This window comes from Euprymna scolopes, chromosome 19 (assembly GCF_053919585.1).
Source record: "Euprymna scolopes isolate OS-2025 chromosome 19, ASM5391958v1, whole genome shotgun sequence".
Classification (NCBI taxonomy): Eukaryota; Metazoa; Mollusca; class Cephalopoda; order Sepiida; family Sepiolidae; genus Euprymna; species Euprymna scolopes.
The window spans coordinates 117,675,307-117,747,395 of NC_136500.1; the positions used below are offsets into that span (position 1 = coordinate 117,675,307).

General features: G+C 32.6%; 1 protein-coding gene and 1 pseudogene across 1 annotated transcript; both read left to right on the top strand.

Annotated features, from left to right (window-relative positions):
* Positions 1-8,837: 8,837 nt before the first annotated feature.
* LOC145240560 (U2 spliceosomal RNA) lies at positions 8,838-8,974 on the top strand (annotated as a pseudogene).
* A 16,314-nt stretch (positions 8,975-25,288) lies between these two features.
* Positions 25,289-56,438, top strand: LOC145239901 (proteasome subunit beta type-7-like). The gene is made up of 8 exons (XM_080103525.1): positions 25,289-25,440; positions 41,618-41,699; positions 45,018-45,115; positions 46,101-46,241; positions 50,192-50,307; positions 51,980-52,038; positions 52,654-52,805; positions 56,200-56,438. The coding sequence occupies exons 1-8, from the start codon at positions 25,379-25,381 to the stop codon at positions 56,315-56,317; spliced, it is 828 nt and encodes a 275-aa protein (XP_079959651.1). The 5' UTR covers positions 25,289-25,378; the 3' UTR covers positions 56,318-56,438.
* The last annotated feature ends 15,651 nt before the right edge of the window (positions 56,439-72,089 follow it).

The window sequence follows — 72,089 nt, forward strand, 5'->3', positions numbered from 1 at the left end:
ACAATGGACGGCTTCCCGTTGTCTCTTCCTCCTCACGGGGGGGGGGGACGAACGCTGACGTGTGTAGAAGAAGAACCCACACAGGCCGATTTCACTTCCACCTTCTGCAAGACATCTGGGAAAAGTGAAATAAACTATAGAACTAATTCCTTGTCTTGGAGTGATTGAATCTTCATCCAAAAACAGGTATCAAGTCTCCCTCCAGGGCGAGAAATTTCCAGATGGTCCAACATCGAAGAAGCAGAGGTAGGTTCTGAAAATACATGTCACTCACACACGATTCCCTTTATGATACAACATAAATATATAAGATAATCAAACACTCAACCCTTTATTATCGAGCAACAACGTAACAAAATCACATAAATTGATCAAGTAGTTTCTTTTTAGATAAGAAAATCAAATTTTATTAGTATTCAGGGAGTTGCTGTCCCACTTGCCATTTTGAAAAAAATGTCCAGAAACAAAGGGGGATAACTGCATTTTACTTATGTTGTAATGTATGGCAGGTCCTCAATTAAGAAGTCACCAGTTTGGAGAGTGACGTTTCAGGGTTTTGCTTTGGGCAAAGTATTTCTGGGATGAGTCAGTTTAAAGAAATATGCTCATTGAAAAAAAGTTCACAGGGTTTATAATCAAATGTGAGAAAGATGAGACATGTTACACGATAAAAGAAAACAAAATAAAGAGTTCACAAGTATACATTCACAAGAGACATTTTATTTAAGAATCAAGGATTACAGCAATAGAAGGAATAGAATGTCTGTGAATGTTTTACAGTCCTTGGGAGAATTCTTTAGCTGAGATATCAAAGCGATCAAACTTCGATAATTATGGGTTATGCGTTACATGCGCCTAAAATCATAATCCAAACTTCTCTGCTCAATTATACAATTTATGTTTCCTTAAAAGTTGTTGACAATCAGTATTCATTGGGTTTTTTTTTTTGGTTTTTTTTATATTAGAAAGTTGAAAAAGGGTTAAAGGTTATGTGTCTTTGCTCGTTAATCTTGCAATAGATTCTTTGTCTCTTTGTTAACTGGGAGATGTCCTTTTCTCTTCCTTGCAACCTCTATCTCACAGAAGAGATGTTGCGAGTCTGTCTCTGATGAATCGTTATTTTCATGGAAAGTGTTCGACTGAGTTTCAATCTATGGTCCCCCCTCGCAAAACTTTCACAAGAAACACTCGTCTAGCTGTAAACACTATCAATAATTTTCCCCCACTCTTTATCTGTGCCTAAACGTAAACGTATATTCCATGAACAAAGCTTCTTTCTTAGAACTGCACGCCTGTGGAATTGTCTTCCGCTTTACTGCTTTCCGGCTGACTGCAATATGGTTGTGTTCAAGTCTAACGTGAATAAGTTCTTGATGAGCCGTTCCATATAAGTTATCAAATTTACCAAATTTTCATTACTAATGATTACTATATTGTCCAATTTCTACTGTACACTCTTTAACCCTTATCCTTGAGTGGCCTCTTGGCCTTGATAATGTGGTGATGCCTATGTAAAAAAAAAAAAAAAAAAACTGGGACTAACAGGCCCGTTGGGCTCTGCTACATCTGAAGAGAGAGAGAGATGTATGTTGTCAGTCTGGGGTCTGGAAAGAAAGAGATCAAGATGTCTCGGTTTAACTTTTTGATCTACGCAGTCGCATGCTCAGCTCACTGTAGAGATGGCGTCTGATTAATTTAAGTTTCATGCCTGTGCCAATCACGCTTGAGCTTCTAAACAAAAGGCATTTAAACAAAAGTCAGCCATGAAGTGTCGCCGCCGCTGCTGCTGTTAGAAATTTTTACAAATTTCATTAATCGCTCAGAAATGATTTTCTTTTTAAAAATAAAACTACTCAACCAATTTACGTAATTTTTGGAATTGTGATGTGACTGTCTCTGGCTGCAGTAGGGCTCCCCATTGGGGGGAGGGGCTCCCGAAACACTGGAGAATGCCGGGCAGATATGCTTGTTTTATTTGTTAAGTATCATTGTATGCCCAGGCATCGGCATCCAACCCTGCTGAGGATTATGAATTTTATTATTTTTATGAAACCGACATATAAATTTTATTGTTCCTATTTACACTGCCTCCCCACGGGACAGAGTTAGACATCAGGGTCGTTTTTTAACGTAGAGAAAAGGAACAAAAATAAAAATTGTCTCAGTCATGAAGGATTTCTCCTCCACTAACAGAGAACAAGAAATTGAAGTGTAGCATCTGAAGAACAGATACTACACTTTGATCTTGTCCATAAGGCCAAGTTTGGTAACATATGTGACCTTGAGAATAGGTAACGGAAAGTGAGGTTATGAGCTTAACCTTTTGGGGGCCTGGGAAATTGGCAGACCGCAGGCATACACACAGGGAATCGGTGATTCCCTTGAGATAACGTACTTACTGGTGATTGGTCTAGGCAGTAGCCAGACCTAACCCTGACCTGATTACATAAGCAAGTCCCCGCACTAAAATTTTGAAATGTTTAAAATTGTCAGTTGGAGCTAATGTTTGAGTGAATTTAATACTAATTGAAGAGTCGTCACCACCCCTCTCTTCCCGACCATCACGACCACAAAACTGAGAGTAATTAAATCTAATTGGGACTCAGTAATGTTTTGTCAAAATCAACATCTGAACAAGTGTATGTAAGTTATATTTTGTATATCTAACTTGAATTAACCAGTAGAATAGAGATATCTGAGTCTTTCTTTTGCATGCATAAAAATTGATTCATTTCCAGTGTGACAGACCAATGAAGCAGCGACCTACCAACCTGAAGGTGAAGTGATTCCGACCAGATCGAATGAGTCCCCTGCAAAGAGCGAGCACATGTCACAGGTTGGGGTCCGTGACTGAGGTTTGACTCGTATGTAATAAAGGTGATCCCTATTAGGGGATCGCTGTGGGTTCACAGAATATATTTTTGTTTCATCACAGATACATACATCACACAGATTTAAAAAATTTTTGTTTTGAAGAATTTTGAACAAGAACTAAATTTACTCCTAAATCAAATTCCTTAATTATTATTTAGATTCTTTTGTTTGTTTTATATTTATATTTGAGTTTTTTTTTCAGTTCACTTTCCAATCAACTTCCATTTCGTTTTCACCGTTGTCCTCGCATCCCTTTACGAAGCCACCACAGACCAAATTAACAATCTTGTTTTACCTTGCTTTATTTTCCCATTCCTTAATCTCTTGTAAATTCCCTTCATCTTATTCTAAACCAAAGAAATCGACACATGTCCACTGCCTTATTCTCCTTAAAGGTCAGATTTTCAAAATTACGATAATTCACACAGGATTAATTATTTTATTTTTTTTCATTTAAATTCTATGCATCTGATTCAGTTCATGAAAAATTGCAAATAATCATGACTCCTTACAATTTCTTTTCCATATTCCTTTCTAATAAATATAATTAACCTTTTTGATCGGCTGTAACTCTTGAGATGCTGAACCAATGTCAAAACCATTTTTTTTTTATGCTTTATGTCTTATATTATTAAAAAAATTTTTATTCCAAAATATTTTCTGTCTTGGTATGTCCTTAAAAGACATGCAGTGGTGAGGCTCCATTTGGGTTCTGTAGGGAATGTAGAGTTGCCCTTTAGTTATCATTGCTCCCAGGCCCACTTTGCCCAGAGTGGTTATACTTGTTAGGGCATCTGGTGCAACCAGGTAAGCTGTTGAAGATATTGGCTTCCTGACCAAAAATTAAACAAATATTAATATTGTTTTTTCCTTTCCTCTTGCAAAAATCAATCATGTTCTGCAAGACAAAAAAAAAATTTCTTTTACAAATCAAACCAAACACCCTGAATAAATATTTGAAGATATAAAGAACTTGAAGCATAACTTTTTCCAAAATTACTGGATTCGACATTAAATAACCCAAAAAGGGTTGATATGCCGTTAAACAAAAACAAACAATAAACCAAATGTTTTCATTCTTATAAAGTTTATAAATATCACTTTTCAATCTTCACTTTTTCATGACTCAGCATTAGTCCATTTATAGTTCATCTTACTTATAGGTTATTATCACATCCTACTTGCTAATGTTAAATAATTCCCTCTTCCTGTATTTGATTCCATAACGATTATGAACCTTCTCACAATGGAGAGCCAGGTTTTCACCAGAAAACAAATGAGGCAGGACCAATGCTGACTTCCGTTCACAGTGTGTTTTTTGGTCTAAATATTCTAGTTTAGGAATTTTAGTAGAACACAAACACTTGTATGAATGAATTTTAGATATAGTAGGTAAGTGTAAACTGAATGGTTGATCCCAAAAATGTATAAATATTTTGACCCCTCTCCTCACCTAAAAAATTCACCAAAATTCAGCAAATCAACCAGTTTTAATGAAATTTCCAGTAATTATTGATTAATGATCACAGAATATAATGAACCCCATATTTGTTTTTAATCTTAGTGAAAATGTATTATTTTGTGTAAGCAAAATACACTTTTGCTAAAGTTATAGTTTTAAGTTCTAAAAAAGAACCACACAATTTTTTTAAAGAATAAAACAGCACAGATGTTAACAATTAAAATAATATTTTGCTAACGTTATGAAAAATCCTTTAAAGTCCGTGTTCATTAAATCAATATAACTTGGAGAAAAATGAATTTCCCAAACTAACGATATTATTCCCTCCAAAAATAATATAATTGAAAAAAGTATTTCATGTGGTTTTAATGATAACAATTCTTGCAAAAATTTCAAATACAATATTTTACTTGTATGTATGAACGTGTAAACATCAGTGTAAGAATTTTTTTTTTTAATCTTTAAAATAAATATAAAATTGAAAAGATTGAGACCGAAGATCACTAAGAAAAACATAATTAAAAAATGGGGATATTTCTACAAACAGTAAATTTGGAGAAATACAGATGGGCAACATTGTAAAAAACAAAAAAATTAAAATAAAAAAAAAAACAATAAAAACAGACAGGATATTCTATTTAATTATTAATAAATAATTGTTTTACCTTATTTTTTCAATAAATAAATTATCAGTGATTTTAATTTACTTTTTCACACTTAAAAATAATTTTTACTTTTATTTAAAAAGAACTTAATTTATCATTACAACCCATTTAAGAATAAATCCAGTCATGTAAAAAAAATAAATATTATAATTAAATAAGTGCTTCCTTTTTATTACAATAAAATAGAATTAGCTAAATCAATGAATATTTTTTATAATTTTCAAAAATACAGAAATTAAGGTATAATAATGTTTTCAATTTTATTATAAATTAAAAAATGAAATTGAATTTTTGACATTTTGGACTCTCATAAAAAATCTGTGCATCATTTTTTGTTTTCATTTAGCAATCGCCAATTCTTGTTACAAAACTTGCTTTTTGGGGATAATTAAGCGATTTCTTTTTTTGTAAAAACAAGGTGATATTTTTTTTATTTATTTATTTTTTCAAGCAGTATCTCCAAATCTTACTAATTATTTTTTAAGTAGTTTCAGAAAACTAATATCAACTAATTTCAAGGGATTTTTACTATGAATTTATTTAGCTTCCAAATTTAACTGAATTCCTGAGGCGCCGTGAAAATATTTTTATATTTTTTGTTAAAACTTTTTCTGTTTTTTTTTCTCTCTCTTTTTCTTTTTTCTTAGCGATTAACTTTATGGTTTAATCTTTAATCGTTCAAAGACAATCCAAAAGTAATCGGAAATTTGCAAAAATTATAAGCCAGTTTTCAAAACCCGACGGTCAGTTTCCACTATTAAATTGCGCATACTTAATGTATACAATTTTCACATAAAAACTTATATATATATTATTTAATTTGAATTTATTTATTGAGATGAGTGTTATTTATTGATTTTATTTATTGTGGACTATCATCCTCATCTTTTTTTAGTTGTTTCATGATGTTTCGGCCAACTATTCCTCTGGCCTTTGTCAGGTGGAAACCGTGACGGAATAGGAACTCCGAATCTCCAAAAACGTGGTGAGAGACAACAACTACGGAAGGCAGTGATTGCTGAGGATGCAGTTAGGAGATTCAGTATTCCTATCCTGTCGCAGTTACCACCTGACGAAGGCCAGAGGAATAGTTGGCCGAAACGTTGTGAAACAACAAAGAAAAAGATGAGGATAATAGTCCGCAATAAATAAAAATTAATAAATAATACTCATCTCAATGAATTAAATAATATATAAGTTTTTTTTGTAATTTGACATTAATTCCTACATTTCAATTATAAAACAAAAAACTTCATCACACTATTTCATGAATCTCTGATGAAAGATGATTTCAAAGATAACAAATGTATACATAATGTTTAATTGATTGGAATTCATTATTGAGATGAGTAATTGGTATTATTTTTCATTTATTACAGATTATTATCTTCATCTTTAAGTTCTTTCACAACGGTAACCACCTGACGAAGGCCAGAGGAATAGTTGGCCGAAACGTCATGAAACAACAACTAAAAGCTGAGGATAATTGTCTGCAATAAATAAATAAGATTAAAAATTTATTAGATTAAAAAAACATATAATGATTGAACTTTGGTTATGAAAATGAGAAGTTGAATATATACAAGCTGGCTTCTGTATTTTGGTAGGCTGAAAAATTATACAAACTAGCGTGTTATATCTTCTGTTTTTCTGTTTTTCACGAATCCTAAATTACATTTTTATCTATTGAAATGCAAATTTGTGATGCTGAAAATTTATACAAGCCAAGTTTATTAGTGGCAATTATTCATTAATAAACTTGACATGTTTATGTTTTCCGAGTACCAATTTCTCTTTTTAGCTTTTTGAAATAGAATTTGGCACACTAAAAACATACATAATATGTCAAGGGTGTGAGTTCCATATAGAAAGGTTGATCTAATTTGAATAAAATAAAATACACATTAAGTGCACTTGAAAGCCAAATCACAACGTAATATTAGGAAAATAAACAAATATTTTACTTTTTTGAAATTTATAACATAAATATATTTCAGAGCCAAACTCCATCCTCAGTATGTTGTTTTCTTTCTTTTATTTGTTTTTTTTTTCTTTTCTTTCTTGCCATATTGTAAAGTTGAACAAAGAAAAGTCTGTCTGTAAAGAGCTACGTGTTGTATCTCTGGTTGTATTTTGAAATGGTGGAAGAGTGCGTAGGCAACGCGAGGACTTAGGATGGAGTATATCTCCAAAATATATTTATGTCATAAATTTCAAAAAAGTAAAATATTTGTTTATTTTCCTAATATTACGTTGTGATTTGGCTTTCAAGCACACTTGATGTGTATTTTATTTTATACACTAGTGGGGGTACCCGGCGTTGCCCGAGTGTTTGGTTCCGGGACGGGGGGAGGGGGTTAAAAAATGTTATGGTAGGTAAGTAGGAAGGATCAAACCTGGAGTCATGAGTAAAAGTAGGAAAATAAAGTGTGAAAAAAAAAAAAAAAAACATCTGCAACGTTAACAGTTCGGCCACCAAGAAAAGGCCATTCCAGTTGTTTAGGAAAAAAAACAAAAAAAAAACGACTACGGTAGGTCGGCGCGAACGTGAAAATATAATGTGAATTGTCCAGCACGCTAATCAATACGCCACAGAGCACTGCAGATTAGTTTAGTGATTTTAAATAACTTCACATGAAAGAACTACGAAGCCAAACCTGTGTTCTCTTCTCAACTGTTCCTTGTGAACGATCCCCAAATGGTGTTAAGTGGTGGCAGGGGGAGGAGGAATTTATTAGAGAGAAAATATTTTACCACTTCCATTGATCTTAACCGATTTTGGCCGTGACTTCTCAGCAGAAAAAGTATAGAAATCTAAGATTATCGAGGAATTTGAGAAATAATAAGCCTATAACACACCTCAGATATTGTTCTGCCGTTTGTGCATATTATATTTGCATGAAATATCTTGATTTTTAATCCTATTAATGTCAAAATCAGACGGGAAAAAATGAGTTCATTTTATTTATATAGAGATAATATGGTTATTTGATTTTAATTTATTTTCCGAATTAAAATGTTTTTTTTTTGTTTGTTTATTGGAGCTTTTCCAGTTATGATGTGGATCTGAATTGGCACTAGATATCCATAAAAAAAAACAGAAAAACATTTCGCTTGCTTTTATGCATAACTTGAAAATCTCTAAGTATGGAAAGTAAAATACATGAATGGAAATAGTTCAAGGATAAGAGCAGGAGTTTTTTGGGTTGCTAGTATTTAAAATGTATACTTGTGTTTGTGTGTGAAAGTTTCAATTAAATCACCTTTCTTTAATTTGAATTTTTAAGTCAGGCTGATTACCTCAGACGAAAATTAAATATGGGCAGTATAGAGAAATGTGTGTAAAACAGGAGACTTTGATGGTATGACCACATTGAAAGAATAGATGAGAGTTCTTGGGTTAGTAAATGTAGAACAATTGAGGTAGTTTAGTTCACAGGGAACGGCCAATTAATATGTGAGGTGACTGTCATTTTAAAGTCCAATAACTCTTGTTAAGCCATCTTAAATAATGTAATTTTTGGCCAGTTTCAACCAACATTATCAGTCTTTACAAATATCATTTCAATGTCCTCCTGACAAACTCAATAACCCTTATCCTTGTGTGGACTTTGGAATAGACTTCCAAGAGAGCTAATAAATGTGCCAACAACACAGCAATTAAAAAAATGAATTTGGACAAGTGTTGGACTACTATATCTTTTTAGTCACATGCAAGCGACTCTATAAGTCACTCCGTCGGTCGGTCGGTCTGTCGGTCTGTAACACTTTTGTGTTTGGCCTTTTTGGTTAAGATCAAAGGTCTGTTGTTAATAGATGCTGTTTTTAGCTTTTTAAGCTTTTCTTGGTCTTTTGGCTAAGATCAAAGTGTAATATCTGTTCTTACTACATGCTGTACTTATGTTTGTAACTTTGTGATATAAAGTAGGGGATCACTTTTCTATATTAATTTAATGTAAAATGATCACCCACTTTACAACCAGTCAATCTAAAAGCCATTCAAGTCATTCTCCAGATCATTCAAGTTGTTTTTGAAGGATTCCAGTTATTTTTTAAGCATTCTAATTATTCTTAAGGTCATTCAATTCATCCTTAAGTTCATTAAAGTCATTCTAAGTCATTTACTTTTTATTTATTTAAGTCATTTCAGCCCGTTTTTCGGTCATTTTAGTTTATCTTTAAGAATTTCATGTCAATCCTACATTTATGCATTCATTCATTAAACGAGAGCACGCGACTAATGGCTATCGGCCTTGTTCTGTGTAAATTTCTATCACCATTTCCTTATATGGCAATTAAAGCATGGTTGTTTTATTTTTTGCCAAATGAATTAAATTGAAGTAGATTAAAAAAACAACAAAAAAAAACACAAAAACAAAACTAGTTTCAAACGGCTATTGTACAACAATCCAAAGAAATTTGAATTGCTCCCTTAACAAAAGAGCCAAATGAATTCAGGAAACTTTAATCCATACAATTGTTGCAATATGCAGTATCCATCCACTTACATTTTAATTTTGACCCTGTATCACATTTCACTATCATGAGGAAGCAAATATTGATTCCTCTATAAATAAATACTACCTAGATAAATCATATTTACTTATCTTGGCATAACGATTAGTATTCACTAAAGAATGGCTTTTTGCAAAAAACTTGGCATAATAATCAAAGGGAAGTGAAGTAATCCAGGGAAAAGAGTGATATCCTCCCATATATCTCGGTGTGGTAGTACATAAAACAGAATGGGTCAAGTTGCCTTCAAATACAGGTGATACATGTATTTTTTATATCTTCGTATGTAAGTCAGCAAAAAATTGTAATGTTCTTTAGCAAAAGTAGCAGCAGCAGTCACATGCTCACTAATAGAAGGCAAAAATGGGGGGTGGGGTAACAAGCTGCAAAAGAGACAAAGTCAAGAGGGAAGAGAGAGTAAGTCACATACATTGATGTATGCAAGAGTGGCAATGAGTGTTATATTTGATTAAAAGGTATGAAAAGATAATGAAATTCAAATCTATTTTCAATAATTAACCATGGAATTTCCACAGGTCCTGCTAATTGGAAATTGATTAAATCTTATTACAAAAAAATTTCAAAATGAAAGCATTGTTGAACTTTAAATCAATTTTATTTATTGAAAAAAATATTCCATGACAAAATTAATAAAATTTTAATGTGCCTTTAAAAATTGACTGAATGTTTATATTTTTAATACTATTTGAAATCAGTATGATTTTTTTTTTATATTATAAGGAATATGTTTAATGTTATTTGTTTTCCATTGCAATTATAATTATTATTGGTTAAATATAATTTTTTTTCTGTGGATTTTCTTGACAAAAAAAGAAAATAATCTAAACTTTTCTCAATATATGGTAAAAATTTAAACACTGACCTTCTAATCTGAGTTATTATTTTTGTCAGACATATATGACCCTCTCTCCCCCGTTTTATTTATTTTTTAATCTTAATTATCAATTAAGCACTAAATTTTTAAATTATAATTTTTTATATATATCATTTCCTTTAATGTTCTCAACATTTCTCACATTTTTGGGCTAAGATCAAAGTGTAGTACCATTTCTGATATTACATTTGTTCTGTTTGGTTCTCAGTCAGAAAAGAGATCCTTCTAGACTGAGACAATTTTTATTTTTGTTCCAATCCAGAGTGCCCCCTTTTTTAGGAGAGCTGGATTTTCCCCCACATTAAAAACCGGCATCATCTTTAACCCCTTAGTGGGGAGGAAGTAAATAGGGACCCATTAAATCTTTAAGTTCAGTTCACACAAACCAAATTTCTTTATAATCTTTCAATTATTATCAATTTTCCTTCAAATTACTAAGCACCAAAACGTTGGATGGTATTTTTTTTTTGTACAGACTCATTAAATCTTGAAAGTGGCTTTTTAGTTTATATATATATATATATATATATATATATATATATATATATATATACGTTTAAAATAAAATTATCCTTCTCTCAAGTTAATACTCTTTTACTATCTCCTAAAATTAGTTGTTTTTGCTTTATTTTGTTTTTAATCTTAAGATTACCATGTCAGTTGAAAACAGGTATTCACATTAGAAAAATAAACATATTTTAAACATATATTATTTTTAATTGGAATTCATTATTAAGATGAGTATTATTTATTTATTGTGGACTATTATCCCCGTCTTTCTTAATTATTATTATTTATTTATTAATTATTATTGTTTATTATTATTTATTAATTATTAATTTATTTATTAATTATTATTATTTATTTATTAATTATTATTATTTATTTATTAATTATTATTGTTTATTATTATTTATTAATTATTAATTTATTTATTAATTATTATTATTTATTTATTAATTAATATTATTTATTATTATTTATTAATTATTCATTTATTTATTAATTATTATTATTTATTTATTAATTATTTATTTATTTATTAATTATTATTGTTTATTATTATTTATTAATTATTAATTTATTTATTAATTATTAATTTATTTATTAATTATTAATTTATTTATTAATTATTATTATTTATTATTATTTATTAATTATTCATTTATTTATTAATTATTATTATTTATTTATTAATTATTTATTTATTTATTAATTATTATTGTTTATTATTATTTATTAATTAATTATTTATTTATTAATTATTAAGTTATTTATTAATTATTAATTTATTTATTAATTATTATTATTTATTAATTATTAATTTATTTATTCCAGACTAATATTCTCATCTTTCTTTCTGACGAAGGCCAGAGGAATAGTTGGCCGAAACATCATGAAACAACAACTGAGAAAGATGAGGTAAATAGTCCGTGATAAATAAATTAATATTTTAAACACTTACTGTTTAATTTTTAGAATGGCATTCAGTGAACTAATCAATTTAAAATGATCCCTTGCTGGAAATTTTGATTATTTTCGACTGAAGACGAGTTAAAAAATCAAGCCGGTAGAAAATTTACATCAAACATGTGTAAAAATATGTCCCTTCTTGCTAAAAACTAAAACAAATCATTTTTTATAATAATAATAATAATATTAATCTAATTAGATGCTTAATTGATAATAATCTACAAAAATAAATTGAATAACAAAAATGTTTTTGACTTGGCCTTCGGGACAAGATCAAAGTGTAGTATCTGTTCCGGCAGATGCTGCACTTAAGATAATTTGTACCAGTCAATGGAGGGGAAACTCTCTATACTGGGACAATTATTATTTTTGGTAACCAGAGTGCCCCCTTTTTGCCTACTTTTAGGGGAGCTGGTTTTTACCTCACATTAAAAACGGCCTTGTGCCTAATTTGCTCAGTGGGGGAGCAAATAAATACCATCTGTTCTTCAGATGCTGCACTTCAATTTCTTGTTCTCTGTCAGTGGAGGAGAAATCCTTCACGACTGAGACAATTTTTATTTTTGTTCCTTTTCTCCACGTTAAAAAACGACCCTGGTGTCTAACTCTGTCCCGTGGGGAGGCATTGTAAATAGGAACAAAAATGTTAGAAGTGAAGAATGTGTTATCTATGTCTGCAGTGAACCATAATTCTCAGGAAATTTGTATTTTTGTATATTTCTAAGACAGTTATTGTTTATGAATCCAAATTTATTGTTTTATAAAAAAGAAAATCTTTACAAAAAAAAAAACGTCTTCTACATTCCTACTGTAAAATTTTGTTGCAATAAAATGAAAGAACACATTTACATTTTTGTTATTTAGTTTTTTTTCAATCAGAATTGTTGGCAGCTATTTGTTTTAGGGCAAAAGTTTAAAATTAAGTGCAGGGTTTTCCAAAAGTCTTGGGAACATTTTGACATTGAGTATCTCGAAAACTATTAAGGTTATAAAAACACATCTGGTATATTCAGAAAACGTGTAATCTCAAGATTTTCATGAAATGTTCAAAGATGTTCAATATGAGTACCATTGGTCACATGACACACGTCAAGCCGATAGTCCAATTCTTGCTAAACACGTCCCAGCATTGCATTTTCAATGGTTGCAGCAGCTTCTATTATTCGGGCCTTCAGCTAATCAACGTCTCTTGGATTAGGAAGCACATAGACCAATCCTTTCATAAATCCCCACAAAAAAAAATTGCAGGGTGTGAGATGCATGTTGCAAAATGCATGTTAACCAAATTTCCATGATTCAGATTTTGCAAATTCAAGTACACATAACATCTTTTCTGGTTCATTACTGGATCTGAAATGAAATGAAAAAATCAATAGTTTTACAAAAAAAACTTAATGCATTTAGCTTTAAAATGGCACCACATTCATTTTACTACGATTCATAGTTAAGCAGATATGAGGACTTGAAATGTGCCCTAGACTTTTGTAACACTCAGTATATTAACTGCTGAAGCTTTTCAGCATCTCCTCCATTGCAGCAAAGGGAGAAGGGACAGATCAATCACTTATTTATCAAGTATTCTTTAAATCAAGGTTTTTTTCAACATGAGGAGGAAATAGGGGATATTTTCAGGGATCAGAAGGTAATCATGTTTCTGAATTTTTGAGATGAGGATTAATGATTTGTATAATTTGGATTATTCGAACTATTGTTCTCATTTTGAGTGTCATTTTCGTAGATTTAATCATTAACCTTTTCAGGTTTATCTTGCACCTGGGAATCTGTATTGAATTTTGAACGGAACCCTTTATTTAATTCGTGGTGGTAACATGCACTCATTTCATCAGACGTCTTAAATAATTCACAATTCTGAATATCACCTACACTGGGGACTGAACGTTCTGTGACATTATATATTAGCGCCCTGGTTATGGTGGTTGTTAACACCCTCCCCCTGCACGACCAGGAGGTGATTTGGCCGAAGGCGGAGGGATACATAAGCAACCAGAATGCAATCCAACAATTTCCTTTCTTTTCTCGATCTTTTTTTGTCCGGACAGCAATGAGGTGAGCACATATTTTTGTCTCTCTGTAAATGAGAGGAGGGCGAGCACCCCCACCCTCAGCACTAGTGAAGGTTAGCTAGTTTTAATTGTGAAATTTAATTATCACTTGTAAATTGTTTTTGTAAAAATATTGTAATATTTTCTTGTAAAAAAAAATAAATAGTTAATTATATTTCTCATATATTACGATTGCGTCGTTTTTTTTGTTTTTTTTGTGTCTGCCTTAAATGTCTACATTAATAAAAGAAGCGGACATGCAGAAGAAGATTCCAACCATGTAAAACCCTCAAGGAACAAGATGTCATTCTGGGAGAAGAACGAGACAGCCACACCCAACATTCCATGTATGCCTTTAATGTTACCTTAGACAGAAAGACGTCTAATCGACAGATCTTCCTACACAGACTGTTTCCAAGACATTTAGTGTACCCCTGTGCATTGAATAAAGGGCTCCATTCAAAATTCCATACATATCCTCAAGTTTGAGAAGATGCAATTGAAGAGGGTGGGAGGTTACATCGTCCGAAACGTTGTGAAAATAACACACAAAATGAGAACAGTAGTCTGAAAAATGAGACAAAAAAATATTTAGGACACAATGTGTTTTTGCCGTGGAAGATATGACCTCATGAAAAATATTTTGGATACATAACGGTTGTGGAGACGCCCACTAATTAATGTGGGTGAACAAAATATAGATAAAGGTATCAAGTCAGCAAGACTGGAGAGCTGTGTTCGAACGCCGGATAGGCAAGACGCATGTGCCGGTTGCTCCATGAAAGACTTTAACACGCCCTCTGCCGGACAATCTTCCAACTGCAGTACAACTGCACCTTTGTAAATATGTATTATCTTTTCGTCTTAATATATTTGTTTTACCTTTACTTTCTGCGTTTGTGTTGTTATTGATACAGACACAACAATAACCTTGTACGAATGAAAGAGAGAATTGTGATAGTTTCAATCAAAAATAAAAGTAAAATTTGATTGCTTGGAGCATCAGAAATTACGATTCCCGACCCCTCTTGTCAATCTGAGGAGGCTCATGTTAAAGACACCACGCATCAGTTCTCCGTAAATAGTATCGTCTGAAACGAATAGGGAAGACATCTTCTATAAACAGCGTACAAGTTTTTGTATGTCCGACAAAGGCTTTTTTCGCAGGGCTTCTCGAGAGGGGAGGGGTTACTATGCCTTAGAACTGTTTATATACCCTTTAGATAATAATATCTAGAATTTGCGAAAGCATGTCACGTCTAGATTTATTTACATCGAATTTTACACAATTCTTGTTATTTTGGCCCCCTCTCGTGTTGATTTGACTTTTTTCGTATAAAAGCGAAACTGATGTGCTACGACGGTGTAGTTCTCAGCCTACGGGGCTGGGAGCATCCAGAAAGCAATGGACGTTTGGTCAGTGTCGGTGAAAACCGTCATATCAGACAATTGCTTTCGTTCAGACATGCCCCTAATAAAAGGGGAGCTGGTTTTCCCCAACATGTTGGGGAAACAAAACCAGATATAGTTGAGTAAAAAACAAACCGAAAACAACTATCCCACAGTTAAAATTAAGTGCGGAATTTAATTTCCTTTGACCTAATTAATTACTTGTGCATTTAAAATGTTAAATTGAAATTCGTTTCAGTTACTTTCCTTTCGTGGATGAGCGGTAACTTATCAAGTTTTTTGCCTCAACATTCCGGGTTCGATCCTACCTACCTACCAAAAAAATTTTTTTTTTTTCTTTTTACATCATGTCGCTGTTTTTTTTTGTTTTTTTTCCGATTTTTTAAAAGAAGTTTAACATAGGGTTTGGAGCTACCCCCCCCACCCCAACACACACACCTACAAACACCCGGGCAACGCCAGGTACCCCCGCTAGTCTATAATATAAATCTCACCTGTCTGTTTAAATGTATGTATGTTTGTACGTCTGCCCAAAACTTTCGACAGAGGCGACGGATTTTCACGAGATCTGTATTGTCTTAAAGCTGAATTCTTCAGACGACAAATATAAAAAAAATTGGCTAAAAACATTTATTACAACAGGGCACTCTTCTACAAGTAGGGGTCGCTTTTTTCGCCGATATTTTCGAAAGTCATTCCCTATTTTCGATTGACGAGCCTTAATTTAAACCTTTGCCATTTCTGGTTTGGCAATGGACGCAATGGCAAAGACGTCACATTTTTTTTCACATTCTTTCCCTGCCTGCCTGCCTACCTGCTACCACTTCATTTTTTTTTTATTTTTTTTGCTCAACACACATCTCCAAAAACCCTGGGGAACGCCGAGCACCCAGGCTAGTCTATAATATAAATCTCACCTGTCTGTTTAAATGTATGTATGTATGTATGTTTGTATGTCTCAAAAACTTTTGATAGAGGAAATGGATTTTCACAAGATTGGTATCATTTTGAAGCTCGACCCTTCGGACAACAAATATAAAAGAAATTGGTGCAAAAAGTTAATTCTTTCACACTCACCTCGGCACTTTTCTACAGGAAGGGGTCGCTTTTTTGCTGATATTTTCGAAAGTCATCTCTTCTCTTTGATTGCCTAGCCTTAATTTAAACCTACGTCACTTCCGGTTTGGCGATGGGCGCAACAGCTAATGCGTCACTTTTTTTATACTTTCTTTTCCTCCTCCACAGTATGGGTTCAAGCCTGCCTGCCTACTAACATTTCTTTTTTGCGCTCACAATTTTCCCTTTTCTTTTCTTTTTTGGCTCAACTACCTACCTACCAAAAAAAAATTTTTTTTTTCTTCTTTTTACATCATGTCGCTGTTTTTTTTTTTTTGTTTTTCCGATTTTTTAAAAGAAGTTTAACATAGGGTTTGGAGCTACCCCCCCACCCCAACACACACCCCCACTTTCTTTTTCGCGTCACAGGATCGAGCCTGCCTACCTACTACCACTTTTTTTTTGCTCAACACACACCTCCAATGCCGGGCATCCAGGCTAGTTGCTTATAAATGATGGAGGAGACAGATTTTTTTTTTTTTTTTTTTACATGGAGTTCACCACTTATCAAGGCCCAATGGCCACTCGGGGATAAGGGTTATTGTGTGTACAGTAATCAATGGGATACTGTAGCAATAGTATTGGAGAATTGATAAGATGTCATTACTTAGGGGGCGGTTCATCAGGAATTTGTTTGTGTTGGACTTGAAGACATCCAGGTTGAAGTCGGGAGGGAAACAGGCAAGCGGAACAGAGTTTCACAGGCGTGCAGTTCTAAGAAAGAAGCTTTGATCATGTAATCTATGTTTTGATTTAGGCACAGATAAGGAGTGGGGAAAATTATTGACGGTAGTTTCAGCTAGTCAGGTGTTTTTTGAAAAAGATTGGCGAGGGGGGACCAGAGAATGGAGCTCAGATGAGCACTTGCCATGGAAATAACAATAGAACAATGACAGGCTCGCTATGTCTCTTCTGTGGGAAAGAGGTTGCAGGGTAGAGAAAAGGGCATCCCCAACCAAGCCACGAAGTCTATTTTGTACTCTGTCAAGGCAGGATAGGCTGTTTTTAGCAGCTCCCGTGGAATTATCTGTTCGGCACATAAATTTGGGTCAGCACCAAAATTAACTCTAATTCTCTGAATGATATTGAGAATACAAACTTATGTTTCAAGTTGCTGCCACTCACCTTCCACATGAGATATTAAACCTGAATTTTTATGATTGTTTTATCCTTGTTTTATTCAAGTTATCTGAATTGATTTTTTTTCAATAACAGTTTTCAAATAAAGGTATAGTGTTGTTTCCTTTAGGAGGGATAATTTTATCGTTCCACCCTGTAAAAGGAATTGTGTTTGAAGGCTATGACAATGCAGTCTTGTAGAAAAACACTGTTAGGTATGAGACAAGGTAGGTAAAGGTAATAATGTACAATATTGAAAGATTTCAATAAATTTCAATTATAAAATATTAATTTACCAGCATAATGTGTTGTACTAGAATGATAATATGATGTTAAGTTCTCTTTAGGTATATCTCATCTTCAGCAGTAAGGAAAGGGGAAAAATGTGCAATCACTTGGTGGAGGTGTGTCTATGCTGGAAGCCAGAAATAGCAGTTTTGCAGTCAGGCAGGTTTGCATACTTGTTAATTCCAAACGATAAAATAATGGGAGTCCGCAGCAGCAAAAAAAACAAACAAACAAATCAAAAAAACACTACACTGGAAATAGAAACTCCAGAACCAGTTGAACATTTGCAGAAAGGAATTGTCTCAGATCAAACAATTCCTTGTTACCTCTGCATTCAGGGACGGCTGAAGAACTGCAAACTCCGTGTAAAATATGGGACAAAAGTAGGGGAGCTCAGAAACATAGCGAGAAAACTTGAGGACAGAATCCCAGTATTTGCCAAAAGAATTAAAAAAAAAAAAAAAATGGAGAAAAAGAATAGTGAAAGCGAAAATAAATGGTTTAAAGAAAATGCACAACTATCCTATGGAAGCTTAATAAGGGGCACAATAATATTAGAAAAGCAAGAGGATTATTGGAAGCCTCTGTTTGAAAACGAGATTACCTACAATGAAGAGACGAAATGGATCAAAGCTGTTGCTAAAAGCAACAAGAACAAGTGAAGCATGCATGGTCACCCATGAGTGCACAGTAAAAGAAGCATAAAAAATGACTAAGTTCAGCATTTGCACCACCCCCACCCCCATTTAGCCCCAAAAGTTTCCAGGGCACATCAAATCCTGGTGAAAAATGAACAAACGGTGCAGTTTTAGACCTTAACATATGTAAATTTGAGTTTTGCACCATGCAAAAAAGAAATGACTAAGTCCATCATTTGCCCCCCCCTCCTCATTTAATTCAAAAAGTCCCCAAGGCCTTAACATATTTAAATTTGAGTTCAACATCATGTAAAACTGCTAAATAGACATACATAGAAAATTTTGGACAAATATGGTAAAATAATCCCCAAAATGGAGTGCTTTTATTAGCCTTAAAAGAGCCCCTGGGGCACACCCAAGAGTTATCGCGAAGTATAGACAAATAGAATTATATAGAAATCAGTTAGTTACAACTTTTCAGAAAGTTTTCTAAAAATCCAAGGCATCATTTTTTTTTTTTATAAGCACAAAAGCGTCAATTTTAACCATTTTTAACCCAAAAGGCACTCCTAGGATGGCAACCGGAGTTTTTCCGGAAAATCCGTTCTTTTACTTTTTTACTCATATCATATTTAATGTTTGTGCAACATTTCAAAAAATTCCAAGGCGTAGTTATTGAGAAAAGTGTGGACAGACGAACGGACACGGGTGAATCTTCAGGTCCACCCTCCTTTTTTTCGGGGGACCAACAACCCAGAAATACCAGAGCCAGAGATAACAGCTGATACGATAAAACAAAAAAGTTAAATGGGTTTCAAAATTACAAAAAATCTGCCATAGACAACCTACCCAATTTCTGCCTTAAGCAACTAACAGCACTACATAGTCATTATAGCAGTTGTTTCAATAGACAATTAAAGGGGGGAAGCGAGCGGTTACGCCAGCATGACTTTTAAAAGGTGATACATGCCTCATCCCGAAAATGAGTGAAACACAACGCCTTAGTAAATACAGACCGAATTTGACATGTTTCATTATCTCCCATTTTGCCGTAAGGACTCAGACAGACACATGCATGGACTTCAAGGTCTATATTCGAAGTGGAGGTGTGTTTAATATGCCGGAAGCCAGAAATAGCAGTTTCACACTCAGGTCTTGATGCTTGTTAAATTATTTACGAAATGTGGGTCGGCAAATGTGTTAGTTATTGTTAACTATTATTACAACATTTCTCAGTAATAATTATATATTTTGTGTTTCACTTATAATTGTTTAATATTTATGCACACGTGCAGTGCAATGCAGTGCATACATACTTTCCTTCTGTACTATTTAGTAAGAATATCTAAGGGAAGGAACTACTGTGACAAATTTCGGAGTTAAGTAAGAGTTATTTCCCCTGGGTAGTATTTTATATATGTTTTTTGTTGTTAGATTTTGTAATTCAATTGTTATTTAACTTATTTATTTACTTATACCCAGATATTGTTACTTATTTATTGTATATTGTGTATTGTTATTATTTAATATTGTTTAGTAATAATATCCAGGAGGAGTAGCTACTCAGGCAAATTTTGGAATTAAGTAGAGTTATTTCCCCTGGATAATATTTTACACGTTTTTGTTTGATTTTTGTAATTGCTGTTATTTAACTTTCATACTTATTTATTTACTTTGCCTGGGTGTTTGGAGGTGTGTGTTTAGCAAATAAATAAATAAAGTGGTAGTAGGCAGGCAGACTGGAACCCGTACCGTGAAGGAGGAAAAGAATGTGAAAAATAAAGTGACGTCTTTGCTGTTGCGCCCATTACCAACCCGGAAGTGACGAATGTTTAAATTAAGGCTAGTCAATTAAAAAGAGGGGATGACTTTCGAAAATATCGGCAAAAAAGTGATCCCACCCTGTAGAAAAGTGCCCAGTTGAGGGTGAAGGAATTAATGTTTTTAGTCAACTTTTCGATATTTGTCACCCGAAGGCTCGAGCTTCAAAACGATATCAATCTCGTGAAAATCCGTCACCTTTGTCGAAAGTTTTAGGCAGACATACAAACATACATACATACATACATACATACATTTAAACAAACATATGAGATTTATATTTATTTACGTATTCTTTTACTTATTTGTTTGTGAAGGAAGTAGTAGTAGTAGTAGTAGTAGTAGGTAATTATATTAAGACTTTATATGAAAGCCTTATTATTCCTTTCTTTACAAATTATTATGTAAAAGTCTTGTAATTTACATGAAGGTTCTCTCCAATAATTCAAAGCTTTCTTTAATTGTTTAGCAATTATATTCTACTATGTCTGAATAAGTTGGTAAGCAACCAATCAAAACGCTGTAAAATTAAGAACATAAGCTGAAAGGATCAACTTGTATTTACTTCGTAAAAAGTGTAACAATGATGATCTGAGCTGAACATTTATTGAATGGAGAAGTCCAAGTAATTAATGGAATGATAGCTGATTTTTGTGTGTTAGGAAAAGCTACTCTGACTTCTGTATAACCTCTGTGTGAGAGTCGGTTATGTTGGAATAATTTATGAACCGGTCACCGTGTGGGTGGGGGTGGCTCACTCGGCAGCCGATTCACAAGAATATGTAAAACAAAGACGTTTACATGGAAAAATAATATAATTTTATTAATGGTCGCATACAGGATGGGATTCGAAAAAGAGTCTCTACTTAGAAAATTTTTAAAAAGTTTTTTGTGTGCTATGTCAACAAGTGAAAAAATTACTCCTCTGATTAAAGACGAAGTCTCTTCACCAAAAAATCTCTCGAATGAGAATCTCGAGACGAGATGAGACTTTCAATTGGGAATCCCTGGTGAGAGGATCAGGTCAGGATCTCTAGTCCAAAACAATGCTTCTAAATATATAATACTACCAACCGGGATGTAGATTTTACGGGGCCACTGGTTAGTTTTTGGCCAATCAGTGGAATCGACAGATCCGGATCTGGCTGTCAGCGTATTTCTCTTTGAAAGAACAGTTTCCAACCTGGATGTAGACCTTCTGAAAGAACATTAACTATCATAGCTAATGTATAAAAAAATAAAGGAAAAGAGGAATTTATTTATTCATTTTTTTTTTGTTTTTATCTGACCCTGTCACAAATTCTACGGTGACTAAATTTACAGAAAAAAAAATCGACTTTACTTTATGAACATGATATCACTGTCGACCAATGGAAGAGTCTATGAAGCATGTGTATAGAGTATGATGATGTATGAAAGTAAAACGTGGCCAGTGAGAGTTGAGGAGATGTGCTGCATGAAGAGAAATGATATGAAAATGATACTATAAATGTGTAATGCAAGTTTTGATCATCAAAGTTAAGCAATGTTGAACCTGGTCAGTGCTAAATGGGTGACCATTTGGGACTTCCAGGTGCTGTATGTGCTCTCTGCTTATCTCGGCATTGTTTTCAGTCGTCCTGGACTTCTCCTTGCTACTGGATTCAAACAGTGCCGATTCAGAAGAGGTGTGGTTAAGGATTGCACAACCCTTGCCTCACAATTCCACACGCAGCATCCCTTACAAGGGTATTCTTTGTCTTTCAAGATTAAACAGAGGCATCGAATGCAAGTTTTAAAGACAGGCTTAAATCTGATGACCTCAGTGGCAGATTGAGTTAGACAATATAAGGAGTCATGATAGGACGATTCTAAAATTTTTCCCTATTCAGATACAAGTACTGATTTAAGTTCTTTTAAAATTTCTAAATATTTAATTAGAGATTTGATGCTTTTTAAAAATGTTCAAAAGACTTTAAACCACCTGTGTAATGTCTGCATCTATTTTGCAAAACGTGAAAAATACACTTGGTGGGGGTTAGGTACATTATAAGAGTAGATCTTTCTAGATATTTTTTCTTAAATGTTTTCCTTGTAATTCATTGAAAATTGTGAGACAAGATTCACTTTTCTTTCAAAACAAAACTGATTTGCATTTGTTCGTCGGTGATGCTGTTTGAAATTTTCATAAACGATTAAAGTGTTTAACGATTCGTATGCAAAATAAGAAAAGAGTGCAGAAACAGAATAGTTAAGAAAGCTCGTCCCCATGTCAATAATGAGTTTTTACATTATAATGTTGATATTTAGAAAACCATTCTTAACATGGGGAGGAGGGCTCTGTTAACTATTCTTCGCCTTCCCCTATGGAAGAATGTTCATATTTTTCTCCCAATTATAAAGATTTGGTCGGTTATTAGATTGATTGATTTAACTGTAAACAGAAAAACAAGATACAGATAATAATAATATTAACAATAACAATAATGGCAAATTTATAGATTAACAACTTTAGATAAATTAATCCTACAAAATGAGATTTACTGTTTTTTAGTGGAAAGAAAACAAGTGAAGCACAGTGAATGAGGCACAAAAAAAAAATGACTAAGTTCAGCATTTGCACCCCCCCCCACTCCATTTAGCCCAAAAGTCCTCAGGGGATGTCAAATCCTGGTGAAAATGAATAAACGGTGCAGTTTTAGGCCTTAACATATGTAAATTTGAGTTCTGCACCATGCAAAAAAAGAAATGACTAAGTCCATCATCCCCCCCTCTATTTAGCCCCAAAAGTCCCCAAGGCCTTAACATTTTTAAATTTGAGTTCAACACCATGCAAAACTGCTGAATAGACATACACAGAAAATTTTGGACAAATATAGTAAAATAGTCCCAAAAATGGAGTGTTTTTATTAGCCCTACAAAAGCCCTGGTGCACACCCAAGAGTTATCACGAAGTATAGACAAACAAAATTATATAGAAATCAGTTAGTTACAACTTTTCAGAAAGTTTTCTAAAAATCCAAGGCGTCAATTTTTTTTAATAAGCACAAAAGTGTCAGTTTTAGCAATTTTAACCCGAAAGGCACCCCCTAGGGGTAGAGGCAACCAGAGTTTTCCTGCAAAATCTGTTCTGTTATTTTTTTACTCATATCATGTTTAATGTTTGCGCAAAATTTCAACAAATTCCGAGGCGTAGTTATTGAGAAAAGTACGGATAGATGAACCAATGAAAGGACGAACAAACAAAGGTGAAGTAACAGGTCCACCCTTCTAGTTTTGAGGGACCAAAAGAAAAATTATTATTTCAGAATCAGTTTCATATATAAATTTGACGTAAAATGACTACATAAAATATTTCAGCTAATTTTAACTTTTAAAGATATTCACTAATTTTTTTTTTTACTGCTAATTTTATCTAATCTAATTGCTCGAGAATCAAAAATTAAACAAAATATTGGTAGAACATTACATTTTCGCATGATTGTTGACATTTAGGGTTTATATTACTGTACACATAGATTCGAAAAAGTTGTCAAAAAACAAATATATAACAAATAAATGTTATCAAAGGCAAGATAAATTACTTGTCTACCAAACTGGATATAATTTTCGTGTTTTTATTCAATGTAACATGTTTATTAAGCTCGAAAAGCATACAGTGTTTAACCGATGTATTGGAAAATTCAAAATGGCGACCGACTCTTTCTTTAACACGGTAAGTTCGGAAAAAGGTGTAATAATTAATAAACTAGACAAAATACTGTTAGAAACTCGCTCAATATATGTTACCGTGACATAACTTGACATATATTCGGTGTTTTTTTAATAGTATTTTGTCTAGTTTATTATTTATAACACCTTTTCCCGAACTTACCGTGTTAAAGAGAGTCGGGCCGCCATTTTTGAATTTGCCAATACATACATCGGTAAACATTGTATGCTTTTCGAGCTGAATAAACATGTTAAATTGAATAAAAACACAAAAAATATATCCAGTTTGATAGAAAAGTAATTTATCTTGCCTTTGATAACATTTATTTGTTATATATTTGTTTTTTGACAACTTTTTCGAATTTATGTGTACAGTAATACAAACCCGACATTTATTTGATGTGTTTTATCAGCATTTTGTTTACGTTTCGATTTTTAGTGCTTATTAAGGGTCCTCGCGCAGGACTTTTTGGCAGTCATTTTCTGTTTTCTATTTTAATAGAGTGGACACTAAGTTTGTTTTGAACTAAAAAAACGCCTTAAAATAAGTTTAAACATAAACAAACTAATCCAGGTAGGTAGAAGAGTAACGTTTCTTCCATTTCATCATATGCATTTGCTAAGAAGAAAGTGTAGTATCTGTTCGCTCCACCTTTTCTGACCTCAATCATTTGAAGAGAAATTCTTCTAGACTGAGACAATTTTAATTTTTGGGTGCTAGTGCAAGTGCACTTACTGATCCGCGCTATTTTTTAAATCGTATTTCCAAATTTAATTAAAGTTTTCTGATATATTTTTTAAGGTTAAACTATAGAATAGTTACACCCCCCCCCATGTTAAGAATGGCTTTTAAAATAATAACGTTATTATTTAAGCACGGAGTGCACTTGCACTAGTACCAATTTTTGTTCATATCCAGCTGGCAGAGAGTGCCCCCTTTTGGGAAGCTGGATTTCTCCTAAATTAAAAAACGACCTAGTGTCTAACTCTGTCCTCGTGGGGAGCCAAATAAATAGGAATTCTGGTTAAAAACAAATTGTAGTATCTGTTCTCAGAACGGTGTTGTTGTACAAGTCACTTTTTCTGTCCTCGGTCAGTGAGGATAAATCCTTCAGGACTGAGACAATTTTTATTTTTGCTCTTATCCAAAGTGAGTGCACCCCTTTTGGGGGAGCTTGATATTCCTCGCATTAAAAACCGACTTTGTGTCTAACTCTGCCACATGGGGAGGCAAGTAAATAAAAACGGAACAAAGAAATGACGAGCAAAGATTTACCGGAACTGACGTCACAGTAAAGGGAGATAATTTAAAATCTATTTCCAGCCAGAGTTTTAAGCAAATCATCAAAATGGCGGCGTCACTTCTAACAGAACTTCCTCAACCTGGTTTTGTATTTGAGAATTGCCACCGGTAAATTCATTGTTTGTTATCTAATTATTGTTGTTGTTGCTAATGCAGAGAGTGATCCGCGCTATTTTTTAAATCGTATTTCCAAGTTTAATTAAAGTTTTATGGTATGTTTTTTTATTGAATTGTAAGAATAGGTACAAAGCATCCTCCCCTCCCTATGTTAAGAATGGCCTTTTAAATAATAACGTTATAATCATTTCAGCACGGATCACTCTCTGCATGAGTACCTTGTTTTTTTTAAAAAAGGGTACTTTTGCATAATTTGACCCGAATCCCTGTCAAGCATGGATCGGGCGAGACCGACGATGACGATCATCGGTGTCAGCCGAGCTTTGTTCAAATGTTGAATGAAACGCTACCTCAACTTTTTATTTTATTTATTTATTTATTTTTTCTGTTATGTTTTTAATCATTTTTAAGGTGATATTAAGGGGACGGGGATGACTTTTTATATTCTGATTATTTATGTATTATTTATTTACTTAATTGAATTTTAGGGAGTTTAATTAGCCCAATGAAAAAGCACTATCTAAATGGAAGCAGACGATATTCGAATTGAAAGAAAGCGACTAAACCAAAAAAAAAAAAAAAAAAAGTGACAAACAAATATAATAACAAATCTAGACACAAATGTTTAATTAAAAAAAAGATCGGGGTTTGTATTACTGTACACCTAGATTCGAAAAAGTTGTCAAAAAACAAATATATAACAAATAAATGTTATCAAAGGCAAGATAAATTACTTTTCTACCAGACTGGATAGATTTTTAGTGTTTTTATTCAATGTAACATGTTTATTCAGCTCGAAAAACAGTGTTTACCGATGTATTGGAAAATTCAAAATGGCGCCCAACTCTCTCTTTAACACGGTAAGTTTGAGAAAAGGAGTTAAAAATAAAACATATGCAAAATACTTTTAAAAACCCACCGAATATATGTCAACCTATGTCACGGTAACATATATTGAGCGAGTTTTTAACAGTATTTTGTCTAGTTTTTTTTATTTATATCACCTTTTCCTGAACTTACCGTCTGTTAAAAAAAAATAATCCCGTTGAGGGGGGAGAGGGTTAAGTCGAGCGGAGGATCACGCTGGGTTGCAAAGGAGTCGCCCTTGCGACCCTTTCCTCAGAGTCAGGTAACAGAAGAGCAGGTTGGTAGAGGTAGAGGGTAGAAAGTAACTAAGTACCGAACTGCTAGCAGGAGCGACTAGACTTGTAACACTTGCTAGCCACACCGAGGCAGAGTGGTTTGAGGCCACCTTTATAACAAAGGGAAAGCTCCTCTCACCACTCCTCCCAACCTATACTCAGCAACATGGCCGCCCGCGTAGAATTAGTTGAATGCTTCCCCAGACACGTGAGTACTTATCTTCACCTTTTTTTTCACACACTCCCAACAAACAACAAGAAAAGAAAGAAAAAAGGGGGAGAGAAAAAAAATAGTCAATCAGGATAACAGGATACAGCTCCTGCAGAATTAAGCCGGAAGCAGACTCGGCCAGGGTCGAACCAGTCCCAAGGTGACAACAAGCCTTGTAGCAGTCGCTTAATGGCTTCGCTTGTAAGCCCCAGAATGGATGACAATCGTGGTACCCTCTTATTTGTGAGGGCTATTAATTCCCCCTTCAGGTCGCATGATAGTTTCCTGAAAAGTACCTTTGCCATAAGGCGAGCCCTGCTCGAGCTGTCCACGGAAAAATCACACAAGAGAGAGTTACCCAGCTCCTCCAACACAGATGCTGTTCTAGAAACAAATTCTCCTAGTTCGGAGAGTGGTGCGTTCTTTGAAGGTGTGAAGTCCAATATGTCCTCGAATATCAGGTCAGTAGTACTGTCCAGGTCCAAGAACTCGTTCTTGAGTACTGTCATGGCCCGAGCATAATTTGCATCAGTGCAGCTATAGTGACTGATCAACTGCAGGGCTCTATCCGTCAAGGAACACTTTAGGAAATTTAATCTTTCTGCATCAGTGGCCATGCTGGCCACGCAGTTCTCGAATCTGTTCAAGAAGTTCCAGAAACATAAACGGTCAGTCGCCACTTCTCGGCCGCTAAAGGTAGGGCCCGTAATCTGTAGTTGAGGGGGCTTGACTATGAACGAGGCAGTAGGCTTTCCAGGGATCGATGAAGTTCTAGAGCATTGGGGCTCTGATTCTAAACTGAGAGGGGGTTTAGGTGGCTCGAAGATTGAATCCAACTCCGCCAAAGTGTCCAGGTAATTACTCATCAGAAGTACTCAAAGGCTCTCGCTCTTGGCAAAGGTCCAGTTGGCTCACGCATGTTCCCAATTCATCGATCAGTTGCTCTATTTGCCTCCTGAGTACCTTGTATGTTGGAAGCTTTATGTTACTACGGCACTGTTTGATCCGGAACAGGATCTTCTGAGTCAGGGACTCCTTTAACAACATGAGATCATCCTTAGAGGAGTCCATCAGGATGAAAGTAATTGGACTTTTCACTTGTTGTATCGACCAATTCCCCAAATCCGATTTCTGTTGCGTGCCACTCAACTAGTGGCAGAAAAGGGAAGAGGGCCTCCTTTGCAAGATGTTAAAAAAAAATAATCCCATTGAGGGGGGAGAGGGGTGAGTCGAGCGGAGGATCACGCTGGGTTGCAAAGGAATCGCCCTTGCAACCCTTTCCTCAGGGTCAGGTAACAGAAGAGCAGGTTGGTAGAGGTATATAGGTAGAAGTAGACGGTAGAAAGTAACTAAGTACCGAACTGCCAGCAGGAGCGACTAGACTTGTAACACTTGCTAGCCACACCGAGGCAAAGTGGTTTGAGGCCACCTTTATAACAAATGGAAAGCTCCTCTCACCACTCCTCCCAATCTATAAATACTCAGCAACATGGCCGTCCGCGTAGGATTAGTTGAATGCTTCCCCAGACACGTGAGTACTCATCTCCACCTTTTTTTTCACATGTGTTAAAGAGAGAGTTGGGCGCCATTTTGAATTTTCCAATACATTGGTAAACACTATATTTTTCGAGCTGAATAAACATGTCACATTGAATAAAAACATTAAAAATATATCTAGTTAGGTATAAAAGTAACTTATCTTGCCTTTGATAACATTTATTTGTTATATATTTGTTATTTGACAACTTTTTCGAATCTATGTGTACAGTAATACAAACCCAAAGATTGTGTGTAAAGGATGGTTTCTCCTGGAGATGTACAAATGGACAGTGCCACCAAAAGAACTTGACTGAACGTCTTGAGATAGTAATACACACGGACGAAAAAACGCTTTGGATAATCACAGATTTCAAGGTAGTTCTACTAAAATAGCCATATTTTTTAAACCAAAGCACTTCAAGTCTTCAAATTACTACTGTTTTGTTCGGAAATGAATATACTTTCAAATGAATTAATAAATATGAATGTACATTATATATTTTAAGAGTTTTAAGCAAATAAAGTGATAAAAATGTGAACGTCATAAAATGGCGTTTTCGGTAAGGTTTTGTAATGACCCCCCCTGTTTTCTAAAGATCCGTACCGTGATTGTATGAAGAATTTCGTCATGAAATTTGGGAACCAATTAGAAGAGGTGTTAATCTTAATACTGTCAAGTGTCCGAAATATTTTTGACCATTTCTTTTTTTGTCGTGTTAAAAATAAGACTTTAATATGACGAGTATTGAACATTTTGAAAAAAAAATTCTTCGGACACCCAGTAGTAAATAAATCAATCTTTTTACTATCTTTATCAATTAAAAGTATTATTTTATGTTGAGTAGGACCGCGGTAATTGATAATTTAAAAGGACCTACCCGAAAAAAAAATGTTTCTATTTCTCGAATTTGGTCAAATGAAGTTAGTATTACTAGCAGCAGCAGCTCCAGCCTGTAGAATCAGCAATAGCACAGTGTATAAACAAACACGCGTTCTTTAATTTTTATTCAAGAACGAATTAAGAAAAATATGAAAATATGAATATAAATGTTCTTACGTTTAATTAGAGCTATTTTGTTATCAGAATAACATTAGTTTAGAACTATTCGGTTTTCATAATGTATAATAACAACAATCCCAACCAATTCGGCATTATGAATCTGTTGCAATTTCTCACATTTTTCGTCAAATTTAAAAACATGGTTAAAAAAACAAAATAAACTTTTGTAGATATATAGCTTGCATGCACTTTTATTCTTTAAATTAGTTTTGAACAACGAATTAAAACAATGTCTTACTGCGAACAGCCACAAATGTTTTTTTTCAAAATCAAAATAAGTATCACAATCTCGTTTATACATAGATTCGAAAAAGTTGTCAAAAAACAAATATATAACAAATAAATGTTATCAAAGGCAAGATAAGTTACTTTTCTACCAAACTGGATATATTTTTTGTGTTTTTATTCAATGTAACATGTTTATTCAGCTCGAAAAACATACAGTGTTTACCGATGTATTGGAAAATTAAAAATGGCGCCCGGCCCGACTCTCTTTGACATGGTAAGTTTGAGAAAAGGAGTTAAAAATAAAAAAAAACTATACAAAATACTGTTAAAAACTCACCGAATATATGTCAGCCTATGTCACGGTAACATATATTGAGCGAGTTTCTAGCAGTATTTTGTCTACTTTTTTATTTTTAACTCTTTTCCCCAAACTTACCATTTCAAGAGAGTCGGGCGGGCGCCATTTTAAATTTTCCAAAACATCGGTAAACACTGTTTTCAAGCTGAATAAACATGTTACATTAAATAAAAACACTAAAAAATTATCCAGTTAGGTAGAAAAGTAACTTGCTTTTGATAACATTTATTTGTTATATATTTGTTTTTTTGACAACTTTTTCGAATCTATGTGTATAGTAATACAAACCCTCAAAATCTATATCAATATTCTTGAAATTTTAAAAGCAGTTAGAAAACACATCAAACTACAATTAAGAAGCTTTTTATTTTGTTATTTTTTTTCTACTTATTAAACGAAAGATATTTTTACAACCTGCTCCAGCGTAGTATAAACGGCCTATGGAATTAACACCTTCAACCTCGAAAATAGAAATCAACAAATTTTTGAACGCTCTCTTTGAAAAAAAGCTCTCTAAACTCCACCTCTAATACAAATTATGTGTGGCAAGTCTCCTCCTAAAACACTCTTTAACCCTAACAATAACACTAAGTTCGAGTGGCAAGCCCCCCAACAAAATACCTCTGTAAGCCACATACAAGCATCTAAAACAAACAAACAAACAAAAAATAGATCTTTCCTTAAAGAAAAATACACATAAAAATAAATTGGTTAACTGTCCTAAAATGCTAGAATGGCCAGGAAATGATGAATTATTTTACATTAAATTTTTGTGAAACTAACCGCTCCCCCCTCTAATATTGTTTTTGTTAGCTTTGTCTCTGTCAAGTTTTCAGTATGTTCACACATAATTTTCCTTAGCCATACAATTAATTCAAAGTCCGAATGGCAACCCTCCCCATATTCTCATTGCATAGAAACCCTCTTAAAACTACACATAATCATCTTAAAAAAAAAAAAAAAAGCATGCATATTTTCCCATAGAAAAAAAAAGTTAACTGCCCTAAAATGCTAGAATGACCTGTAATAGGAAATTATTTTACATTCAATTCTAAAATAATTTGTTTATCTTTCGTTAAAGTTTTTCATGGCATTTTATACATAATTTCCTAAAAAGGTAGAATCACATTTTGGAGGGGTGGTCAGAAGGAGTTGAGTGGGGTTAAACAGAAGGTGTTAATCTACAATAATACCAAAGAAATATTGCAATATATTCATTTTTAAATGGTCTTATGTTTAGATTTAAGTTTTTTGTACATAAAGCACATTACAATTCAACTTTGAGGTCTCCAACTTCTTTTCTGTTTATGGATACATGGCATTTTTAAGGAATTGCTGCATATTTATGCACATTTACTGCAGATTATTTGGAAACCATAAACGTTGGGAGATTTTCAGTTGCATATTCTGATTCCTTGTACAAAAATACACTTATATGGTAAATTTCATTTCTTAGTCTTGTGTTTTAACAAAGATATGACATTTTTACTGAAAAAGTAGTGTAAAAAATGTGACGAAACGCATATGGTCTTAAAGAGGGAAAAATATCCAAACGTGTGAGGCACAAAAATAGCCATAACTTCCTTAATTTTAATCAGATTTTAAAAATTTAAAAAGATTCTTTCTTAGCTCATCAAGCTCTTTCTATGCATACCAATATTGAAATATTTCAAGCTATTTCAATTTTTTCATGTGTATTGCTACTTGAGAAAAAAAAAAATTAAAAAAATATGTTTACAAAAAACAAAACAAACAAAAAAAGGTTACAATTATGGTAAATTTTTACATTAAGGCCCGTCTTCCATTCGTATATAACAAAATATTTATTTTGTAGATTTCGGTGTGCTAAACAGGGGGCATTTTTTTTTTTTTTAAGTGTTTATTGGCTGAAAAGTTTTTTTTTTTTTTAAGTGTTTATTGGCTGAAAAGTTTTTTTTTTTTTTTAAGTGTTTATTGGCTGAAAAGTTTTTTTTTTTTTTTAAGTGTTTATTGGCTGAAAAGTTTTTTTTTTGTTTTTTTTTAAGTGTTTATTGGCTGAAAAGTTTTTTTTTTTTTTAAGTGTTTATTGGCTGAAAAGTTTTTTTTTTTGTTTTTTTTAAGTATTTATTGGCTGAAAATTTTTTTTTTTTTTTCTTCGACTTTTTCTGTTTTCATCTTTCAATAAAGACACAAGGAAATTAAAAAAGAAAAATCGGTATTATTTTACTGTAAGGCTCGTCTCACATTCGTATAGAAAAAAAAATAGTGTTTTGTAGTTTTCAGTGTGCTTTAAAAGAATATGGGAACCGTTTCCGTCGCAAATTTACCGTTTGTATGGTATTAAACTCTGGGACTATTTTCCAGTTCACGGCACAGCTTTGTCACAGTGTAGTATCGGCGAAAATTTTAAATTCGACGAAAAACAAGTAGTTTTCCAAATATGAAGCCATGTAATTCTATGTTATCACGGCTGACCATTTTTGTACGCGCAAGCGCATTAACCCCTTAACTTAGGACTCTTTTCTATTTCACGTTTTACATTAAGGCCCGTCTCATGTCCGTATATAACAAAATATTTTTTTTGTAGATTTCGGTGTGCTAAACATGAATCTGCAAACCGTTTTCGTCGCAAAAAAATAGTTTTTAGGATATGAAGAAATTACGTTTTTGAAAAGTGGGGCATTACTTTTATGCGCGCGCTTGCGCGTACAAAATGGCCACCCGTGATAACATATAGAATTACATGGTTTAATATTTTGAAAACTACTTGTTTTTTGTCTAATTTTAATTTTTCGCCAATACTACACTGTGACAAGGTAGTTTGGTACGCGAGTGCACATTTAACAGCCTTCGTTTATGCTTGCGCGTAGCGTAAACGAAGGCTAGGCTGTGAAATGGAAAAGAGTCCCAAGTTAAGGGGTTAATACCATGCAAAAGAAATCAAACAAAAATCCTTTTAGCCCTTAAACACTAAAAAAAAATGCTCCCTCTCTCAGGTGGCCAGAAAGTGGGTGCTCATTTTAAGTTAAATTTACATAGAAAAAGTGATCACCCACTTTGCGAAAAAGTAATTTCATGGGAACTATTTTTTTTTTGCAACGGAAACGGTTTGCAGAGTCGTTTTTTAAGCACACCAAAATCTACAAGAAAATATTTTATGTACGAACGTGTGATGGGCCTTAAAGTAAAATAATACCACAATTATAGGGTTAAAAAATCTGTTATCTTAAGTATTTATCTTTTTCTTGGAGAAAATAAACAAAACTTTCTGTTGATAAATATTTTGAAAAAAAAAAAAAAAAGGTGCTAATGCACTAGGGTTTGCCAAACGATTATGAAAAAAGGACCGCATGTTTCTGTGACGTCAGATTTGTGTTAACTATACGAACTATGGAAAAGCAGAAGTGACTTAAAACCTTTAACTTCTTCAAACTGCAATTAATAATTAATCTTTGTTATAATTTTGTTAGGTTTTAAGATTTACACAGTTTAACGATTAATAATATTATAAACATTTGTATGAAATATGGTTTTACTGAATGTTCATTCGGGGTTCCATATTTTGTTCCGTAAAAAGAGACAAACAAAATGTGAGGGGGGGGGGGCTACATAATGCTTAATATTTGTACAATAATATTTTCAAATTGGTTTTAATAAAATAGCTGAATCCCACAGAAGAGACATTGCGAGCCTATCCTTGTTTTATTGTTATTTCCATGGTAGGTGCTCGTCTGAACTCCAATCTCTGGTTCCCCCTCGCCAATCTTTCACGAAAAACACCCGTCTAGCTGAATCCACTATCAAAAATTTTCCCCACTCTTTATCTGTGCCTAAATCAAAACGTAGATTCCATGAACAAAGCTTCTTTCTTAGAAGTGCACGCCTGTGAAACTCTGTTCCATCTGCCTGCTTCCTACCTGACTACAACCTGGATGTCTTCAAGTCCAATACAAACAAATTCCTAATGGACCGCCCCCTTAAGTAAACACTTCATTAAATCTCCACACTAACATACTGTACTTGCAATAACCCTTATCCCTGAGTGGCTTCTGGGCCTTGATAAGTGGTGACCACCGTGTAATAAAAAAAAAAAAAAAAAAAAGCTGAGAAGAGTCATGTTTATATCAAAACTTAATATTTAAAAAAATTTAAACACAATTAAAAATCTATGTTGCAACGGAACATTTTGAAATAATGGAATTTTAATCGTTTTAATCTTTTAAAAATTAATTAATGTTTACGAAGTTTCTTTTTCTTAGAAAAGAAATATGTAAAATAAAGTGGTGAATGTTACTGTGCTATTTTTTAAAAATAGTATTTAAGTTAAATTCAAGTTTTACGCCATCTTTTTGTTTATTAAATTGTTAGGTGAAAGTACAGAATAGCTACAATACGCCCGCCAGCTCGGTAACATAAGTGCATAAGTATCAATAAAGTGATTTTCACCATCGTATTCAGCTAAATGCATAACAAGCGACATTTGAATGAATGGTTTATTTTATTGATGCTACATCGTAATCACGTGATTAAAGTTTCAGCAGACAAAACATTGGGAGTCAAAAGAGTAAACAAAACCTTAATATTTTCACACAAAAAAAATATAATTGCAAACGTTATTTCTACTTTTTTTAATATTTTTTACGCTGACATCTTTAGCGTAATCTTTACATGTAAGATTCTGATATTTCCATTGCACGCATGAATGTATAATTACCAACATAAGATAATGTTTATATAATCTTGGAAAATAAAGTAAAAAAAAAAATTAAATTGAAAAACAGGACATAGAAAAATAATTTAATTAAAAAATGGTAAAAATTATACGAACGTTCCATATCGGTAAGTACGGATGCGCAGAGTTGAAAAGAAAACCAGTCTGTTTTGCCCACCCTTCTCCTCTCTTCAACTACCCGTCTGTTTGTGTTTATCAACTTTAAATTTCACGTAGACATTCTGATAAATTTTAACGTAAGTCTATTTTTTTAGTGTGTAATTTTTTCAATAACTATAAATTGTTTTCTTCACCAATTGTAATTCTGCATCAATATTAATAAATAATGGTGCTAACTTTTTTTTCAATGAATAAATTGCCAGTAGTATAATTATTAATTAATTTAATTGCATTTTTAAATGAAGGAAGGAGGGTCTTCGACTCAAAAAAAAAAAAAAAAAAAGTCGCTCGGTATGCCGGAATAATGTTAAATAAAGAAATAAATTATATCTAATTTGTCCTTCCATACATATTTGAATTTTGCCGCCAGAGTTTTTGATGCGAAAAACAAGTCTTGTGCCTACTAGTGTCACATTTTTTGATAATTATTACGTTTTTAACAAAAGTTACGAAGGGCGTGCAATAAGTAATGCCCCTGACCCACTTCCCATAGCAGTAGAGCAACAAAACTTGGCACAGTTATTAGTCTTTCTCTACATAGGAACCACCCAGAGTTATGCATTTCTCCTATCGTTTGATGCAGCTCTGGAGACCGTTTTTGTAGAACACCCCAGGTTGGTCCTCCAACCATGACGTGACTTCAGAAATCAAGGCTGCATCATCTGAGAAACGCTTTCCTTTCAAAAACAACTTCATGGCTGGGAAGAGGTGAAAGTCAGAGCGTGCAAGGTCAGGAGAGTAGGGAGGATGGGGTGGATTTCATAACCACACGCCCCGTGCTTATGATCTGGTGACCTGCGAGTTGTGGACCGGAGCGTTGTCCTGCAGGAGGAGGGTACCTTTGCTGATCTTGCCCCACCTCTTGATTTTGATAGCTTCCCTTAATTTCCTCAGAAGTGAAACATAATAGGCTCCTGTAATTGTGGTGCCCTTCGCCAGGAAATCTGTCATCACTACTCCGTCCTGGTCCCAGAAGACTGTGAGCATGACTTTGCCAGCGGAGGGCTGCACCGTTGCCTTCTTTGGAGGTGGTGAGTCCAAGTGCTTCCACTGCATTGACTGGGCTTTGGTCTCTGGATCATAGTGATGGACCCAGGTTTCATCTTGTGTAATCAGTCTTTTGAAAAACTTTGACTCATCTTCTTGCACATCTCCAAATTCATCCTCGAGTACTCAACGCATTCTCGCTTCTGAAATGGTGTGAGCAACCTGGGAATCCATCTGGCAGACACCTTATGCAAATGGTCATGAATGATAGTTTCCACAGACCCTGTACTAATCTTGACATCTTGGGTTATTTGTCGAATAGTAATGCGCCGATCTTCCAAAATGGCAGCCTCAACTTGACGGACAGATGCCTCATCAATGGCAGAAGGGGGTAGGGGGCGACCAGGTCTGGGAACTGTTTCCACAGACTTCCGGCCCATGTTTGAATTCACGATGCCAGCGTTTTACAAGGTCATATGATGGGGCATTATCACCATAAGTTTCTTTCATTTCATCAAAAGTTTCCTGTGGTGTGCATCCTTTCAAATACAAAAACCGGATCACTACTCAACATTCAACAGGCTCCATTTCACACCTGACTCAATTCAAACGCCTGTAAAACAGAAACCACAATTAATTCAGAGCTGTAATTTGCCACATAATCCATAGAGATATAAATCATTGCACATGCAAAGTTTCAGCTAGATCAGACAACTGGAAGTGGGTCAGGGGCATTACTTATTGCACCCCCCTCGTAATTAACTTAATACTTAGAAATAATTACAGAAAACTTATATTTTTCTTCCCAGAAAAATGTAAACACAATCTTTGTCATAGTGAATTTTTACGTGAAATGAAGGTTTTTTCAGATTTGAGATAAAATTATTCCATGTATTTTTTTTTTTTTTTTTCATTATTTTTTTTGTCTTGGAGAAATTGACTTTAAACTATAATCTTTCAAACATAATAAAAAAAAAGTAATCGAAAATTTAAAAAAATTATTAACCGCCGTTCAAAACCAATCCCCCCCCCCACCGAAACAGCCATTAAATTGCCCATACCTACCCTTTTCTCTTCCTTGTATGTAACCTCTTTTCCGCAGAAGACACATTGCGAGTCTCTCTGCTTTATCGTTATTTTCATGGCAAATACTCGTCTGAGCTCCAATCTATGGTCCCCTTCACCTAGCTTTCACGAAAAACACTTGTCTAGCTGAACCCACTATCAATAATTTCCCCCACTTTCTTAGAACTGCACGCCTGTGGAACTCTGTTCTGTTTTCCTGCTTTCAAACTGACTACAATGTGGTTGTCTTCAAGTCCAACGTGAACAAGTTTTTGATGAGCCGTCCCTTTAAGTAATCCAATTTACCAAATTTCCACTACTAACGGTTAATACATATTTTTCATATTGACTACTGTACACTTATTAACACTTATCCTTGAGTAGCCTCCAGGCCTTGATAAGTGGTAACTCCTTTGTAAAAAAAAAAAAAAATACCCAAAAAAACATAACTTTAGTAAAGGTTTTTTGTTTCAACAAAATAATACATTTCCACTAAGATTTAAATAAAAAATGGGTTCATTATATCATTATTTGATAAATACTGAAAATTTCATAAAAATTGGTTAATTTCCTGATTTTTTTAGTGTTTATTCATTTTAAGCATCAGCTATTCATTTTGTACTTAACTAACTATTGTTGACACCTTTTTTTTTCATCTTCATCGAAACAGTAAAATTTGATTTTCTTTAATTAAAAAAACTACTTGATCAAATTAGGTGGTTTTGGGAATTCGTCCCGTAACTGGTACACAAATACAGATATTTTTGTATTTTCTTTAATTTTAAATGCTGCCATGAGTGCCAATAAATGTCACGATAATATTATATCCTATATGATTTGAGTTTTTAGTTGTTGCTTTTTATACTAGATCTATTTCTACACACATACATGCTTAGATCTGATGACTTCCGAGTAAGAATTTGTAATGATTTGAGTGTTGTGAGCAATTCTTCCTTTATTTTCATGGACCAATGCATTCAGGTGGCACATAAGGCTAGCATGTGTGTACTTTCTCATCTGTCGCTCCTTTGCTATCTTGACAGCCAACATCTTCTTACCACTATATCTATCTCTAGTGCAACCTATTCTGGAATATGACACCCAAGTTTCATTCCCATATTTTATTTGGGATTTGCAGCACAGGGATTTCAGAGACTTAAAACACAGATAATTCATGGACTTCACACAGTCTTATGAACAAGTGGAGGTCGTTGATCTGCATTTGTTGAAGAACAGCTAATGGAGACCTCATTCTCTACTTCATCATCATGTGCGGCAACTACAATTTACCCCATGACCTCTTCACACCAGCTCTGGAGAGAGGGCTTTGTGGAACTTGAAGCTGTACCTGAGACAATTTCAACTAAATTGTCAAATGTCTTTTTTAGTTCTGCTTGTGTCAATGTGGAACAGGTTTCCAGAAGCTGTGGTCAGACTACAGATTAGCAAAGAGTTCGAGGCAAGGCAACACCGAATGTATTATGACTACTGGTTTTTAGATAATTATGCCTCACTTGAGCAGTGGAAGATACATGAACTAGAATAAATATACCTTGTGAGAAGTTTTTTTTATCTCAGCACTGAATCATAGTTTCCATGGAATTCAGAAAAAAAAAAACATCTACAATAGTTATTTATATCTCATTAGAAGAACAGTAGAATTTTCTTTCTTTGATTCTGCTTTGTGGAAACAGTCTACCAGAAGTAGTAACAGTGTCTATTATATCCAGGATTAAAGAGGTCTTGTACAAAATGTTCAGAAATATGCATCTGACTATCCATTTATATAGATTGTTGCACTTTACTATATTTTACAAATAAATTTGATTTTACATCCATAATTGAATAAATAGTAAAAACCACAAGTCTTTTTCTTTTTAGTTTTAATAAAAATTTAATTAAGAGAAATTGCATAAACCTGCACTTGTGCATATGCTATATAGAAAGATGTGATAAAATCTACACATCCTTACTGAAGAAATCTTGGAGTCTTTAAAGGTTACTGATTATTTCTCTATGCTGTTGCATGTCTACATCTCTGATCAATAACTGTTTTCTATTCCCTTAAAAATGATACATTGCAAAGTTCAACCAGTAACAGGTTGCTTGTATATAGTTGTTTATCACAAATAAACTTAGATAGTTAAAAAAAAAAAAAAATGGACAAAACCTTTTCTTCAAAGCCATCTATATATATATATATATATATATATATATATATATATATATATATATATATATATATATATATATATATATATAAAAGCGAAATGTTTGTATGTGTGTTTGTGTGTCCGCTAAAAACTTTCGACAGACACAACAAAAATTCACAAACTCGGTATCATATTGAAGCCCCAATCCTTCGCCCGAAAAATATAAAAAAAATTGGCCAAAAACGTTCATTTTTTTCACCCCGAAATTGACAATTTTCGACAGGAGAGGGTCAACAAAAACGGTCCTCTCGTGATGACGACTGGTTCTACGCATGCGTCAGATGACGTCATGACCTGATTTACTTTAAATAGTTGAAGAACTGACTAAATTTCATGTACGTCGTGTTAGCTCAGTTGGATAGAGCGTTGGTTCATTATCTGAACGTTTTGGGTTTGAATCGTGGTGTGAGATATCTTTTTCTTTTTTTTCGATTTTTTTTAAATTTAAATATTGAATCAGTGTTATTTAAGCCATTTTTCACGTAATGTTCGTTTTTCTGTTTTTTTTGTTGTTTTTTTTACTTCACTTATCCACCCCTGACCACACACCCAAAAACACCCGGGTACCCACCGATTTTTTAAATTTTAATATCGAAACAGGCTTATTCACGTGTTCGTTTTTCTGTTTTCTTTTTTGTTTTTTCGATTTTTACATTTAACATCATTCGTTTGCTTTACGTTAGTTTTTTTGGTGTTTTTTTCGATGTTTTGATACCCCCCCCCGCTTAAGTTTTAACGTTCGTTTTTGTTTTCTTTTTTTACTTCGCTTATAACAAACAAACCTGGTCACTACGACTTGCGTGCGGGCGCCTTTCAATTTGGTTCTTACTTAAATAAATTCAAACATCTTTCAGTAACTCATTCTGGCTGGCTGAACGGTTCATGTATTTTTTTCACATTTTATTTTCAAACTTCGCCTCAGGGCCTCGGGGTCGATCCTACCCCCCCCCCCCCCGGTTTCTTTTTTATTTAAGAGCACACACACCTCCAAACACCTGGGCAAAAACCGTCCTCCATTGACGAGATCAGTTCTACGCATGCATCAGACGACGTCATGATCTGATTTAGTTTAAATATTTGAAGAACTGAGAGAATTTCATGTATGTCGTGTTAGCTAAGTTGGCTAGAGCGTTGGTTCATTATCTAAACGTTTTGGGTTCGAATCGTGGTGTGAGATTTTTCGATTTTTAAAATTTTAATATTGAAGCAATGTTATTTAAGCCATTTTACGTAATGTTCGTTTTTCTGTTTTTTTTTTTGTTGTTTTTTTTTAATTCGCTTATTCTTAGGTTTTCATTAACACCCCCAACCCCGACGGACCACACACACCCAAAGACACCCGGGTACACACCGAATTTTTAAATTTTAATATCGAAACAGGCTTATTCAAGCCATTTTTCACATGTTTTGTTTTTATTTTTCAGATTTTTTAAAGCAGTTTTAACGTTCAGTTTTCTGTTTTTGTTTTTACGATGTTTACATTTAACATTGTTCGTTTGCCTTACGTTAGTTTTTTTTTTTTTTTTTTTTATGTTTTGATTCCCCCCCCCTCCCGCTTAAGTTTTACCGTTCGTTTTTCTGTTTTCTTTTTTTACTTTACTTATTCTTTGGTTTTCATTAACAAAACGCACACCTCCAAACACTCGGGCAACGCCGAGTACCCCCCCCCCCCGCTTTAGTTTTAACGTTCATTTTTCTGTTTTCTTTTGTTTTTGTTTTTTCGATTTTTACATTTAACATCGTTATGTTTTATTCTTATGTTTTGATTACCCCCCCCCACACACACACGTTTTTCTGTTTTCTTTTTTATTTTTTTTACTTCGCTTATTAAGTTTTCATTAACACCCACCACCCCCGCCTGATCACACACACCTCCAAACACTCGGGCAACGCCGGGTACCCCCACCCCCACCCTGCTAGTCTATAATAATAAATCTCACCTGTCTGTTTAAATGTTTGTATGTCTGCCTAAAACTTTCGACAGAGGCGAGGGATTTTCACGAGATCGGTATTGTTTTGAAGCTTGACCCTTCAGACAACAAATATCAAAATAGCTATAAACATTGATTCCTTCACTGGGCACGATTCTACAGGGAGAGGTCAATTTTTTCGCCAATATTTTCAAAAGTCATCCCCTCTTTTCGATTGACTAGTCTTTAATTTAAACCCACATCACTTCCGGTTTGGTGATGGGCGCAACAGCGAAGATGTCACTTTTTTTTTTTTTTTTTTCACATTCTTTTCCTCCTTTGCAGTATACAGGTTTGAGCCTGCTTGCTTACTACCACTTTTTTTTTTTTTTTTTTTTGCTTAACACACATCTCCAAACGCTGCGTAGTGCCGGGCACCCAGGCTAGTTCTTAATAAGAATAGATTTGATAAATCCAAACAAATTGAATCCTTGTTTATCCGATTAAGTTTCTTGTGTTTGCGACTAAAAAATACTTTTGACAATTTCCTTAAATTTATTATAATTGATTTTTCTTTCTTTACAGAAATGCAAGTATTGTGAAACAAGGAGGAATAGTGCCTAAACCTTTTAAAACTGGAACAACCATTGCTGGGATTATCTTTAAAGTGAGTTGAAAAACTAATCATCTTTTATGCTAACTATTCTTTTGTCGTGTTTTCTGATGATCAACGCAATATCTTACCTTAAATTCAAATTGTGATGATTTTTCAACAGATTTTGTCTTTCAAAATATTCAGAACTCATTTTCAGTGTTTATTGTTTAAAAACAACGGTAAATTATTTAAAGATAATATTTTTGGATTATTGTTGAATTTTAATATGTTCGAAAGCCTCTTGTGAATTTAAATCTTTATTGAAAAGAGTAAAATGAAGAAAATAAGAAAAAATACTTTACTGTCAAATATTTTCTTTTTAGAAAAAAGTTGTCCAAAAGATTTTTTTTCTTTTGCATTTATTTTGAAACAAATTGGAGTTTTTTATTTTTAAATGTTACATTTGTTACATTTAATTGAAAGTAGCTAATTTTACAAACCCGTTTTGATCAAGTATTTAAGAAATATTTTTAGTCGTCGTACTATCAAATATATTCTCTGTTCACATTTTTGCTCTCATGAGAGGATGGTATGATAACAAACCAGGCACATCTCTCCCTTACTGAACTAAACATTAAAAGATAATACATTAATAAAAGTAATAGTACAATTTTTGCCTTCAAATAGATATCAAAACGTCCAAGGATGGAATACTGCTGCCATATCTGGGCAGGAGCTGCTAAAAACAGCCTATCCTGCCTTGACAGAGTACAAAATAGACTTCGTGGCTTAGTGGGGGATGCCCTTTTTTCTTCCCTGCAACCTCTCTCCCACAGAAGAGACGTTGCAAGCCTATCTTTGTTTTATCGTTATTTCCATGGTAGGTGCTCGTCTGAACTCCAGTCTCTGGTCCCCCCTCGCCAATCTTTTACAAAAAACACCCGTCTAGCTGAATCCACTGTCAAAAACTTTCCCCACTCTTTATCTATGCCTAAATCAAAACGTAGATTCCATGAACAAAGCTTCTTTCTTAGAACTGCACGCCTGTGGAATTCTGTTCCGTCTGCCTGCTTCCCTCCTGACTGCAACTTGGATGTCTTCAAGTGCAACGTAAACAAATTCCTGATGAACCGCCCCATTATGTAGACACTTTAAATATCCACACTAACATACTGTACTTACAATAGCCTTTATCCCTGAGTGGCTTCCGGGCCTTGATAAGTGGTGACCACCTTGTAAAAAAAAAAAAAAATTTCCATTAGTAATAGATTTAGATTTGTATTTTGATTATATTTGTATATTAATGTTGCTTTCCAGACTTGACTGCAATCTAAAACATGCTGTGAAACAGATGATGCAACTAAATTTATTGCCTCAAAAAGGTTTTACTTTTGTGATTCAAATTTGATTCAGTTTGCAGAATTTATTCAGTTTCATTTCATGTAACTATTGTTTCAATTTTGATAATAATATAAAAAAAAATACTCGTGGCAAGTTTCCTGTTCCCTTGGATACTCTTAAAAATAAATATGATTTCACTTGGGTCAATCTGTGGACAGACAAATTTCATCTTGCATACACATGTGTAATAGAATACTCATTCCTAGACAGATTAATATTATGTTGATATGAATGTTTATTTATAATTTGTCTCACAGAAATCAACCAAATCATCTTCAGAACAAATTATTGAAATTAAAACCTTCATCCAAAATAAAGAAAATCATAAATATTTGACGCACCTGAAAATGGCTTTGATAGTTCAAAATGTTTTTAAAAAAATCTTAATTTAAAAATAACTTACATTGCACATTCTCTAATCACACATTGTCATTGCTTAAGTCAGGCAAGGAGAAATTCAGAATGACTGGAAACAACGTTGGGATAAACAGATAACGATTGTTGCTAATTTAGTTTTCCTTCTAGATTAGTTGTCCAGCCAATGCTTGAATCTAATCTACCCTACTATTTCATCCAAAACTTAGAATATATAAATTCACAGCTTTTCCAAAAGTATTAGTGAAAATGATACATATTATATTACAAGGTGTTCTGGATAAATTTGCTCAATGGGTGACCCTACTGGTCACACATTTTTTTTTCTAGGGTACATATATCTGATACAAGCATATTTATTGGACAACAATCAAAAAGGATTTAACTGAGCTGTTAGGTTCACACGTGATCGGTCGTCAATGGTGGAATTGCAATTAGTTAGTTGTCTCGTGCAACCTTGCTCAAGAGAGTTGTGATGTGCTGTAATGATTCAAGGTGTAGATGGCAGTCCTAACCAGGGTGAATGTTGTTGCAATAATATATATATATATATATATATATATTCCAGGTAGAAAGATATCCAAAAATTAAGAATAATTGAATTTCAACAAGGATCATTGACAGTGAAAGAGAGCAAATTATATTTTTTAATATTCTTCATATAAATACAGATAAAGATTTCTTGCCTGATGAGATCAATTAATAAAAGAATAATTAAAAAAATATATAAATACACTAAGGCAATTTCATATCCGTACATTATCACCTTTTTTTTTTTTTTTTTAAATGGTATTACCCGATCACTAAAGATTGATGTTATTTAAAGAATATTCAGCTGACAATAAGTTGTATGGTGAGAAGTAAGAGTATTTCTTTTGATATCATTTAAATTGTAGCAATAATTTAAATAAAACATCTAAAGTTCTTATTTCTTTTAAAAATAATTTGCCGACATTTGTTTTTATAGTAGCTTGGGAGAATATTGTTTTAAAAAGATTTAAATTATGATTTTCAATAGATAAAAATTAAACCTAGGATAGTTAAGTCACAATGTCGGTTAATTTTACAGAAGATACAAAAAAATGAAATAAAAACAACAAAAAAATTGATTCTGAATTAAAGCTTCTATAAATGTATTAGCTAAAACAAAATATCATTAAAAGTAAATTATGTAATACTCACCAGAGTAGCAAGCATCCGCGTATTTTTGCATTGTGTAGATGTGTGAGTGGTGGTGTGATGGAGGAGGGGTAAACTTGCCGCAGGAAAGTGTTGGGTGGGAAAAGAGAAAAAAGATGGCGCCTGGTGTGGTCTATAAACTGTAAACTATAAACTATAGTCTCGCGAGATCACGAGAAAACAGAGGGCACACATGCAAATGAGACAGGGTGAAAATTGCATAAAAAGCAAACTTGAGTGAGAAGAGACAGTGTCGTTTACAATCACGAGGTTATTGTGTTACTATTGCGAGCGTTGGTGATGATTGAAGTTGAATTCGATACAAATTATACAGCTAAAAAGTAAGCATAGAATTCCCAAGTAAATATGTAATATCTTAATATGAAAAATATTGGTTCAAATCAATAAAAAAATTTTTTTTTTTTGTCATTTTAGGATGGTGTTGTACTTGGAGCCGATACAAGAGCTACAGATGATACTGTTGTGGCTGACAAAAATTGTGCAAAAATCCACTACATTACTGACAATATCTAGTAAGTTGAATTAATAAAAAATGATTTGTTATGTTTTTATATATATATAAAAAAAAAATTGTACAATTATTTTGAATAAATTTGAATAATTTACAATACAATCACTGTAAATAAGATTGCTAAATTCAATCCTAAATTTATGATCACAGAATTATTTTATTGTAATTAAGGTATCATTTATTTGGATAATTACTTTCTCAAAACTTTTCATGAAGCATAAGATAACGATTGCCCAACTTTATTTCTAAATAAAATGCGACAACTTCAAATGTGTATGTTTTTCACATAACATTGATAATTACACATTGAATTATATTTTTTTTTTTTACTATTAGTAAACCAATGAAAGAATCTATCAGGCATGTATGATGATGCATGGAGATGAAATTGCCTCCATGAGGGTTGAAAACCTGTACTGCATGAATAAAAATGATGAGAATGATATAATGAGAGTCAAAGACTTTAATCTGATGAGGAAGATTAAATCTGCTCACAATAGGAAGATGCATGCAGAGCAGGATAGTTTGATGGTATGGTCATATTGAAAAAAATGGATGAGAGTTCTCGGGTTAAATGTACAATATCAGCCTCCAGGGGAAGGTCTAGGAAAACCTGGGAGAAGTCATAAGGATAGACTTCAGAGAAAGAGGGATAAAACCTTGGCCAGAGATAGGTTAGTTTAGAAGTCAATTTATAAATGTCATCCAACATGTACCAGCATATAAAATTTCTGTTTAACTAAATGCTAATGATGAATTGATTTTTATTGAAACCAAATAAAATGAGGAAAAAATTTATAAAACCTATTTAATTAAAAAAAAAAAATGACCAACAATAGTAATAATTAAATTTAACTTTCGAAATTCTATCTAAAAAAAAAAAAAATGAAAGAAAAACCTTGAATTCTAAGTACAGCTAGTTTTTTCTAATTTTGTTTCCAGAATTTAAGTTAATTTTCACTGTGAATATTTATAATTTCTTACAGCTGTTGTGGTGCAGGAACAGCCGCAGATACAGAGAAGATAACCCAGATGATCTCCTCTCAACTCGAGCTTCATAAATTGAACACGGGACGAACACCCAGGGTGGTGACTGCCAACTGTCTTCTTAAGCAAATGTTATTCAAGTAAGAACTTTCATAATTGTATTCTAGTCAGAGTTGAACGTCTATAAAATATCATAACTGATGTTGATGTATTATAAACTTTGGTACAAACTTATTTAGAATCACCGTTTCTTAAAATAAAATATATCTTCATTTAAAATAATACTTTCATCACTCGATAAATTCTGGGCCTAACTAATAAAGTAACAACTTTTACGAAAAATTCGACTTTGTTTATCAACATATTTTCTTTCTATTGTGATACATTGATTTTTATCACTTTTCTAACAATTTGATGCTTTTTTTGCAAATGGGCAGTAGTCACTGGGGACCAGATCTGGAGAATAGGATGGGTGTGGAAGCAATTCAAAGTGCAATTCATTTAGTTTTGCCATCGTTGTAATCAATTTGTGACACTATGCATTATCATGATAAAAGGGCATTTGTTTTATCATTTTTGGCCATTTTTTTTTTTTTGATGTGTGATTTTTGTTTTCTTTTAAATGTGCCAAGAATGCTAAATAATATTTGGGACTTGTACAGTTTAATCAAGACATCAAAAAATAAAAATATCGAAAAAAGTTTAAATTGTACGTATCTGTTATGGAATGATGTTCTCTGAAAAAAAAAATTCACTTAATTTCATCAAGTAGTTTTTGTTTTATATCAAAAAAAGTTTATGATACCGAGCAAAAGGTTCGATTTTTTAGGAAGAAAAGCTAGTTATTAAAGATGGGGAGGGAGTGTCGGCGCTTTAACTGGAGTTATCTCCCTGTGACGTTTCTAAACTCCAAACAAAAATTAAGAACAAATCCAAGATGTCTGCCTTCAACATGCTCTCATAAAAACGTGTTTTTACGCTGTAAAAAAAAAAAACTACTCAGTCAAATTAAGTGAAATTTTTTTTCAGAGATCTTCAGTTCAAAAACTGATACGTACAATATAACCTTTTTTCGATATTTTCATTTTTTGACTATGAACAAATGCGGTAGTGATTTTTGAACAAGACTTTTTCATTAACAAAGTTTTATGCAAAATGGTGAATAAACTTCCCTCTTATACAACTTAAATTTACGATTAGCTTAAATAATTCAGTGGACTACTTATGTTTGCCAGACAACTACCAAATTTAGGTGATCTGAGCGTTCAGCATCGTTCACATCTGTATGATCACATTTAAAATCAGCATACCCTTGCGTTGTAACTGCTGTTTCTGACTGAGCAAATTCACATAACTTATCAAGTCACTGCTTTGCTTGAAAAGTATCTTCTCCCATCAGGCAGCAATATTTTATGAACGCACAAAATTCTGATTTTTTTTAATTATTTCTAATAGTACCTATTTACAATGCATTCCCACGGGACAGAGTTAGACACCAAGGTCGTTTTTTAACATGGAGAAAAGGTACAAAAATAAAAATTGTTTCAGTCGTGAACGATTTCTCCTAATAGTAGCCCCACTTAAATAACTGTTACCTGTAAACTAATAATCCAGTTGCGCTCAAATTGACACACGATATTGAAGATGGTGCGATTGCGAGAGATAAAGTGTATAGAATAAGTTCAAAAACCTCCTGACATTACTAACCAGCAGAGCATTACTATTGCCAAATAAGGGAAAAGTCTATTAGAAATGTGTATGCAGTAATGGGTGTATGGAAGTAAAACCTGTTCGGTGAAGATTGAAGGACATTCATTGCATAGACATGATATGAATAATACTATGTGTAAAGACTGTCTCATAGAGAGTCTTACTTTTGATGAGTTCAGAGGAAGATTAAATCTATAAAGAGAAATGTGTGCCGAACAAACAAGTGCTTACGTTAGATGTAGAATAGTTAAGGTAGCAAATCCAGTGCACAAGGGAAAGCATGGGAAGAAGCAATAAAAAATGAATGTGGAAGAAAGATAAAGACATGGTCGCAGATAAATTACTTTAGAAATCGATTTTTAAAATCCGTTCGACATGCTAGCATGTATAACTAGCATTAAACCGAATATGATGGTGATTATCTATATAATTATAAAGATCGGCTTTCTTGGGCGTTTTAACCATCCATCCAGTTTCTGACTTCCCATTTCAAAAGATTTGTCTGCTTACCTATTTTATGGCCGCTCTGTCTTAAGTCCAATAATAAAAGCCACTGCTGCTAGTTAAAGCGTACACAAGGTCAACAATATTTTCTTGTTTTAACTTATTTTAACGTGTTTTCTTTATAAATAAATGTAATTTTACTCTATTGAGTAAAAAAAAAAATTAAATATACAATATATAACTATATTTATAACCATATTTACTGCTTTTAGTAGTGCTTCCATGGATTTTTTTTTTTTTTTTTTTTTTCAGGCCTTATTTAAAAATATTTTCTCTTCAAGGAGGGTGGTGGTAGAAACTTGGTTTTAGTAGTGCTTTTAGTAGGGCCTCCTTAATTTTAGTTAGTGCTTGCAGTAGTGCTCTGGAGGCTTCCAGAGTTTTATTTTTTTTTTCACTCATTGCTTAAAAAAAAGACATTTCTCAAGACAATATAAGGGCCAACAGGTAGACGAGTATTTTATAGAAGTAAAATTTTGTATTAGTGGCACTATCAGGCCTGTGCTTTATTGAATGATATGTTACATTCAACTTAAACTTCTTTGATTGCAATTTCTTTGATCCACCAGATAAATTTTTTAAATGTGTTTGCAAATCTTTAGAAGAGACTCATACTTTCATTTGAAATAGCATTTTGATCCCTATATGTAGAGAGAGAGAGAGAGAGAGAGAGAGAGAGAACTTGAATACCTACTAGACAATATCCTCAAGTATCTAAAGTCTCTCTGTACAATAGTTTGCTAAGACAACCTGGTATGAGGATACTTTCCCCCTACAAGTAAACCCTGATTAAATATTCAAAATAACATAGTATTCGAAGCATCAATAAAATCTCCTCTGTATGGTTACACTACTCTGGCTTATACCTGGGTTGGTGGTTCACCTTCTCTAAAGGATGTTGCCTATAGTAACTACACTAAACTGGAGAAATTCTTGTCCTGGAATCCAGTAAAACAAAGAGACTAAAGAGATTTAATTTAATTAACTGGTCACTAAATGAGAAGAAAATTTATATTTCTATCTTGTTGATTGAAAAAGAGCAGAGACCTATGATGAAATATTCTATAATCTATGCATCTCATATAAAGATCAAGTGTTAGTTCCAAGGAAGGGGTCACTTGATTTTTTTTAGAACTTTTACTAAAGTAAAATGAAACAGATTAAGTGGATGCTTCAAATTTTCAACATGTCTAAGCATATCTGTGAAAAATTCTGTCAATGTCAGACTTAAATTTTCATCACTTAACTCTCATATTAAATGGTCACGTTTTAAAAATACCCACTTTTTGTTTTGTAATGCTTGAATGCTATAACATGAACTAAAATATTGAATATTCAATATTTCTGCTGCTAAGATTGTAATTCAATTTACATGTTCATTTCTTGTCAGTTATTCTCCTTAAATGCAATAACCTGGACATCAATTATCTTTTGTCAAAATCTTCATTTTTATTTTCCATTTGATTCTTTCTTGGATAAACAGATGATCCAAAGACTCTTGCATAAACTCTGACCACTACATATGTCCCATCATATGTCTTTCGCTTTCGGATCCATCATCACCGCTGTTATTATAATTGCCTACGTAAATTTTCATCAGTTTACTTGTTATTCAGTCTTTGTGTTAATTTCCAACAGCATTTAAAAACAATATACATTATCAATTGACAATGGAATTTCCTGCTTTCCATTATCTTTCAAATATATTTTTTAACTTTATTCTTTTTCTATATGCAACATCGTCATCGTTTCTAATCTCTGCCAGATGGCTGTGTTGTTCTCACCTCCCTAATATATTGCATAACCATTTTTTTTTTTTTTTTTTTTTTGTATTCAGTTTATAATAAACTAATTTTTTAAAAATATTTTTTTTTATTAGATATCATGGCATGATTAGTGCTGCTTTGGTGCTGGGAGGAGTTGATCCAACTGGACCCCATCTTTATAGCATTTGGCCCCATGGATCCACAGATAAACTCCCTTATGTCACCATGGGTAAGTTATCTACATTTTCTTTTATTCTCTCAATTCTAATTATTGTAATGATTATTATAAATGTGATTTATTTATGGTTCTGAATTTTTTAGATGAGGATTGGATATTTGTATTTTGATTTTTCGGACTACTGTTCTCATCTCGAGTGTCGTTTTCACGTTTCGGTTGATGTAACCTGTGAACTTAAGGTGTATTTTGTCCAACTTGGGAATCTGCACGGAAATTCAAACAAAACCATTTATTTAATTCACAGGAGTAGCATGCTCTTGTTCTGTCAGCCATGACTGAATAGAAGTCCTAGGTAATTCGTAATTCTATTTTTGATCGTCTATACTAAGGATTGAACCTTCAGAAGAATGTCATTTTTGCAACTGAATTTTTCAACTCTTCTAACTGCTATATCATGTGACCTTGCGAATATTTCTAGTATGAATTTTAGGAGTCTGAAACCTATTTTATTTCTAGATATAAATATTATTTATTACTATATTGTATTTTATATATATATATAATTTTTTTTTTTTTTTTTTTTTTACTACATGGTGTGGAGTTTGAGTGTGTATCATATCGGACACGTATAACAGACGATGGTGACAATTCTTATTTGTTCATTATTATATTATTAATATATATAACTGGGAACCTTATGCATACTCACACTGTTTGACGTAGAGCTACTAAATTTTCCATGATAACCCACTATGGGAAGGGGGATTTAGGGGTTACGTTGCTCACTCCCAATGGAGGTGGAACCTTATGGAGGTCACTTATAATGGGGAACCTTTATTAGTGTTCATACATTTGTGTCAAAGATTCCCACTACTATATATATTATTTAATTGGAATTAATTATTGAGATGAGTTTTATTTATTAATTTTTATTTATTGCGGACTATTATCCTCATCTTTCTTAGTTATTATTTCACAACGTTTTGGCTAACTATTCCTCTGGCCTTCGTCAGGTGGTAACCATGACAGGATAGGAACTCCGAATCTCCTAACGGCATCCACAGCAATTACTGCCTTCTGTTGTCTCTCACCACGTTTTAGCCAAGTAAACCTCTGACCCGACTTTTGGTAGGATTGAAACCGCTATCTTCAGACAATGCTCACCTGGAACCGTAGAGATTCAACGTCTCTATCCACTGTGCCACATGTCCAAAGGGCTTTTTTCTTTTTTTTTTTTTTTTAAGCGCTAGTGCCCCGAAGGTTGGATTCTTTGGTCTTATAAATCCATGTTTATTTGTTATTTGATCTGACTGGATAGACATTGAATCTCTACGGTTCCAGAACAGAAGAAATTGAAATTAGACTTCTTTTTATACAATTATCAGTAACATTTTGGTGGAAAGAAGGAAAAGAAAACAATTGTTTCCAAGCCATTTCAGTGAATCTGGCCAGTTAGCTATGTTTTTTATAGGGAAGATAAATTATGTGCATTTTTAGGAGGTAAGGGTTACTTAAGAGATTGCGTGATTTTACTAGTATTTTTGTTGGAACAGGGTTATGGCTATGGTAGAGTGGCGGTGAGCCCTCCAAATAATAAATTTTTTTATCTACTAACTTTTCAGCATGACCTCCCTCCTCTTCCTCAAATCAGTTATTTAAGAAACAAAAATAAGCAACAATTACCGTTTAAACATTTTTTCCCAATATTTTATTTTTATTAAAGGTTCAGGAAGTTTGGCTGCTATGGCTGTGTTTGAAGACAGATATAAGCCAAATATGTCAGTAAGTTGAAATCTTTTCTAAATCTTACTCTCATTTAAGCAATATTTGGAAGTTAATTACAGAGTATTGCACACAAAAACATGAGATACCTGAATAAAAAGTTTAAAAAAATCAACCTTTCGTTAACAACTATAAATCTGTATTTCTAAAAATGAAATGATTGAATTTATTCTAATTTTAATTTGTTGTTGATTCATTTTAATTTGTTGTTGATTCATTTTAATTTGGTGTTGATTCATTTTATTTTTTTTTTTACTCTGTACTAGATATTTTTGCCATTGATCTCCCCCCCCCCATTCTATAAACTATTACTATAAAAAATCTTCACTAAAAATGAGTTCAATTCGATATAATCAGTGATTCTCTCTCCCAAAATGTATTGGCTGTGTTTCAAGCAGTAGTGGATTTGTCTTCTGAACTTCTGACAAAATGGATTGGATCATTAGACATTATTTAAGCTCACTGGTGTTTCTGCTGCATGAGGTATGAGTGTACAACTCCCCCTTCCATCTCTCTCTAGTAATTTACTTATAAATCTATAAATTGCATTTCATATTTTCTCATGTAAACATTTTCTTTGCCCTTCTTCCATAACTTTTTTTTTTTTATCTTCAGCGTGAAGAAGCTATGGCGTTGGTCCGAGATGCCATTGCAGGTGGTATTTTCAATGATCTTGGTTCTGGTAGTAATATTGACTTGTGTGTCCTTACCAAAGACAAAGTGGATTATGTCCGTCCCTTTGACGAGTGCAATCAGAAAGGCAAAAGGTTAGTAATCGGAATTTTTTAACAACATTCCAACTAAAGATGATAGCTTGGTTGCTATTGCTTAGTTGAAAGTGAGTCAGACTTATTTCCATATTAATTAATATTATTAATAATAAATTGATATATTATTTCCATATTAATTAATATTATTAATAATAAATTGATATAAATATTGAGTTTGACACCTGCAATGCCAGTTGAATCGCAAAAAAACAGAAAGTGCAATCTGCCTTCCAGGGTGCTAGTAAAAGTTTTGTCTACACCAAAAAAAGTTGTGTAAACCTCTTTCAAATAAAACTTTATGATTGGCAGCAGAAACAAGATGGCAAAGAAAGTTGTGCATTTTTTTTTTTTTTTTTTTTTTTTTTAAGGTGTGCAATTCTTCTTGAGCCAGAAAAATGTAGATATCGTTTTCTCTGAAAAGGAAAAAGAAACTGAAACGTTTAAAGAAAAGTAATTTTGTGAAACTCTCTTTAAAAAAAATGCGGTCGAAAAAACAAAATGTATTATAATTCCAAAAATTTTTCTCTCTTGCTCTGCCCTTCATACAAATTTTTCAGGCTGGAACTCTGTTTATTGAATTTCATATTTAATGTTTATTAGGATTTTGTGTTTATGTTATCTGTTTTTGTTTTGTAACAATGAAATCTATCTGCTGCTTTGAGTTAGGATTTTATTTGTTTTGTTTATAACCCCTCCCCCTTAAATTGAAGAGGAAAACATTTACGAGTGGTGCTCAGGCTATGCCAATTTTCATAAATATTTTACTTTTAAGTTGTTAAAAGTTTGGGTTTTTTTGTTTTTTTTTCCTGCTTTTAAACTTTTATGAAATTAATGAAATAGTTTATATTTTTTATATGCGTCTTTGCATTTTGATAAGACGTTTTTCCATTTAAAGTTTAATATTGCATTTTCATGGCTAAATGTTGTGCCAAACGAAAAAATGCACTTTAAATTTGTTTATTTATTTGTAGTTTTCATACATAACCCAAACTCTTTAAAATGAAATAAGAATAGCAATTTTTTTATCTTGTCTCCATCTACTTAATAAATTGGATTATTTCTATACATACGTCTGAAACTTGTACACACCCAATGCTGGGCATAGAAAATCTGTAGAAATTTTTATGGATTAATCCCAATGCCATAACTTGTTAACACAATTTGATCAAGCCATTTATTTTAGCAGTACATTTGTAAGTAATGCTCTTGCCATGTTTTCGTTTGATACTCTTCAAATTGCTAAAACGTATTTAGATTAATGAAGATTTCTCTATATATCTATAAAAGTGAAAATATCTGTGTGTACATTTCACTACCAAATTACTCTGTCAATTTTCAGTCTACACACTCGATATTTGACATAAGAGGTATTGAGATTTGGGAAAATCTTTTTAATCGATTTTCAGCCAGAAATTTGGCTGTCAAAAGTTCAATGAGTTGACCTTTGAAAACTCTAACAAACTCCTCTGCCAATTTTGAGTCTTAACATTTGAAATTTCACATAAAGGGTATTCAGACATGCAGCAAGCTTTTTAATCAGTTTTGGGGCAAAAATTTGGCTGCCAAGAGGTCAAAGTTGAAAAAGTTGACCTTTGCAGACTCTACGAAACTCCCCTGCCAATTTTGGGTCTAAACACTTGAAATTTTAGATGTAGGTTACCTGGACATGAGTCAAACTATATATATATATATATATATATGCACATAAAGTTATGAACAGTACATAGGGCCCGAGCAAAGTCAGGCTGAACTGCTAATTCTTTAATAATCCAAATTGCTTCCTGCTGTAATTAACTAATATTATTCAATATTTTAACATTTCAGGTGTTATTTACTTGAAATTTGCTAACATGGATAAATGAATGTTAAAAAACAAATGTTAATTCTTTAAACTTTGATTTTCTTTGAAATAAATCTGAAAAGTTATTTCTTCTGGATTTCTAATGCTAATTTTTTATTTTAAATTACTATATGTAAAAAAAATTATTTACTTGAAAAAAATTTTTATTTTAAATTACTATATGTAAAAAAATTATTTACTTGAATTAATTTTTTTATTTAAAATTACTATATGTAAAAAAAAATTATTTACTTGAAATATTTTTTATTTAAAATTACTATATGTAAAAAAATTATTTACTTGAAATTATTTTTTTTTTAAATTATTATATGTAAAAAAATTATTTACTTGAATTAATTTTTTATTTAAAATTACTATATGTAAAAAAAAGTATTTACTTGAAATAATGTTTAATTTTAGTCATGTTTCATACACAATGTTTTAAACACTAATTATGTTATCAGGATAACTTTCTAATAAGAATTATCATTGAAATAAAGAAATTTGCCAAATAGTTTCATGTAAATATTTCTTGTATATGATCATGCTGGTTTCCATAAATAAACTATCTGCAATAGCAAGTGCAATTCTGAAACGATCAGTTCAGTTTAAGAATGATCATCAGGGAAAACCGAATGCTTGGCCACCAATAAGATAGGTGGAGTACCATCTGAGTAGATGGTCATAATCTACTCAGGACAAGTGGTTTCAAATATCTTGGCTCAACTATTGGCAGTGACTGCAGTATCCTCGGCACAATCACTGTTTAAATGTTTAATCCATGCTGCATGGTTTAAATGGTGTACTGCCACTTGTCCTCTCTGATTTGCAGATCAATGATTCAAACAAATCTAAGACTGGTTTAATCTGTTGGCTATCGACGAGAGAGGCAGAAAAAAAAGTCATTGAGATAAAAATGTGCATTTGACTTGTGGTCTGTCCATTCTCTACCAAAATGTGGTCTGTCCACTCTCTACCAAAATGTGGTCTGTCCACTCTCTACGAAAATGTGGTCTGTCCATTCTCTACCAAAATGTGGTCTGTCCACTCTCTACCAAAATGTGGTCTGTCCATTCTCTACCAAAATGTCAATATCACCTTATCTTATAACATCACACTAATCTTAGGCAAAATTTGTCTGCACTGAAATAATTACACTGTCACAAAAATAAAATGGAAAAGGCTAAGAAGATTGTCAAAGCAAAGATGGTTGGTCTGAAGACTTCATCCTGATCAGGCCTTTGATGATTTCTGGTGGAGAAAGAAATCCAGTATGGAAGCCGCTGCGGTAGATAAACCTTGAAGACAATGGATTAATTTCATATATCAGAATTCTATGTAATAATCATTTTCTATTAACTCAATTATTTATCCAAAAATGTATTTTACCTTTTTTTTAATTAAAAACTTAAAATTTTAATAGGAAAAATGAATTTTTTCAGAATAATCTTTATAAAAATACTAGAAACATACTAAAATGTATTTTTAAAAGACTTATTTTACTCATAAAATTCTACATTGCTCATATTTTTTTTCCTTTATTTCTATTAGGACTGGGTCTTATAAATATGCTCGTGGTACTACCTCAGTACTAACCACTGAAGTGACCAAGGTCCCATTCACCATCGTCGGAGAAGACGTCACGGAGGAATCCATGGATACTTCTTAAACACTTGTATTATTAACATCAGCATTCAACAAGTGAAATATTTCAACCTACATAAACAGCTTTCGTTAAAATTTATCAATAAAAAATATTCATTCCAGTTAATGAATTTGTTTTATTTCTATATTCATTTTTTTGTTGTTATTTCATAGTTGATACATTAACATATTTAATATTTTAACATATTTAATATTTTAAATGCTTTCTTTGTTTATTTAATTTATTAATGGCATTTTCCTCTGAATGTCGTCTTTTATAAAAAATTGTATCTGCTAATGAAAATGATATTTATTATATAAATCTCACCTGTCTGTTTTCGCAAGATCAGTATCCTTTTGAAGCTTGACCCTTCGGATGACAAATATTGAAAAATTGGGCACAAACATTAATTACTTCACCCTCAACTGGGTGCTTTTCTACAGGGAGGGGTCGCTTTTTTCGCCAATATTTTCGAAAGCCATCCCCTCTTTTCAATTATCTAGCCTTAATTTAAACCTACGTCACTTTCGGTTGGCAATGGACGCAACAGCAAACACGTCACTTTTGTTTTCACATTCTTTTCCTCGTTCGTGGTACGAGTTCGAGACTGCCTGCTTACTACCACTTTTATTTATTTTACTTTTTTGTGCTCAACACACACACCCGGGCACCCAGGCTAGTATATATATATATATATATATATATATATATATATATCAATATTAACAAGGATACCTGGCATTTCTAATCCCAAAGTAAAACATAACTTTTATCCCTCTCATTTTCCCTCTTTCTTCTTCACCCAACTCCTCTCTCGATGGACATACACCAACCCAAAGTATGTATTTGTGTAAGGGAAATAAGTCTGTGAAAAGCAGCAGTTACTTCCCTTTCATATGATAACATTAAAAGATGCATGTACATTTTGATAACATTAAATGATATAAAGTCATTTGACCCCCAAATAATGAACCCTTTTTTTTTTTTTCTTATATATCCAGGGTTATACTAATTATAAAAGGTATCAACTTTGTGTGTTTGTTGTGTATTTTTCAAGTTTTAGTAGAACCTATAAATTGGCATATTCTCTCTCTCTATATAAAAAAATGAATATGTATATATTATATAAGTTTGAAAGCCAAATCATGACACAATTTTATGTGGATAAACAATATTTATTGTTTAGAATTAATATATTTCAAAGCAATACTTAATCTTCAGAATTTTGTACATTTTCTTTCTCCACCCCCCACCCCCCCTTTCTTGACATGGTATTGAGTTTGATAAGAAAGTCCGCATGTTGCTCTTGGCGGTGTTGTTTTGAAATGTCGGAATGGCATTGGCTACGTGTTTTTCAGCCAAGGTTGTAGATTCTGTGTTAGAAGCGTCGATTAAAGTTTAAAATGAATACGTATGTATTATACACGTTTTAAAGCCAAATCATGACACAATTTTATGTGGATAAACAATAAATTTTAAATAATAAATATTGTTTACTCACATAAAATTGCGTCATGATTTGGCTTTCAAACGTATATAGTATGTATTCATTTTAAACTTTAATCAACGCCTCTAACACAGGATCTACAACATTAAAATAAATAAATAAAAAAAAAAAAATATATATATATGAATGGAAATGTATAAAAAAGAATACGAAAAGTATAAAAGCTTATAACTTTTCTTTATTTGTTTTCAATTGGTGACGTGCAGGAATTCAGTCTTCATCGGTGTAGTGAACATGGAAAAGGGAGGAGGAAGAGAAGGAGGTATAGCCAATGAGAAGGTGCCACGTCAGTTTTAAATATATACACATAAGTACACACATGCACACAGTACATATACACATATAAACGAAAAATTAAACAGTAAATAAAAATGAGAAACGTGCCTTTAACTGTCCAATCTTTTGAATTCTAACGATATTATTTATTCCAAGAGAGAAGAAGAATTCAAAGGATATAAGACATGAGGAGAAACGCTATGATGCTCATTTGTAAATCAATGGCTATTTCTCGTTTGAAAAAGAACGAAAACGTTGTTTCTAAATTTAACCGTTTTAAGACAGAAAATATATATATAATGTTATTGAGGCCGCTGAAAACGAATCTGGTATTTAAGCCCGTCGCAAATTTACTGTTTGCATGGTATTAACTCCTGGACCTATTTTGCGCCATTCTACCGCCTTCGTTTATGCTTTTCTTACATGATGCGTTTGCGCATACATGCGCGCAGTAAAGTGACTTGTCACATTGCGGAGGAATCTTTAGTGGGAGGACAATTGAAAGAACAAGTTTTCAAAAGAAAAAAAATTGGTTCATTTTGTGTGTTACGTAGTTTTAATGCTTTTTAATTGATCTAAAAGATTAGATTCTCACAAGCAGTTTACAAGGACGTTTTTGTTTTCGTCTTTTTTTTTTGTTTGTTTTAGGGAGATATTCAATTATAACTTGTATAGTTTTTAGCAGGTGCTTTTTTCTGCAGTTTAATTAACCGTTTTTCTGTAAGTAACGCGCTAACATTAACAGAGCAGAAGAATCATTTAATATTTCACAAATTCTGTTTACGTTGGGGTGAGGGGCGTTACTTACAGAAAAACGGTTAATTAAACTGCAGTAGCACCTGTTACATTTTTTCTAAAGTTCTATAATTAAATACCCTCCACTAAAAAAGAACGAAGGCTGGCGCACATAAGTGAGGCCGGGCTTCACTTATGTGCGCCAGCCTTCATTCTCACTGAGGCCTCCATTGCGAAATACGCACTGACTACAATGTTGTATGCAGCCACGGCTACTGAGAGAGTAGCTTTAGCGTGTACCTACCTCTCATGTAATGTTGTTAGTGTTTTTTCTCATATTGAAACACAGTGAAATGCTATTAGGTGCTAGTGCACTTATTGATCCACGCTACTTTTAAATAGTATCTTCAAGTTTAATTAAAGTTTTATGATGCCTGTTTTTATTAAATTAACACACTCCTGCCCCCATGTTAAGAATGGCTTTCTAAATAACGTCATTATTTCAGCACGGAAGTGCACTAGCACCAAATAACATTTAACTGTTTCGATATGAGAAAAAACACCGACATTACGTGAGAGGTAGGTACACGCTAAAGCTTTTTATTTATCGCCACAAGTGCTAATCTGGACTTGTACCGATTTTCATGCTAATAATTACCTATAACTATAATCTCTGGCCAAAGAAAAAATATCCATCCAAAAAAAAGAAAATCATAACAAAATAATCTGCAAAGTTCAAGCCAAAATAAAAAAATATAAATAAAAAAAATATAAATAAAAATAAAAAAATATAAATAAAAAAAATATAAATAAAAATAAAAAAATATAAATAAAAAAAATATAAATAAAAATAAAAAAAATACATAAAAAAATATAAATAAAAATAAAAAAATATAAATAAAAAAAATATAAATAAAAAAATATAAATAAAAAAAATATAAATAAAAAATATAAATAAAAAAATATAAATAAAAATAAAAAAATATAAATAAAAAAAATATAAATAAAAATATAAATAAAAATAAAAAAATATAAATAAAAAAAAATATAAATAAAAATAAAAAAAATACATAAAAAAATATAAATAAAAATAAAAAAAATATAAATAAAAAAAATATAAATAAAAATAAAAAAAATATAAATAAAAAAAATATAAATAAAAATAAAAAAATATAAATAAAAAAATATAAATAAAAATAAAAAAATATAAATAAAAAAAATATAAATAAAAATAAAAAAATATACATAAAAAAAATATAAATAAAAATAAAAAAATAATTGAAAAAAGTGCAAAGTTCAAGCCATCTATATATTTGAAAGTGTCTGTCTGTCTGTGTACATTTCCCTATGCAATAACTCTGTCAATTTTCAATCTACAGACTCGAAATTTGATATACAGGGTATTGAGATTTGGAAAAATCTTTGTAATCCGTTTTCAGCCAGAAATTTGGCTGTTAAGGGGTCAAAGTTCAACGATTTGACCTTTACAAACTCTACCAAACTCCTCCGTCAATTTGAGGTATAAACACTTGAAATTTTAGATATAGATTCCTTGAACATGGATCTAACTTAATAACTTGATTTGAGCCCAAAACAGTAAATGTTAAAGGGTCAAAGTTAAAAAAAAACTTGACCTCTGCAGTCTCTACCACATTACTCAGAAAATTTCTGGTCTAAACATTTGAAATTTTACATAACGGGTATTCAGAGATAGGGCAAGCTTTTTAATCGGTTTGGGTAAAAAATTTGAGCTACCAATATATAATTGTATGTATGTATGTTTGCATTTCTGCCTAAAACTTTCGACAGGGGCCATGGATTTTCACAAGATCAGTATTGTTTAGAAGCTCGACCCTTCAGACGACAAATACCGAAAAATTGGCTAAAAACATTAATTTCTTCACCCTCAACTGGGCACTTTTCTACAGGGAGAGGTCACTTTTTTCAGATATTTTCGAAAGTCATCCCCTCTTTTCGATTGTCTAGCCTTAATTTAAACCTACGTCACTTCCGGTTTGATGGTGGTTGTAACAGCAAAGCCGTCACGTTTTTTTCCTGTTCTTTTTCTCCTTCATTGTACAGGTTAGAGCCTGCCTTCCTCTACCACTTTTTTTTTTTTTTTTTTTGTGCTCAACACACGCTTCAAAACACCCGAGCAACATGGGACACCCATGCTAGTAATAAATAAATAAAAGCCACACACTCCAAAATTCTTTTTTCTTTTTCAGAATAAGCACTCCTTCGAACGAACTACAACATTGGAGCTGATGCGTATTTCGCTAGAGGGACCTCACTCATGTATGTCCGCCACTTAATCTTTTAGATCAATTAAAAAGCATTAAAAACTACGTAACACACACAAAAAATATGAACCACTTTTTGTTTTCTTTTAAACTTTCTTATTTCAAATGTCTGCTAAAGATTCCTCCAGTTACTACGCGTGTGCGAACGCATCATGTAAGAAAAGGCGTTAATGAAGACAGTGAAATGGCGCAAAATAGTCCCATTTTAAGCGGCCTCGATAACCTCTAAAAACGCAAAATAGAATGGTCATTGTTGTGTTACAGTTAAAATAAACATTTGCCAAAAGTTGGTACTTATGCAGAATACGGACCGTGCTGAAATAAACATTCATTCACCGTTACGCCAACTGAAGACGCCTCAACATTTTCTAAAAAAAAAAAAGACTACTTTTATAAGTTTTTGCCTATGCTGAAAACAAATATTGCAGGGAAAATTAGCATAGACAAATAGTTTTCGAGATATAAATACCTGTATGATGCTACATAATTTCTCATAGTTTTATTTGGCCGCCATGTTTTTTGTTTCAATGAAATGGTATAGTGAGCATGCACGCGTGTTGCAGTGAGCATGAGCAGACGATCTCAACGAAATTCAACAAGCGTGTAATCAAACTAATTCAAAAGTTAAGGTAATGCCACCAAATGATTAACTTTAATGATGTAAATTTTAAGAAAATTTCAAGATAATTCAAAGTTTTAAAAAGTTTAAAAGAAAAATTATAGAATTTTTCAAAGAAAAAGTTGAAAGAAAGGAAAAAATAAGAAAATGTCCTGTGTCCAGTGTGAATACAATTACATCGATGCTATGTCCGAGTTTAACAAACAAGAGGAATGGAGCCGCGAGTTTCTCACAAACCACAGTGTTTTAACATATACTGTAACATGCCCTAGATGTAATAGCCCGTGTGCGTTTTGCAAGATGCACAAACTTCACAGTGGTGCAAAAAATAAAAACAAAGAAACGAAAGTATTGCAATTTGAGTGTGAGTGAAAATGATGAAACTTTCATTGCACGAATGCCAGCTTGGAAAATGGTCATTTATGTAAATCATTTCCTGTGATCATTGCGACCATATGACGATGCGAGAGTGTTTGAATATGGCCCACCAAACCACCGTAAACTGGAGGTCTTACTGCAGGGAAGTGTGTGAACACTAGCGCCAACACCAAGAGCCCATAGGTGGTGAAGGAGTATGCGTCGAAGTGGATGAAACCCTGATAGTTCAGCGAAAATACTGGTTATTTGGTGGAATCGAGCGGGTCTCAAAATGTAGTTTCATTATAGCTTTAACAGGAGCAGACGAAAGAAGGGATGAGCAAACTTTACTCCCATTAATAAAAAAGTTTGTTTCCCCCAGAATCAGTAATATATAGCAATTGCTGGAAAACCTATACGAATCTGCACAAGTACTATACGCATCACGCTATCAACCATTACCTAAGTAATATTCCTGGTGAACCAAGTGCAAAAGAGATCCAGACAATTGCACTTAAGGGAACAACGAGGATACTAAAAAGAGCTCTCGGTTGGTTTCAATAAAAAGCAGGGCAATGTTGGCAGCTGGTTTGGCTGCCCCATACCCTGCGTTACAATCTTCAAAGAAAAAAAACAAAAAGATTTTATTGACCATCATGATGCTTCTGTGTACACACAGAATATCGAATGCTTGTGGCTCGATATTAAATAGTTTGTACGGAGGCTTGGCATTCGTTTGGCATATATTCACCAATACCTAGCCAGATACCTATTCATTAAAAGTGAGACTGACACCACAAGGTTACTCCACAAATTTTTCCTCCCAGCTTATGCGCTTTATAAGCATAAAGCTGAACTGGAAACCAAACAGTGAAATTTTGTTAAGATTCTTGAAAAGACGAAACTTTAACAACATGGCCGCCAGTCAGAAAACTATTTGTCTGCGCTAATTGCTAATTTTCCCTGCGGTAATTTTTTTTTTCAGCAGACCCGAAAACCTATAAAGGTCGTCGATTCTCATATTTTTATTTTCAGCTCCATTCCGAAAGCCGTTCTTAACATGGGAAATTTGGTGGTGATGAAGGGGGTTATTTTGAAAGCCGTTCTTAACATGGAGAGATGAGAGTGTTTATTCTGAAAGAAATGATGTTGAATGAACATTTGCATCTCGTAGACTTAACTACACAGATAACTACTAGAAATTACATTGCATAAAGCAGGTATTTATATCTCAAAGTATTTGTCTGTGCTATTTTTCCGTAGAATATTCGTATTCAGCATACACAAAAACCTCTAAAAGTTGTCGATTTATCGAAAAATGGGTAAATATGAAGAATCAATCACTCCACCTTCGAAAATTCCTTTAAAATTACCACTTCTGATGGTTTTCAGGGTCGCTGAAAACAAAAACGTTTAAAATTACGGCAAACGAGTAGTTTCCAAGATATAAAGAAATGTTAGTTTAAAAAAGTGGGGGATCACTTTTCTGTAATAATTTAATGTAAAATAAGCACCCACTTTGTGACCATCATTTTTTTTTGGGGGGGGGGCATTCTTTTCCACCCTCGGAAAATCTGTGAGAGCCTTTTCTAGTCTCACACAAAAACACGCGTTCACATCTCAAGCTTGTCATATACATACGCGCACACAAACATACGCGCGCACGTCCACACACGCATTCACGTTCGCATACACGTTCGCATACATACACTCACATTCACGTGTATACACACACATGCTAACATACGTACATGTATGCACAGATGGACAACGTCTCTTTCCTTTCAAAGGAAATCCCCACATGCACAAAAGACTACCGGAAATAATTATAAAAGCAAGAACAATAAGCAGCATTTTCCTTTTTCAGACCAACTCTCGAACTGAGAGGTTCTGCGAACCAGCCGCCTCCCTTTCGGGAGGCGCGCGCCTGTGCTTCACGCCACTCGCTACCATGTGGGGCAAAAAGCTAACAAACAGTATGTACACTTTATACGCTTTCTCTCTCCATGAACTGGATTGACATTCTCACTCTTTCTCTCTCTATATATACAACTTGTCCCTGAGAATACCTTCCGTAGCTGACTGCTAACATGGTGCGCAGTTTAACTGATGTCAACCCTCTATCCTTTTCTTTGTTTGTTTTTAAAAACCCGCTCCCCCGTCTGATATGACGAAGTCGACAAACGTTCACTGACTCTGGGCCTGTTATTAGAGTCGAGTTTCGCTTTTTCTTTATACCGAAAACCGAATGTAATGCATGCCGATGCGGGAAATGTGGAATAATTAACGTTTGAAAGTCAATAAAATTAAATAGATAGGCGAGCTCCGTGGTTAAGTGTGAGATATTACAATTTATAGATGATATAAAAAGTTTTAAGAAGTTGTGAACCGAGCGAGCACTTCTCTGAAAGAAGCCTTTTGTGGACATCAAGGAAAAGCGTACATACATACATACATACATACATACATTTTCGCTTTTATATATATAGATTACATGAGTAGCGAACACAACGAGATTGAATTACTGACAATAAACAGTGAAGTTCAAGAATCGTTTGCATAAAAAAAAAATGTGGGGTTTTATCATAATCCACAGAGGTACAAACAAGTGGTCAAAAAGTTTTTTAAAAATATAACAAATAAATGTTTTCAAAGGCAAGATAATTACTCTTCTACCTATCTGGAAAAGTTTTTAATGATTTCACTTTAAAACGTGGTTAAAAAATCGCACAGTGTTTATCGATATATGTGAACAAGACAAATGGCAGCGAGTTGACTGTTACATATGTGAAGTAAGTATGAAAAAATGAGTTAAAACTAAAAAATTATACAAAATACTGGCAGAAACCCATCCAATATAGCCAGTCTTGCAGTTAAGTTCGACAACTCTAGAAGGGTCACATCAATATTTTACACCGTCAAATCATGAATATTACGAATTATTAGTTTTAAAATAAAAATATGTCATTAAAAACTATTATATAATTAATATAAAAAAAATATGAAAACTGGTTCCATTCCCATCTAATGGAAGAGTTGTGGAGACGGCGCGAGAAAGGACACGCATTTCCACGAATTATTAAAAGCATAAGACAACAATACACTTTTTATTTTTCAAAGTTGTTTTATTTTGTATAAATATTTTCTTACGTGGTTCATTACTTCAGATTTTATTTTGTTCATTTTTCTGTTAAGACAATAATACGCTTTCTAAAAATTGTTTCTTTTTTCTGTTAAATAAATAGTTATAAATATATAAAAATGTATATTTTGTTCGTTTACTTTATTTAATCAAGTGGTTACTTCAATATTAAAATATTTTTTATATTAATTACATATTTTTTATTTTAAAACTTTAATAATTTTTTAAATATTTTTTAACTAATAATTCGTAATATTCGTGATTTGACGGTGTAAAATACTGATGTGGCCCTTCAAGAGTTGTCCGACTTTCATTCTTATTTTTATTTCCTTTTATTACACACAACAAAGTTTCACAGTTTTAAAAAATATTTTAATATTTAAAAAAAAATATAATTTGAGGGTAAAACCGTCAGATCACGATATTACGAATTATTAATGTTTTATCACGAATATTACGAATTATTAATGTTTTATCACGAATATTACAAATTATTAATGTTTTATCATGATATTACGAATTATTAATGTTTTATCACGAATATTACGAATTATTAATGTTTTATCATGATATTTACGAATTATTAATGTTTTATCACGAATATTACGAATTATTAATGTTTTATCACGAATATTACAAATTATTAATGTTTTATCATGATATTACGAATTATTAATGTTTTATCATGATATTACGAATTATTAATGTTTTATCACGAATATTACGAATTATTAATGTTTTATCATGATATTTACGAATTATTAATGTTTTATCACGATATTACGAATTATTAATGTTTTATCACGATATTACGAATTATTAATGTTTTATCATGAATATTACGAATTATTAATGTTTTATCACGAATATTACGAATTATTAATGTTTTATCACGATATTACGAATTATTAATGTTTTATCACGATATTACGAATTATTAATGTTTTATCACGAATATTACGAATTATTAATGTTTTATCACGAATATTACGAATTATGAATGTTTTATCACGAATTTTACGAATTATTAATGTTTTATCACGAATATTACGAATTATTAATGTTTTATCACGATATTACGAATTATTAATGTTTTATCACGAATATTACGAATTATTAATGTTTTATCACGAATATTACGAATTATTAATGTTTTATCACGATATTACGAATTATTAATGTTTTATCACGAATATTACGAATTATTAATGTTTTATTACGAATTATTAATGTTTTATCACGATATTACGAATTATTAATGTTTTATCACGATATTACGAATTATTAATGTTTTCAAAATTTTTTATTTCAAGTTTTACGCTTTACACCCGACAAAGTTTCAGTTTTTTAATTTTTTTTAATTATATTTTTACACTTTCTAAAAATTGTTTCATTTTTCTGTTAAAAAAATATAATAAATATATGAATAATAAATATATAAAAATGTATATTTTGTTCGTTTACTTTATTTAATCAAGTAATTACTTCCAATATTAAAATATTTTTTCAATATTAAAATATTTTTTTTTAATTAATAAATTACATATATTTTTTTATTTTAAAACTTTAATAATTTTTAGTTTTATATTAAAACTAATAATTCGTAATATTCGTGATTTGACAGTGTAAAATACTGATTTTTTTTTGCCGGGACCTAACTGGAAGACTGCCCCAACATATATCAGTGCTTTAGTAGTAAGATTAAAGTGGTGCTCATTTTAAAGCTAAATGCATTAAGTTTTTGTAAAGCTATTGATTTTTTTTTCATTTCTTTTCTTGTGTGCAAGTGTGCATAATTTGAACCAGACTGGTGTCCATGAAGGAATTATCTTGGCTCCCTCGACAGAACTGCCGTTGGGGTCCATGTTTCATTGACTGAAAAATAAGCATGAATACAAAAAAAGGGCGCCAAGTCAAAATCACATGATACATTCAAATTTAAACCAATCACAGACCGGCTAGCAAACCGTGTCGGCGTTCTAAAACAAACATGGCGGTTGAATATGAAATTTCTCATAATTCATGCACCTTTTGAAACGTCAAGTGACTACACGCGTGCGCGCATTGTAGTAAGAAAGTGAAAAAAAATGAATATAATTAAGAAAGTGAAAAAAAGATTGTCCGTTTTTATATCGAGAAGCGGAAAGATATCCGGAGGGGGGGGGGGTGATTTCAGCAGTGAAGCCGAAAAATGTTTTGGGGGCCATGTTTTGGAAACAAGATGTCCGCCAGCAAAAACAATAGTGATTATGTTGGATACTGAATGTCTTCAAATATGGATAACTGCGCGTTTACGCAAAAAAAAAAAATAAATAAATGCGATATTCGTTCTCAGCGTACCCGAAAACTTTTAAAAGTCGACAAATTATAGGTGAATGGCCAGGGGTCGGTAAACTAAAAAAATACAAAAAAAAAAAAAAAAAAAAATGAAGGAAACATGAAAACATAATTTGGTACTGGTAGCGGTTTTAGTTCCATGCCGAACACCATAAAAAAACTGAGTTCTCCCTCTCCCTACGCATGCGCAAAGAACATGTTTTAGTTGCCATAGTAACTGAACGATCATGAATTTTTAGCGACTTTTTAAAATAAGTTTTACTGTTTATGAATATTGAAATAAATGAAATTACTACACATTTATTAGTAATAATTTTTTTTATATTTACATTTTATATTTACATTTTTTTTAATGAAAAGAAAAAGTCGATAAAAATGAGACATAAACAGTAAAACGTCGTCATTTAAAAAGAAAATGCTATTTAAAAAAAAAGAAAAAGTCGATACTGTTTATGAATATTGAAATAAATGAAATTACTACACATTTATTAATTATAATTTTATCGACTTTTTAAAAATTACTAAACATTTATTAATAAAAAAAATGGGTGCTAGTGCACTTATGATCCGCGCTATATTTTAAATCGTATTTCTAAGTTTAATTAAAGTTTAATGTTGTTTTTTTTTTTGTTTTGTTTTTTTTATTCAATTGTACCTATTTACTATGCCTCCCCACGGGACAGAGTTAGACACCAGGGTCGTTTTTTTAACGTGGAGAAAAGGTACAAAAATAAAAATTGTCTCAGTCGTGGAGGATTTCTCCTCCAACGAAAGAGAACAAGAAATGGAAGTGCAGCATCTGAAGAACAGATACTACACTTTGATGGTATTTATTTGCTCCCCCACCGAGCAAATTAGGCACAAGGCCAATTTTTAATGTGAGGAGTGAAGGGAGGGGGAAGGGAAAAGGGGACCAGCAGCGCCCGAGAGGTGGGAAATGGGAGCTGGTTAAAGGTCAGGCATGTGGGGTGGTGCCGGGAAAACTCGTCCCGGGAAAACTCGTCCCGGGAAAACTCGTCTCGGGAAAACTCGTCCCCTTTCGCTAGGTAGGAAAACTGGTCCCTTATTGAATAAATATCGATTAAAAACACATTTTATGTTCATTCTTGAAGGAGATATTGTTTTTTAAAATAAACTATAGCCCCCCCCCCATAATATATTTTTAAAAATATTTTTACTTATTTAATGTTTTTTTTTGTATTTTTAATAAAAGCGTTTATTATGTTCATAAACGAGACCGCATATTTTTTTTTATATTAATATAAAAAGAATTTACTTATATACTGCTGTTTATAAAAGGGTAAAATCGATTTTTCTACCTCGCCGACTATGTTGTTTATTTAATTTATTTGGAATCGTTTATTTGGTAAAGAAAAAAAAACAAAAACATGTCGAGTGTTACGGGAGAACGAGAAATAATGCCCGGTATATCACATCTTAGGGGGTCTTGATAATCGCTAAAAAATAGAAAATTAAAGAAATTACTGAGGGAGATTTGGTTTTGAAAAGAAAATAATAAATTTTAATATTTTTAAAAATATAATTTAGAGAGAGAGGGGGGGATAAAACCTATATCTCCCTTCGAAAAGCAACCAACAAAAAATGAAATTAAAAAGATTCTTGATAAACGGTAGCGGAGTTTTCAATAAAATTGATTAATAAATTTATTTAGTGATTACTTTCTCTCTTAATGATTGATTTTAGAATTTTGAAGTAAAAATTAAAAAAATTAAAAATGAGTTAACGAGAGATTGTTAGCGGTGCTCGGAAAACTCGTCCCGGGAAAACTCGTCTCGGGAAAACTCGTCTCCGGAAAACTCGTCCCCTTTCGCTAGGTAGGAAAACCCGTCCCGTATTGAATAAATATCGATTGAAAACACATTTTAGAAGGAGATATTGTTTTTTAAAATAGACTATAGCCCCCCATAATATTTAAAAAAAATATTTTTACTTGTTTAATGTTTTTTTGTTTCTTTTTAAATAAAATTGATTTTCTAAGTGTCCATTTTCTACCTTACTGGCTAAGTTCTTAGTGGTTTCACTTATTTTAAACGTTTATTATGTTCATACAAAGTTAATACCAAATTTTTTGGTTCTTATTTTAACGATGTTTTTTGGAGTCATAAAAACAATAATAATAAAAAACAAAACAAAAAAATTAAAAAAAAACAGGGAGCGATTCGATTCTTCGTTACTTTTTTGTTTTGTTTTTTTAATTATGATAGTTTTGTTATGTTTTTGTTTTCTCTCATACCAAATGCACTCATGCGTTATTTAAAATTATAATTTTATCAATTATCAACATTTATTGTCGTCCTGTCAAATTTTGCAAAAATTAAGTAATAAATTAAAAGCGAAATATTTTTTTGGCGCGAGAGATGCCATGTGTTAACAATCTCTCGTTAACTCATTTTTAATTTTTACTTCAAAATTCTAAAATCAATCATTAAGAGAAAAAGTAATCACTAAATAAATTTATTAATCAATTTTATTGAAAACTCCGCTATCGTTTATCAAGAATCTTTTTAATTTCATTTTTTGTTGGTTGTTTTTCGGAGGGAGATATAGTTTTAACCCCCCCCTCTCTAAATTATATTTTAAAAAATACAACTTTTTCGAATCAATGTGTACAGTAATACAAACCCTGATAGAATTATAATTTTAAATAACGCATGAGTGCATTTGGTATGAGAGAAAACGAAAACATAACAACAAAAAACTATCATAATTAAAAAACCAAAACAAAAAAGTAACGCTCCCAGTTTTTAATTTTTTTGTTTTGTTTTTTTATTATTGTTTTTATGACTCCAAAAAAATCGTTAAAATAAGAACCCAAAAAATTGTAATTAACTTTGTATGAACATAATAAACGCTTTAAAATAAGTGAAACCACTAAGAACTTAGCCAGTTAGGTAGAAAACGGACAATCGATTTTATTTAAAAAAAACAAACAAAAAAAAACATTAAACAAATAAAAATATTTTAAAAAAAATATTGGGGGGGGGGCTATAGTCTATTTTAAAAAGCAATATCTCCTTCAAGAACGATCATAAAATGTGTTTTCAATCAATATTTATTCAATAAGGGACCAGTTTTACTATCTAGCGAAAGGGGACGAGTTTTCCGGAGACGAGTTTTCCGGAGACGAGTTTTCCGGAGACGAGTTTTCCCGAGACGAGTTTTCCCGAGACGAGTTTTCCCGGGACGAGTTTTCCTAAATTCATTGTTAGCACATAGGCATCTCTCGCGCCAAAAAATATTTCGCTTTTAATTTATTAGTTAATTTTTGCAAAATTTGACAGGACGACAATAAATGTTGATAATTGATAAAATCATAATTTTAAATAACGCATGAGTGCATTTGGTATGAGAGAAAACAAAAACATAACAACAAAAAAACTATCATAATTAAAAAACAAAACAAAAAAGTAACGAAGAATCGAATCGCTCCCTGTTTTTTAATTTTTGGGTTTTGTTTTTTTTTATTGTTTTTATGACTCCAAAAAACATCGTTAAAATAAGAACAAAAAAATTTGTAATTAACTTTTTATGAACATAATAAACGCTTTAAAATAAGTTAAACCACTAAGAACTTAGCCAGTTAGGTAGAAAACGAACACTTAGAAAATCGATTTTATTTAAAAACAAAAAACAAAAAAAACATTAAACAAGTAAAAATATTTTTTTAAAAATATTATGGGGGGGGGGCTATAGTTTATTTTAAAAAACAATATCTCCTTCAAGAACGATTATAAAATGTGTTTTCAATCGACATTTATTCAATAAGGGACCAGTTTTCCTACCTAGCGAAAGGGGACGAGTTTTCCGGAGACGAGTTTTCCGGAGACGAGTTTTCCGGAGACGAGTTTTCCCGAGACGAGTTTTCCCGGGACGAGTTTTCCTAAATTCATGTGGGGTTGTCCCCACATCTGGTCTTTGCTAGTCATAGCTAGTCATAGCTTGCAGTATCTGCCGGAACAGATGGTATTTATTTGCTCCCCCACCGAGCAAATTAGGCACAAGGCCGATTTTTAATGTGAGGAGTGAAGGGGAAATGGGGACCAGCTCCCCGGGGAGTAGGGGAGCTGGATAGTGACAATTGGTATGAAGGGTTGCCCCTACATTGACCAAGGTCTTATATGTGGGGTCACCCCCACATATGGTCTTTGCTTGCAGTATCTGCCGGAACAGATACTACACTTTGATCTTGTCGCGAAGGCCAAGAAAAAAGTAGAGAATATGGCAACTAAAACATGTTCTTTGCGCATGCGTAGGGAGAGGGAGAATTCAGTATTTTTTTTTAATAGTGATCGGCATGGAACTAAAACCGCTACAAGTACCCATAATTTTAACAGGAGAAATAAACAAACAAACAAAAAAATGTTACTTGTACAGTTTAATCAAGACATTAAAAACATGAAAATATCGAAGGAAAAAAAAATTATATTGTAAGTATCCGTTTTGACATGAAGATCTCCGAAAAAAAAAATTCATTTAATTTGATCGAGTAGTTTTTTTTT

Bases quoted from the DNA above. Each gene is read 5' to 3' on its own strand.
- LOC145239901 (XM_080103525.1), top strand. From the start codon at position 25,379: ATGGCGGCGTCACTTCTAACAGAACTTCCTCAACCTGGTTTTGTATTT. The intron at 50,308-51,979 runs GTAAGTTATCTA...TTTTTATTAAAG, and splicing joins ACTCCCTTATGTCACCATGG to GTTCAGGAAGTTTGGCTGCT. The intron at 52,806-56,199 runs GTTAGTAATCGG...TATTTCTATTAG, and splicing joins TGCAATCAGAAAGGCAAAAG to GACTGGGTCTTATAAATATG.